Source organism: Dreissena polymorpha, chromosome 1 (assembly GCF_020536995.1).
Source record: "Dreissena polymorpha isolate Duluth1 chromosome 1, UMN_Dpol_1.0, whole genome shotgun sequence".
NCBI lineage: Eukaryota > Metazoa > Mollusca > Bivalvia > Myida > Dreissenidae > Dreissena > Dreissena polymorpha.
In genome coordinates, this window is record NC_068355.1 from 102,917,725 (window position 1) to 102,989,813 (window position 72,089).

General features: G+C 36.0%; 3 protein-coding genes and 1 long non-coding RNA gene across 11 annotated transcripts in view; 2 read left to right on the forward strand and 2 right to left on the reverse strand.

Moving 5' to 3' along the window:
- Positions 1-14,492: 14,492 nt before the first annotated feature.
- LOC127865213 (fumarylacetoacetate hydrolase domain-containing protein 2-like) lies at positions 14,493-26,134 on the reverse strand. Of its 2 annotated transcripts, none has more exons than XM_052405213.1 (7): positions 25,897-26,124; positions 24,593-24,809; positions 23,257-23,316; positions 22,274-22,442; positions 17,886-17,994; positions 16,836-16,923; positions 14,493-15,020 (listed from the first exon to the last, which is right to left on the reverse strand). In XM_052405213.1, exons 1-7 carry the CDS (start codon positions 26,109-26,111, stop codon positions 14,958-14,960), a joined length of 921 nt encoding a protein of 306 aa, XP_052261173.1. In that variant the 5' UTR covers positions 26,112-26,124; the 3' UTR covers positions 14,493-14,957. The 2 variants fall into 2 exon arrangements, with proteins under 2 accessions (XP_052261173.1, XP_052261172.1); XM_052405212.1 differs by lacking the exon at positions 14,493-15,020 and adding an exon at positions 15,513-15,812 and having other exon boundaries at positions 25,897-26,134.
- Positions 26,135-26,170: 36 nt separating this feature from the next.
- LOC127865280 (uncharacterized) lies at positions 26,171-26,732 on the forward strand. Its single transcript, XR_008042570.1, has 2 exons — positions 26,171-26,238; positions 26,409-26,732. It is a non-coding gene; the product is annotated as an uncharacterized LOC127865280 (long non-coding RNA).
- A 1,214-nt stretch (positions 26,733-27,946) lies between these two features.
- Positions 27,947-49,836, reverse strand: LOC127865186 (DNA-directed DNA/RNA polymerase mu-like). Of its 3 annotated transcripts, none has more exons than XM_052405161.1 (10): positions 49,692-49,836; positions 40,271-40,463; positions 38,200-38,283; positions 37,588-37,664; positions 36,716-36,818; positions 34,197-34,268; positions 32,652-32,772; positions 31,584-31,716; positions 29,155-29,869; positions 27,947-28,775 (listed from the first exon to the last, which is right to left on the reverse strand). In XM_052405161.1, the coding sequence occupies exons 1-10, from the start codon at positions 49,802-49,804 to the stop codon at positions 28,689-28,691; spliced, it is 1,698 nt and encodes a 565-aa protein (XP_052261121.1). In that variant the 5' UTR covers positions 49,805-49,836; the 3' UTR covers positions 27,947-28,688. The 3 variants fall into 3 exon arrangements, with proteins under 3 accessions (XP_052261121.1, XP_052261122.1, XP_052261120.1); XM_052405162.1 differs by having other exon boundaries at positions 29,685-29,869; positions 38,200-38,295; XM_052405160.1 differs by having other exon boundaries at positions 38,200-38,295.
- A 9,479-nt stretch (positions 49,837-59,315) lies between these two features.
- LOC127865156 (protein mono-ADP-ribosyltransferase PARP14-like) overlaps positions 59,316-72,089 on the forward strand; it is a 245,098-nt gene continuing 232,324 nt past the window's right edge. For all 5 annotated transcript variants that reach the window (XM_052405047.1, XM_052405045.1, XM_052405049.1 and 2 more), the window contains exons 1-6: positions 59,316-59,595; positions 60,914-61,035; positions 64,027-64,693; positions 68,673-68,909; positions 69,392-69,664; positions 71,157-71,426. In XM_052405047.1, the coding sequence (XP_052261007.1) occupies positions 59,403-59,595; positions 60,914-61,035; positions 64,027-64,693; positions 68,673-68,909; positions 69,392-69,664; positions 71,157-71,426 (1,762 nt within the window). In that variant the 5' untranslated portion in view covers positions 59,316-59,402. The remainder of the gene's footprint in view (positions 59,596-60,913; positions 61,036-64,026; positions 64,694-68,672; positions 68,910-69,391; positions 69,665-71,156; positions 71,427-72,089) is intronic.

Consider the following 72,089-nt stretch of genomic DNA (forward strand, 5'->3'; position numbering starts at 1 on the left):
GAAATTAGTGAAGTAATCGGTCGACATTGGTCTGAACACGTTAATAAAAAATTGAACTTTTTATGAAATACATCTTTAATTGTAAATATTATTTTGAGACTAAAAATTCAGATCAATCGTTACATAATACATTGTTACAGCATTAAATGAGTTTCAAATATTCAGTTCCCTTGTTCGGGCCTCAAACGACTGTACGGTACAGTTTTCTATTTTAAGTATGTCTGTGACCTACATGTAGGAAGCAATCATTATGGTATAAAATACAAGTTTTATCTCTATTGATTATGTGTAATAATGTATTATTCAATCGTAAGATATCGGCAACACTGGAAGAAAAACTTATGCGCTAAAGACTTTGCAAACATATTTCAATAACTTGAGATATTTGAAAAAAAAAAGTTCTTAACGGCGTGTTTTCTTTCTGTCCAGCCCGTGTGTAATCATATGTGAACCCCATTATCCTGCGCCCTGAATAATATGTGTCCCGTATTCCAAACGAGCAAGTTTACGCCGTCCGACGCGTAATTCTGAAAACCTAGGTTCTCAGAGAACCTAGGTTTTCAAAGAACCTAGGTTCTCATGAGAACCTAGGTTCTATGAGAACCTTGGTTCTCATAATGAGAACCTAGGTTCTCGTGAGAACCTAGGTTCTCTGAAAACCTAGGTTCTCAGAGAACCTAGGTTCTCAGAGAACCTATGGTTCCCAAATGAAAACCACGGATATGGCAAGCAGTTCGACGCATAATCCCAAGAAACTAGGTTTTTCATGAGAACCTAGGTTCTCATTCTGAGAACCTAGGTTCTCATGAAAACCTAGGTTTTCAAATGAGAACCTAGGTTCTCATGAGAACCTAGGTTTTCAAATGAGAACCTAGGTTCTCATGAAAACCTAGGTTCTCATTTGAAAACTTGGGTTCTTGACGCCATGTGCAATCTTCAAGCGAAGAACCTAGGTTCTCATTCTGAGAACCTAGGTTCTCATGAGAAACCTAGTTTCTTGGGATTATGCGTCGAACCGCTTGCCATAGCCATGTGCAATCATCAAGCCAGAACCTAGGTTCTCATTGTGAGAACCTAGGTTCTCATGAGAAACCTAGTTTCTTGGGATTATGCGTCGAACCGCAAGAAACTAGGTTTCTCATGAGAACCTAGGTTCTCAGAATGAGAACCTAGGTTCTCATGAGAACCTAGGTTTTTAAATGAGAACCTAGGTTTTCAAATTAGAACCTAGGTTTTCATGAAAACCTAGGTTCTCATTTGAAAACTTGGGTTCTTGAAGCCATGTGCAATCTTCAAGCGAGATCCTAGGTTAACCTAGGTTCTCATGAGAAACCTAGTTTCTTTGGATTATGCGTCGAACCGCTTGCCATATTAAATAATGTTGGCGTAGTAAGACCAGACTTTACCGGGTTACACATGTAGGGGAGTAATTAAAATGGCTGAAACAGTTCTTTTGGAAATACCATTTAAGATAACTAAATCGCTATGCTTCAAAGAGTTTACTGATGGCAATACCATAATGTATGCACTTCAATACAGTGTTAAATAAACAGAAAATGAATTATGATAATTGCAAGTCTGCTTATTGATTGATATAATGTATATTAAAAGTACTTAAACCAAATAGTGGACTTGCATAGCTCAACGTTCCAAGCCACTGTGACCTTGGCCTTTGACCGATTGACATCAAATTCGGTATGCATCTTTTTCTTCTTACAAATAATCATCATACCAATATGCATGATCGTATGTGAAAGTTGATATGCACCGCACAGACAATATGACTAACCGACGGGCAGGTGCAAAGCTATGTATTTCCGCTTCTTTGAAGGGGCATAATTACTAGTAATAAGTTATTATAACATGATACTACATCGTGCAACTTAAAGTTGTAAACGACTAAATGCAGTAGTGAAAAAAAAGGTAGTTCACGTTACATTTACCGGGGCAGCTATTACTTCACATTCATTAGTATAATTAAATACATCTGTAAAAGATAGACAGTATTTAAAAAATTTATCAACAACTAACTATTTCCCTGTTAAATCAATACATCGGCATAACATTGAATTATTGCATAATTACCTTTGAAATGAAAATTAGTCTGCCGTCACGACACGATTACCGTTTGTTGTCGGCTGACTTCTGCAGCACCCGATTGTATAAACGCTGGTTAAAGTTACCGCTCGGTAACATTCAAACCTTGGTCAGTTTGCGGTATTCAGGTATTGTAACCTTCAAGGTAACTCGATTGTATAAACACGATATACCGCAAAGTAACCTAACCGCGCATAGTGGAATTTAACCACCGGTAACTTTAACCAAAACATTCCCACAATGCATTTTCTAATGACGTAATTTTCGCGCGCAGTGTCACGCTTATAAACAGCGACATGTATTTTTTTTTATCAAATTCATTAACAAATGAATTCACAATAAAATAAAGTGTAAATTTTAACTATGAGTTCATCAAAATGACCAGGGACAAATTGATAATGATGTCGGGATTTGCATCATTTAGCGGAATCCCTGGTGCTTCCAAACTGCAAGAAGAGAGTGCTTACAAAGACGTCTATTCTTCTAGTTGTTCTAGATGTAACATAAAAATTATACATGGTCGTCGTAACATGCTAGACTATTCTTCTAATTTGGCTTATGTTTACAATAAACTTACTTACTTTCTTGTGCAATAAGGGAATTTACCGTAGACAAATAAAACATTGTTCAAGTTTAAATATATCTTTGTATGCAGAAATCTGCAAATGCAACCGAGTTCACCAACGGCTATTATTTGTGTCGTGTTCTGAGAAAACTGGGCATAATGCATGTGCGTAAAGTGTCGTCCCAGATTAGCTTGTTAAGTTCGCACAGGCTAATCAGGGACGACACTTTCCGCCAAAAATTGATTTTTGCTAAGAAAGGACTTCATTTTAACAAAAAAATGTCATAAAAGCGGAAAGTGTCGTCCCTGATTAGCATGTGCCAACTGCACAGGCTAATATGGGACGACACTTTAAGCACATGCATTATGCCCATTTTTCTCAGAACACGACACATTTGATAAACTGCTCCGGTTCATTTTAACAGCAGTAATGTACATAGAGTATATGACGTAGCGTGTGACGAGGAAGAAAGTTTAATGAGTTCTCATTTGAATATAATGATATGATGGCATAAGGGTCTTTATTCAACTATGCTAAAAAAATTATCGAAGACCCTAGATGCAAACTCGTCAATTATTGAATTAAATGGATTATTTATGGATTTCAAAGGATTATTAAAGGTAAGATACTAGTTTGAACGTGTTTTGTTTTTTGTTTGTACTTTTCCCTTTTCTCGAAGAAATGATTTTAACATGGGCGCCATTGATGCATCGGATCACACACGGCATACCCATAACAGAATATAAGAAACGCGTTCTGTGCGCCCTAAATTCGTCGTCCGAAGTCGGAAATCGTATTGCCCTGTAAATTAAGTCAAATAAAGTGTCAGTCGCTGCAATTTTGTTGTTTACTTGTCGAAATTGTGAAGGTCGTCGATGGTTAGCTTTTATGATGTCGCGCGCCGCGGCCATTTTGTGTAAGTTACCTCTCGGTAACTTGTACTTACCCACCTAGGGAAGCAGGGTATGTTTTAACTGGGTTTTAACCGATCGGTATAACTAACCAAATTTTATACAAACGCTTACCGACCAGTAACCAACATGTTACCGACTTTTAACCGCCGGTATGTGGTTAACCGTCGGTTAAACTGTTTATACAATTGGGTGCTGGTCAGTAACAAAAAAATCTTCAGACATTAAGGTTTATTGTCTAATTGTTTATTGTGTAGCTATGTTTGTACTACTTGCCTGAAAATAAACCATAAACTATGGCAAGTTTTTACTTTTCTTACAGCAACTTCTTAACACAGAGACCCGTAACCAAGTGAAACCCTAAAATAAGTTTTTTTCGCGTCTAATATATCTTTTTGATTAAATATAAACTGCAAACAGAACGGAATCAGTGTAAATTAATAATACGAAACAACTGGCATCATTCTAGCATACTAGGCGGTGCAAGATTGCATCGAGTTCTCACAATACATACATCTGATCTGGAGCCAGCCTTGTGCTCATAATACCTACATTTGATCTGGTACCAGCATAGTTCTCACACTAAATAATTTGATCTGGTACCAGACTTTTTCCCACAATACATACATATGATCTGGTACCAGCCTAGTTCTTACAATACACACATCTAAATTGGTACCAAACTAGATCCCACAATAAAAGCATCTGATCTGGTACCAGTCTAGTTCTCACAATAGATACATCTGATCTGGTACCAGCATAGTTCCCACAATACATACATCTGATCTGGTACCAGCCTAGTTCTTACAATACATACATCTGATTTGATACCAGACTAGATCCCACAATATATACATCTGATCTGGTACCAGTCTTGTTCTCACAATAGATAAACCTGATCGGGTACCAGTCTATTTCCACAATACATTCATCTAATCTGGTACCAGCCTAGTTCTCGTAATACCTACATCTGATCTGATACTAGCATAGTTTTCACAATACATACATCTTGTCTGGTGCCAGCCTATTTCTCACAATACATCAATCTAATCTGGTACCAGCCTAGTTCTCACCATACAAATATCTGATCTGGTACCAGACTAGTTCTCACGATACATATATTTGATTTGATATTACCCTAGTTCTCACAATACATACAACTTATCTGGTACTAGCCTAGTTCTCACAATACATACATCTGATCTGGTACCAGCCTAGTTCTCACAATACTTACATCTGATCAGGTACCAGCATAACTTCACAATACTTACATATACTTATATCGTATCTGGTACTAGCCTAGTTCTCACAATACATACATCTGATCTTGTATCCACCTAGTTCTGACAATACTTACATCTTATCTGGTACCAGCCTAGTTCTCACCATACATACATCTGATCTGGTACCAGACAAGTTCTCACGATACATACATTTGATCTGATATTACCCTAGTTCCCACAATACATAAAACTTATCTGGTACTCGCTTAGTTCTCACAATACATACATCTGATCTGGTACCAGCCTAGTTCTCACAATACTTACATCTGATCAGGTACCAGCCTAACTTCACAATACTTACATATACTTACATTTAATCTGGTACCAGCCTAGTTATCACAATACATACATCTGATCTGGTACCAGCCTAGTTCTCACAATACATACATCTGATCAGGTACCTGCCTAGTTCTCACAATACATACATCTGATACAGTACTAGCCTAGCTCTCACAATACATACATCTGATCTGGTACCAGCCTAGTTCTCGCAATACATACATATGATCTGGTACCAGCCTAGTTCTCACAATATATACATCTGATTTGATACAAGCAGAGTTCTCACAATACATACACATGATCTGGTACCAGGCTAGTTTTGACAATACTTCCATCTGAACCGGTACCAGCCTATATCTCACAATACATACATCTGATCTGGTACTAGCCTATTTTCCAAATACCTACATCTGATCTGGTACCAGCCTAGTTCCCACAATACATACATCTAATCTGGTACTAGCCTAGTACTTACAATACATAAATCTGATCTGGTACCAGCCTATTTCTCACATTACAAAAATCTGATCTGGTACCAGCCTAGTTCTCATAATACATACATCTGATCTGGTACCAGACTAGTTCTGACAATACTTACATCTGATCTGGTAACAGCCGTGTTTTCACAATACTTTCATCTAATCTGGTAAAAGCCTAGTTCTCACAATACATACATCTGATCTGGTACCAGTCTAGGTCTCAAAATACATACTAATGATCTGGTACTTGCCTTGTTCTCACAATGCATACACCTGATCTGGTACCGGCCTAGTTTTCACAATACATACGTCTAATCTGGCACCAGCCTAGTTCTCACAATACTTACATCTAATATGGTACCAGCCTAGTTCGCACTATACATACAAATGATCTGGTACCATCCTAGTTGTCAGAATACATACATCTGATCTGGTACCAGCCTAGTTCTCACAATAAATACATCTTATCTGGTACCAGACCAGTTCTCACAATACATAGAACAGAACAGACAGTTTATTCAGACTTATACATATGTACATCGTCTTTAATGCATATATTTATAAATTAAACAATGTAACGTGTCAAAATATAATAATTTTGACAAAATCAATGATACAATATTATACATATATTTATAAATTCAATGTGTAAATTCAGTGAAATTTCAAAACAAAATATGAACAGAGAAAAAACTACGATTTTGAAAAGAAGAAACATACTTTTTTTAAAGGCAGGAAGGATAAATTATTACGTTTAATTTGGGTATGGTATATATAGTATAATTTTTGCAGAAAGTACAAAAACAGAAGAACAATTATTTCACATAATATCAATGCAAAAAAGTGACAGATATTTATGGGAACTTAATAAGAAAAAAACTATTAAGTCAATTAGTGGTATTCATAATAGAATTTCGTATAGTTAAGGCTTCTTTAACATATTTACATACATTAATAATTTCAAATTTACATGTTGATGTTAATAAATAATGAAACTTTACAACAGATGGGTTCATGTAATAAATACGTTTAATGTATTTTTACGTAGTAAACGAAAGCATGCAAAAAAACAAATAAAATGGAATTCATCCTCTATGTCCCGTTGATTACAACAAAGACAAAACTGTTTCTCACAAGGGAGGGATATTGTTGCGTGAGTACCTTCCGGTCTGAATTCTCAACGGGTGGGCCGAAGCCCTTAATTTATCAAAGTATACACGTAGATTGTTAGGCAATAAATCCAAGTAGTTATCATATTCAAGAGAGGTTTGAAAAATTCTATACATATCTAGAACAAAATTTCTATTCATATTTCCAAACCATTCCTGCTTAGCGGTGTCAATAAGTCTGCATTTAAATTCACATACAAAAGAACTACTATTAGTTGTATTTGCAGTTTCAACACATGGGAAAATCCGTATTCATTTAACAATTTTTTAACATTTGCAACCCAATTTTTGCATCCTTTAATACAATCATTCAATGCTTGGATATATACAGTTTGTATAATAATATTTTTACTGTTAACAATTTTTAACCAATATTTAACAATTCGTACATATCTTTTCACATACAACGGGTATCTGCCTAACTCACCATATACTACAGCATTACATGTATTTATATTTACATTCAACAATCTTTTGCAAAATTTTAAATGAATGCGTTCGATTTCTTTTGATTTATTAAAACCCCATATTTCAGATGCATAGCAACGAATAGACCCAACAAAAGAATCAAACAACTGACAAAATAATTTTGGCTTAACTTAAGCTTTACTGCTTACATTTATAGAGTAAAATATGCATCGCCTTTAGAGCTTTTCTAACCAAATGTTCTTGATTTAAAGTGAAACTACCAGTGTAGTTAATAACAGTGCCGAGATAATTGAAATTATCGACGATTTCTATATTTTGTCCATTATATGTCCATTTTTTTATTATCTCGAATTTTACCCCTTTTGCGAAACCCCGTTATTTTTGTTTTTGAAGTATTCACATTGAGCCCCCATGAATTACAATACTGGTAAAGTTTATCTAGATGGTTCATTCTTCTGGCGATTTGCCTAAAATGACCATATCATCTGCAAATGACAATAAAATTAAGGTTATGTCGTCTATATTTAAGCCAGACAGGTTGCTATCTTGTAAAAAAGTTCCAAATCTTCTACAAACAGTGAAAAAAGAATCGGGGACAGTTCCTCTCCTTGTCTTAGACCGACAGCAAAACTTAAGTATTCAGAGTATGATGTACACGACTTAACACAAGATTTAACAGTTTCATACATATTCTTAATTATTCTTAATAATTTACCTTTTATACCAGATTTGTACATGTTTAACCATAACGCATTACGATATATACTATCAAAACATTTAAGTAAATCGACGTTAACAGCATACAAACGTTTATTTTCATATAAAACATGTTGCACAACAGACATCAATATGTAAATAGCATCAACAGTTGAACATCCTTTCCTAAATCCGAATTGTGCATCCGAAATTTTAGCATTATCGTCACAGAACAATTCAATACGTTTGTTTAAAATGGTTGTAAACAACTTAGCAAAACAACTAACAAGTGTTATCCCTCTTTAATTACCGACATCGTCGACAGAATCATTTCTATGCAAAGGGATGATAATGCCTTCCGTCCACTGGTCGGGAAAAAAGCCAGAAACTAAAATGCTATTAAACATATCACACAAATGGTTGGATTAAATATCCATACTTTCAACAAAATATTTATATAAAATAAAATCATTACCAGCCGCTTTATTACGTTTTAAGCATTTAATTGCATTCTTAACTTCACCCACAATTATCGGTCGATCTAGTTCTGGAAAAGTACAAGTTCCATCGTTAAAATCATTGTTTGAACAAAAATCCTCAGCTTCTACATTAGCATTATTAGAAATGGAGTTACGCAAATTTTCAAAATAATCCTTGAATGCATTTACTGAAATGTTATTGCTATTTATTTTGTTTTTAAGCTTAAAATAATTCCAAAATTCCTTAGTCTTTTTACTTTTTAAACTTTCAATTTCTATCATTTTTTCTTTGTATGCATTCTTTTTCTTTTTGTTAATTAATTGTTTATAATGTCGTTTCTTTTCACACAACGTTAATCTATTTGAATCAGACCATACATACAATTGATTTGGCACTAGCCCAGTTCGCACAATACAAACATTTGATCTGGTACTAGCCTAGTTCTCACAATACATACACCTGATCTGGTACCAGCCTAGTTCTCACAATACATGTACGTTATATGGCACCAACTTAGTTATCACAATACAAACATCTGATCTGGTACTAGCCTACTTCTCATATACATACATCTGATCTGGCACAAGGCCAGTTCTCACAACACATACAAATGATCTGGTACCAGCTCTGATACCAGCCTAGTTCTCACCATACATACATCTGATCTGGTACCAGACTAGTTCTTACGATACATACATTTGATCTGATATTACCCTAGTTCTCACAATACATACAACTTATCTGGTACTATCCTAGTTCTCACAATACAAACATCTGATCTGGTACCAGCCTAGTTCTCACAATACTTACATCTGAATATGTACCAGCCTAACTTCACAATACTTACATATACTTACATCTAATCTGGTACTAACCTAGTTCTCACAATACATACATCTGATCTGGTATCAACCTAGTTCTCACAATACTTACATCAAATCTGGTACCAGCCTAGTTCTCACAATACATACATCTGATTTGGTACCAGCCCAGTTCGCACAATACATACATCTGATCAGGTACAAGCCTTGTTCTCACAATACATACATCTGATCTAGTACTAGCCTAGTTCTCACAATACATACATATGATCTGGTACCAGCCTAGTTCTCACAACACATACATCTGATTTGATACCAGCAGAGTTCCCACAATACATACATATGATCTGGTACCAGGCTAGTTCTGCCAATACTTACATCTGATCCGGTACCAGCCTATATCTCACAAAACTTATATCTGATATGGTACTAGCCTATTTCTCCTAATACCTATAATTGATCTTGTACCAGCCTAGTTCCCACAATACATACATCTAATCTGGTACAAGCCTAGTCCTTACAATACATACATCTGATCTGGTATTAGCCTATTGTCACAATACAAAAATCTGATCTGGTACCAGCCTAGTTCTCATAATACATACATATGATCTGGTACCAGCCTAGATCTCACTATGCATACATCTCATCTGGTACCAGAGACTAGTTCTGACAATACTAACATCTGATTTGGTAACAGCCGTGTCCTCACAATACTTACATCTAATCTGGTAACAGCCTAGTTCGCACAATACATACATCTGATCTGGTACCAGCATAGTTCTCAAAATACATACATCTGATCTGCTCCTAGCCTAGTTCTCATAATACATACACTTGATCTGGTACCAGCCTAGATCTCACAATACATACATCTGATCTGGTACCATCCGAGTTGTCACAATACATACATCTGATCTGGTACTAGCCTAGTTCTCACAATAAATACATCTGATCTGGTTCCAGACCAGTTCTCACAATACATACAATTGATCTGGCGCTTGCCCAGTTCGCACAATATAAACAATTGATCTGGCACAAGCCTAGTTCTCACAATTTATGCATATGATCTGGTACCAACATAGTTCTCACAATTCATACACCTGATCTGGTACCAGCCTAGTTCTCACAATACATACACGTTGCCTTGTTCCAGCCTAGTTCACACAATACATACACGTTACCTGGTACCAACCTAGTTATCACAATACATACATCTGATCTGTTACTAGCCTTGTTCTCAAATACATACATCTGATCTGGCACAAGGCCAGTTCTCACAATACATACACATGATCTGGTACCAGCCTAGTTCTCACAATACATACATATAATCTGGTACAAGCCTAGTTCTCACAATACATACATCTGATCTGGTACTAGCCTATTTCTCATAATACATACATCTGATCTGATACCAGCCAAGTTTTCACAATACATACAAATGATGGTACCAGCCTAGTTCTCACAATACTTACATCTAATAGTGTACCAGCCTTGTTCTCACAATACATATATCTGATCTGGTACCAGCCTAGTTCTCATATTACATACACCTGATCTGGTACCAGCCTAGTTATCACAATACATAAATCTGATCTGGTACCAGACTAGTTCTGACAAAACTTACATCTGATCTTGTCTAGTTTTCATTATACATAGATCTGATCTGGTACAAGCCTAGTTCTCACAATACATACATATGAGCTGGTACCATACTAGTTCTCACAATACATATATCTTATCGAATACCAGCCTAGGTCTCACAATACATACATCTGATCTGGTACCAGCCTAGTTCTAACAATACTTACATCTGATCTGGTACCAACCTAGTTCTAAAAATACATAAATCTGATCTGGTACCAGCCTAGTTCTCACAATACATACATCTGATCTGGTACCAGCCTATTCTCACAATACATACATCTGACCTGGTACCACTCACAGGGGCCAGTAAAAAAAGAGTATATATATAAGGAACACTATCCACGTCAATAACTCGCTTGGTCTCCGAATATTAGCCAAGAAATCAACTCGTTTTCATACACAATAATTCTAAATGTCAAAAGCAGCCATTTTCCGACCGCATCGCGCAGATTTTGGAACGCCGTTATTTGATTGGTTGAAATTGTAAAAAGTTCAAAGGTAAGGTAACAATTGACATTGACACCGGCAAATGGTTGCTTTTGACGTTAAGAATTATTGTGTGTGAAAACGAGTCTGGGTGTGTTTTATATGGAGACATAGACAATTTATCGGGGAATCGCTTATGACGTGCCTAACAGGACTCCTCCAGTGTAAACACAAGTGGACAGGCTTAGCTACATCGACCGAATTTTGGACAATTTAACGTGTTTGAGGCCATGTGGAAAGTTTAATACTGCGTCGAATGGAATGACAGAGGTACCATTTGAAAGATAATTATTTTGCTGTAAATCTGTGCATAGTTTTTGTTGATAAACATATGAATTGTGTAGCAGTGCCTTGGAATTCATGTCCGGTAGTAGGATTGCGTTGGTGCCCTTTTCCTTTTTCTTATATATACTTTTTTTTTGACTGGCCCCTGTGGTACCAATCAAGTTCTCACAATACAAACATCTTATCTGGCACAAGCCTAGTTCTCACAATAAATACATCTGATCTGGTAGTTGCCAAGTTCTCCGAATACAAACATCTGATCTGGTACCAGCCTAGTTCCCACAATACTGACATCTGATCAAGTACCAGCCTAGATTTTAAAATACATCTGATCTGGTACCCGCCTGGTTCTCACAAAACATACATCTGATCTGGTACCAGCATAGATCTCACAATACTAACATCTAATCTGGTACCAGCCTAGTTCTCACTGTACATACATCTGATCTGGTACCAGCCTTGTTCTCACAATACTTACATCGGATCTGGTACCAGCCTAGTTCTAACAATTCATCCATCTGATCTGGTACCAGCCTAGTTCTCACAATACTTACATCTGATCTGGTAACAGCCTAGTTCTCACAATACTTACATCTGATCTGGTACCAGCCTAGTTCTAACAATTCATCCATCTGATCTGGTACCAGCCTAGTTCTCACAATACTTACATCTAATCTGGTACCAGCCTATTTCTCAGTGTACATACATCTGATCTGGTACCAGCATTGTTCTCACAATACTTACATCTGATCTGGTACCAGCCAAGAACTCACAATACAAACATTTTATCTGGTACCAGCCTAGTTCTCAAAATACATACATCTGCTCCGGTACTAGCCTAGTTCTCACTATACATACATCTGATCTGGGACCAGCCTAGTTCATAAAATACATACATCTGATCTGGTACCAGCCTAGTTCTGACAATACATACATCTGGTCTGGTACCAGACTAGTTCTCACAATAGATACATATAATCTGGAACCCGCCTAGTTCTCACAATACATACATCTGATCTGATACCAGCCTAGTTCTGACAAATCTTACACCTGATCTGGTACCTGCCTAGTTTTAAACATACATACACCTGATCTGGTACCAGCCTAGTTCTCACTAAACATACATCTGAGCTGGTACCAGCCTAATTCTCAAAATACATACATCTGATCTGGTATCAGGCGTGTCCTCACAATACTCAAATCTAATCTGGTACCAGCCTAGTTCTCAAAATACATACATCTAATCTGGCAACAGCATAGTTCCCACAATACTTACATCTAATCTCGTACAAGCCTTGTTCTCAAAATACATACATCTGAACTGGAATCAGTAAGCTGAATAAGATTACCACGAGGATCATTGAACGTTGATTTTAGAAACTGTAGAAAAGTTATAATGCTCGAGACTTGTACTTTGTTACTCTTTTGACGACATGGGCAAGTGTTGAAGGCACTTAGTACAGGACTTTGATTACCAATATTTACAAATCCTCGTTTTTGTAAAGCTTTTTGAAGTTACTTTGCTCTATACGTCAATTCAAAGCAAGATGTTCTCTTTATAAGTCTATTTGAAACGGGTAACTCTTGACGTGGTTCCGGTTTTGACTCTAAAGGCATAATTTAGACAAATGTTGTAGAGGTCCTCTAGATTATGGTAAATACCAAATAGGACACCTTGGACTGACTAGACTGAATAGTCATCTGACTAGAGGACTGACACCCTCCCCCCAGTCACACACACACACACACACACACACACACACACACACACACACACACACACACACACACACACACACACACACACCCGCACACACACAAACACACTGAGGAGCATCCACGTAAAACATTTTCACACCCGTTCAGGCGAATTGTCCTTCGAATTAAATGTTGACACACGGACATACCGGCGGACATCAAGGTATAACACAAGCACGTTGTGCTCAGCTAACAAAAGGATTGCAGATGCTAGCGTAAGTATATCATTACAAAATGTTTCCTGTGGATGTTTACATTATTAAGATGTTAATTGTGGATGATTTAACAATAAGAGTAACGGTATATTAAGTATTACTGGATTGAAGTTGCTTTAAGCTATAACGCCAACACGTATTGTTGCGCTTCAAATAACCGCATTTTCAGGAGTTAGAGTAAAACAACCTATCGTATAGAGATGTATTAACCAGCACATTAAAGTCGCGATCAATTATCGATACTGTTCAACAAACCGAGTTTATTACGAGGGGAAAAACAACAGAACATAAGCGAATTGGCATGGAATAATACAAAGTAGCAGCGAAATTCGCTTTGTATGCTATTTATATCGAATGGCACTGTAAAAAATAACAAGCTATGCGGTCATAAAAATATCTATGGTGTATCGGTTAACGCATATGCCAGCTCAGAGCATGCAACTCTGTTGTTCAGACAAATAACGCACTCATCCCGTCGCCTTAAGGCAAAACCACCCATTTTTGCGGCCGTAACATTACTCACAATCATATTAACACTTTCAAAAACGGCTCAATTAAACAATCATTAGTTTGGCTGATCAATATATATCACTTGAGACCAGAGTTGCGAAAGGCTTGAAGCATAAACAGTTGGCAATACACATACAGCTGTAAACGAATCGCTAATCTGAAAACATTCTTAATAAAAACACAGCCAAACAATTCCGCAAATTACATTCCAATGTTAGAAAAAAAAGTCTGCTGTTCAAATGCAAATAAACTTCTCGAAAAAGAACGTCTGTAGGCCATGTTGTGTCTGCACAATACTGTGTCTGGCTGTTGTGAAATAGCAATGTATGTCGTTTACATGTTTCATGTTTTATCATTAAATAAAGAACGAGTTAATTATCTAGACAACATATCCTTTATTAACGTGCCAACATAAAACAATCTAGGACAATATTCATTTTGCATAGTATATATATATATATATATATATATATATATATATATATATATATGTAATAAAATGAACGTTTTGATCTACTTCATTAAGAGCATAAAATATATAATTTCACGTTACAGTGCGATTCAAATTTTCAATAAACATTCAAACATGAACAATAGCACAATGACTTGACAAGAAACAACTCAACAATTGTACAGCTAAACACATCAAATAAAAAACACACTGACTCTTGAATTAGTAAAATAAGTATTGCCATTTTAACTTAAACATAGCTGGCGGTTTAATTGTGTGTCAGGAAAACCCAACCATGCAAAGCTAGACACAGTCCATCGCAGTCTATAAGGTGGTCACTTTATCGTGGTGGGCGAGCTTACATGGTGTTTCAAGCTATCGTAGTGAGGTCAAGCTATCGTGGTGGTCACTGTGCCGATACCATCTACCTCGACTTCTACCACGTCACCGCGCTGAAGACGTTTTGAAATGCAAAAATGTGCAATGAAGATTTAAAATTTAGGGTCCGTGGTATTATTATAGGAGGCGTGAGTAAAAATGTGCACTTTTGAAATGAAGGCATAGAAAAATTAGATGAAGTTGGATCATGCGACGATTGCATAAAAAAGTAAAATTTAGAAGATATTGAAAAGTGAGGACACTGATATTATTTTGACGACAATAAATGAAGTTCGCATATAATATTGTTATTAAACAAGTATGCCAGACTCCAAGAAAAATCTCCATGTTTATCAAATATTGAAAATAATATTGTGAACTCAGCAGATTTGTCGACAGTAGTCCCTTACGAAAAGTCATAAATTACGGAAAAATGTTAGCGCAAAAGCATTATTCTCAGAACATTTAAATTGTTTGAATTGTATTAAATTATTAACACCCTATTTTTTTAGTTCACAAGCATGAAAAGTGACTAAAATAGACAAAGCTATGCAGTGTCAATCATTTGCAACCACACAATTGAGATTAACAAAGTAATGAAACATACCATTTTGTAGATAGTAAAACTTCATTAAACTAAAAACTGTACGAGTCGTTTTTTTAATATGAATAGTACATGTATATATACGAGAAGCTGTCAGTGTTGAGGAGTTGCGTACAGAAGCTTTTATATGTAATCTTAAACATTATATAACCACGAAACCATCACAATATGAGCTGTAATACTTTGAGATAATGAGTCTGTACAAGATTGAAAAACATCGCTTACAAAATGTAGTAGGAATTGCACACACCAGCTTCTTTATCTAATTTTAAATAAAAATGGCAAAAAATCATTCACAAATAACACAACACGAAGCCCATGACAATATGCGTTGTATCAATTGGAGATAATGACTCTGTAAAAGTTTGACGAAGCTCGCATGCAAAATGTAGGGGGGAGTTTCGCACAGAATCTATAGTGTGACGGGTGGTCGGGCGCAGGCCCGCACGCATGTACACACTCACTGACACTTCACAATTCCACATCCCTACGCTTTTTGGCGAGGGATAATAAATAATCTGGCAAAACGATAGGTTCAAAAGATAAGTCGTTTAGAACTGCGGTAAAGTACGTAAAGTTTGTATAGCACGTGTTTTACGTTTAAATTATTATATAGATTTAAACTGGCCCTTCGTTATGTTAGAGCATCATTATAAAAGTTCGGTGGAAAGAAACTGAATAGCATGAAAACATAATCCCCTCCGCTGATATAGCTAAACAGACTGTGAAGGTTCAGTGGACCATCAGATCGTACAGATGTGTTATCTAAATGACCTGTGTAACTCTAGTTGATTGCAAGTATTCTAGTATTTGCTTCATTAACAATGGATTTTAACTTGTATTGTATACACATAATTATGTTCAGCACCAATACATGTATAATAAGAATGACAAAAGTAATAGAACAACTCAATTGCAATGACACGAGATATATGTGATTGTACCATCGATAGCAGCATCGATATACAGAGGTAATTTTTATTGCAAAACTTGTGTTAACTGTTCATGACTTTTTATTTAAAGTAAGCCAACAAAACAAAATCATGCATCAACAGGAAAAATTGATGTTTTATACAAATAAAATATATTGGCAGTTTGGAATATGACTACACACCCGCGATAACAGTAACCTATCGCAACCTATTACCATGAGGCTAACGGTAAAAGACGTGACCTGGCCGTTCTAAAAGTTTCCGTCCGATCATCAGTCATCTATGATATATCCATAGGGAATCGATTAAAATTATCGCAAATACTTCGATATTGCAATTTCGCATTGGGCTACCTTCATGTACTCCGGTGGTTTCCGGAAACAGCCGACACCAGGAGGGGTTCCGGTGAGTATCAGATCTCCTGGTTTTAGACACATGAACCTATAAATAAACAACATCGCTTACTAGGAACTGACAAGCATAAATTAAAGTATTTTCTTATAAAACATCATCGTCATTGGCGTTACGTTCTGACTGAAATGTACAGCCCATGCAAGTTCTAATAAAATAAAACTTGTTAAACAACAACCGCGCATGTATCGGGTACTTCAACAGCAAAGAAAGTCAAAAACTAAAAGTATTCCTTCAATTATCAAAAAGTTATGGCATAAAACTGTGTTATAAGAAAGAGGCTTCAGAAACGGTTTTATAGTGCATGTGAGCACAAGTTTAAACCACGGAGCGTATATTGTCTCATCTAGAGTCCGTGTTTAAACCTAACATTTATGGTTAAAAAAGATATTATTAGAACAATTCTACAAATCTTTCCTTCAAGAAAAAATCGTACATGATTATAATTTTGACCAAAAAATATGCCAAAAGAGAGGTAGTCGAAATCTCAAGTAAAATCAAACTTATCCCGCAAGTTGATTCATACCGCATGTAAACACAATCCGACAATTGTTGATCGTTGATACGTGCAGATTAATATAACATAGTTTGTGTGTATACTTAAAGGGACTGTCCAACAGATTTTGGCATGTATAAAAGCTTGTCATTAACTGCTTTAAATGCTTTATATTGATAAATTTAAACATTTGAAATAAAAATCTCCAGTAAAAAATAAGAATACAATTTTAAAAAAGAAGAAAAAACGTTAACCTCCACAGGGATCGAATCACTGACCCCTAGAGTCATGGAGTTTCGAAAAAAAATTCTCCTGACTTTACCACTCGACCATCCACGCTCACGTCAAGTGCGGAGTTATTTTTTTAGCTATATAAGCAATTCTCGTAGTTAGCCAAAATATCGATTCGCGTCGAACGACGCTTTTGACTGTTAGACAGTCCCTTTAATGAACGCGTAGTTCTGTTATTGAGGCAAAAATAAACTTGATTATTCACCTGGAGATGAAGGCGATGATTTCTCGCGTCTTGTGGACCAGCTGGTTTGTGTTGCTGTCTTGTTTGGTGACGCCATTCACTCGACACCGCAGTCCCAGATTGTGCGGGTCTGCAAGAATGAAAATATGGGTCCAGGGCCTGCAGTCACACAGCACCGTGGAGAAAACTCCAGGACGTTCTTGAAAGTCATAAATACTCATGAAGTCTCAGATAAGTTCGTGTTTACCTTTTTTAATATTACATGTCTTAAACACGTTAGTATTGCTTAATTTATCTTATTCCGCACATTTTTAAACAGAAAACTGGATTTCATTCAATTTGAACTTCAGTTGCGACTCATTTTAGGATCTTTCCAAATACCGGCAGTAGATTATTAATTAAGTGGTATGTATTCAGGAAAGTCTGTTGCTGAAATAATTATAGTATGGGTCTGAAATAAGAGGTATGAAAAAAAAAAGGTGGCCTGCACAATTTCTATTAGGGATATGAAAATTGTACGCCACGTCCGTTTACCTAACGACCTCAGCGCTGCGATTTTGACAGAATACGAATACATTGTGGGGACTAAACACAACTAACATTTCGTAAATAAAACTTTCACTTACATAAATACACAAAAAAGATTTGCGTGCATTTAAAAATGCGAATTTAAAATAAAACCGAATTATGGATTTTGTTAGATGGTAGCAAAACTGCGAAGCACATGTCATTCAACCAATAGTAAATTTAGCAAGCTTCTTGTCGAGAAAATCTTCAAGAATTTTTTTAATTATGTATCGAGCTGCACAATGGTTATGTTAAAAAAGCGACCCATATTAGTGACATTGACCGCTTGGAAAGGGTGCAGTGACTTCTTGGTGAAGTTTGGATGTTAAGTATTTTACAAGATGAATGAGGAAGTTATAGTCCAAACTGGATATTAAACGTCTTAATGTGAATTAGACATCTTAAGCAGGAAGAAAGGTGTTATATGCAATACGTCATCTCCACATAGTTGACATTTTTAAAATTGCGTAATGAATGATGCCAGTGCAGCCTGGACACGATGTTGAATGCTCAAATGTGGCCTTCGTTGTCTACGTGTGACAATGACCTTTAAGCTTACGCGAAACAAGCCTTCTCCAAATGGTTAACAGATTTGGATAGTTATTTTAACGTTAAATGGCAAATGATAAACGAAACTTTTCTACTTATAATTCGATATCTGGGTGCAACCTATACTTTCGAGCCATGGACATGGGCCGTATTAACGATATGGGACACGGCGTCCATTATGATGAACATTTGTGGTAAATTATTTTGAACTGTGTTTGGCACGGAGTAACGTTCGCTTTTTCACACGCAAGCAGACACAAACTCGATCATTGCGTCAACTATTTCCACAAAAGAACTCGACAAACAATTTTACAACATCAAGTCGTACAATGCTGTTCTAAATTTGTTCATGCAGTGGAAAAGACAATCCTTGATTAAATAAATACAGTAGAGTACGTAATCGTAGAGAATAAGAATGTTCATGCTAACAACATATTTCATATTTCATAAATATCTATATATAGGAGTACGAGAAACAAGATCCAGCAAACGCAACATGTCAAATATATATGTTGGCCAAACGATGATGGAAAACAACCATGCAGACTTCACTGGTTGTCCCTTTAACAAACTTACATTTTGATACATTAAAAAAACATAAATACTCTAAATTAGCATCATGAAAAGAAGCATAAAGAAGTGTTAACGTTGGATTTTATACACATGTACTCAACTAGTACAGGCACTAGACGTAACAAATGCACGTCAGACTACATTTTGTATCATCAGTTGACAGAATAACATGCTTAAAACTTTTTAAATATACGTCACGCAAAACGAACTGTTAAACCGTTTTTTACAATTCAACTGTGTTTTCTGTATATAACTCACGGAGGTCCGCTTATAACCTACGGCGACATGTAATAGTGTATTATAGTATTGTATTTGGAAGGCAATATCACGGTAAATCAAACATTTACATAAATAAACAGAAATGCCAGCATTAATAAGACCACAGCTTATCAGACCATGTCTGGATGTGGTCCACAATTTGATAGTAGTTATAGATCAGTCTCTGTCTTTCATGTTAATTTGTAACGCACACGCACTTTCAACCCAAGAAGCCTAAAAGTCTTCTATGAGTTTAATGCTTCATTTGAATTTGATTTTTTAGTTATGATCTGAACAATATAATTACAATATATAGAAATGGGCTCTTCACAAAAAATACCAAGCGCAATAACCCCGAACACACTGCATTCAGTAATGTTCACTCAAGATCTAGTAAGTTTAATCTGATCAACTTCATTGTTTATGGAATGATTGAGTGCACAATAACACGAACACCAGGTAATAACTCTGTAAATATTGAAGAATGAGTACTTTTACTGCACGTAATCTAAGTGCTTTATGGATTTGCATTTGAATCCATTCAATAATTTTAGATTTATGCTTTGCATAAGAAAATCCAAAAATGTTGATGTATTCTGCATCAATTGACAAGTTTTATATTAATTCATTCAATATTATGAATTTATTATTGGTACATGAAATACTAGTAAACCATGAGCAATAACTCTGCAAATACTGATAATACAGTTATGATGATGGAATTCTATATTTCTCTTAAAGTCATCTATCATTATATGTGAATAATTTTAATACTTTTAAAATTATGCTCCACACAAAAAACGGATAACACAAAAATAAACTAAAGGCAGGTATTAATGCAATTACAATATCATCAACCTGCTATAAACAAAATCAACAATTAAGACTTTGATGTACTGGAAGCACTGTTGCCCATGGCAAGAGTCTACAAATCTGATTTAAACGTTCGTTTATCTCTGATCAGTACATTAAGATTTTACCGCTTTTTTACGTGGGGAAACAAGCCATTCATTAACGGATTAATAATCGCCCAGCTCACAGTGTTTGGTTTGCTCTCTGTGAATCACGTCCCTGGTGTACGATGGTAGTGTTGTTAGTGTATTAGTGAGAGATCTGTAAGATTTCACCGAAACATATGATTAATTGATCAAAAGTCATTCAAATTCAACTCCTTTATGGCATGACCTCGTGATGGATTCGAATAAGGCTGTGTACGCCATTCACTTTAAGAGACTGTCATTGCTTTTAAGAAACGTTGACACAAGATCATTTCAACAATTATTTAACCCATTTATGCCTAGCGTCTAGAAAAAAAGGCCTTGGCAAACAGCGTAGACCCAGATGAGACGCCGCATAATGGGTGTCTCATCAGGGTCTGCGCTGTTTGCTTAAAGTAATTTCTGTAGGAAATATTCTACATAAAGAAATAAATATACTAGACATCCCTAATTTTGGGAATAAATTGATCCAATTTAGAAGGATGGGACAGTCCACTAGGCTTAGATGGGTTAATAGTTATATTAATTGAATATCAGAAAGACGTCCATTCACAAACTGAGCATTAAGTAAACAATACTAAATATTTATGATGATTTATGCAGAGGTGACTTGTCTGTGAAATCCTTTGCATGGTTAGTTACTGGCAGCACTCTTGTACACCAGCGACCCACATTATAATATAAATATAATAATATATAACTTGTTCCGAGAGTCGTTGTTGGTACATTTTTACGTTATCATAAACAGAGCGAATTGCGTGAAAATTGAGCAAATAATATAAAATATAATATAATGTCAAATATAAGTCGGTGATGTATCTATGCACAGACTATATAAATACACATGACACAGCATTTTACAGACAATTCATAGTTTGCTACCCGATCGGATAATAGTGGACGGAACGTAATATCGGTAACGATATGCAACACCATGCAACAAAAAAGAGAGCATGCAGTTGAATTAAATGTATGTGTAAAGTACACCCACGCAAACGTATGTACTTAACAGATGCACTGTTTATAGCTACATTTGTATATGCAAACCAAATATTCAGATACCACGCGACGACTAGTAAATGAAAATTAGGATCTGCACAGAAACGTACGATGTGGATGGTGAATATGGTTTTAAACACTTTGGAGCTCGTTTAATAACTAACTCTATGGGTTCAGATGCTTCACTATTAGACAATACTGTAAATAAAAAAGGCAGAATCAAGATATTGCTCGCATAACCCTTTCTTGATCAGTCTATAAACAACTTTTTCATTCTAAAGCCTCGTAACAACATCAAGCGTTGTGGCCCAATTCCTAGGCATCTTTACTTAGAACCGTTCTATACCCTTATATGTGCAATGATAAATAAATGTATTATCGTTCATAAAAGAATGCTGAATATGGTCCCAGATATACCGCTACAAGGGGTGGCTGGTTGGAAAACTACGTGAGGAAAACACTTACCTCCCAGCTCGTCCGGAGTCACAACCGCGGGCCCCAAGGGACAGAATTGAAACATGGCTTTTCCGAGTAGCCACTGACCTCCGTTCTTCCCGGCGGTGAGCTGCCAGTCACGTGCGCTCAAATCATTGGCCACCGTGTAACCGAACACGTGATCCATCGCGTCAGACACCTGAATGACAACATTTATGCTTGCATTAACTTTTTTCCACACAATTATCATTGAAAAAAAAATAAGGATACAACCGTTAATCACAATTGGGTGCGCAGATGTATGCAATAAAATGACAACTGTCCTAATTGTATCTAATTTAACCCATTTAAGCCTGGTGGACTCTCCCATCCTTCTAAATTGGATCAATTTATTTCCAAAATGAGGGATGTCAAGTATATTCATTTCTATACTTATTTAGAATATTTCTTACAGAAATTCCTTTAAGCAAACAGCGCAGACCATGGCGTCCCATCTGGTTCTACGCTGTTTGCCAAGGCCTTTTTCAAGACGCTAGGCATACATGGGACAGTTAAGAAGAGTGATGATAAATGGCACATGAGATTATTTGATTAATTAATCGGGCTTGAAATCACATTCAAGAACCACGCATTGACCCCACTGCGCTCTACCTTCCGTGCTGGGCGGCCATGCGGCCCTGAAAACATACAGGTCGAGTGTTCTTTATGTCCGAGAACAAACTCTCGCTAAAACCTTGTAAGTTCCTCATTGCGATAACGGGCATAGGAGACAACAGCAAACGGCATTGAGGTATTGATATCTACTGATTACCGTTAAATTACCTCACGACTGAGGTGAAATCGCGCAGTATAATTCTCGTATGATATAGAAACACTTTTTAAAGAACATTAATCTGATCATGATTTTTTTCTTTCAGTTCTCTTCATCTAACCCTGCATGTTCTCTTAAATTCATGAATTCATGGCGATCTATATCAAAGTATTGGTTTTGGCCCACGCTACGGCCAAGGTACCTTGATATTTCTTCCTTCCTTTCCAATGACGATGGTGAGTTCCACCTCCCAGTCCAAGCACTGAAGTAAAACAAAACATGTTAAAATTAAATTTGAAGGCCGACATGTGAAGGTGTTTCGTTATCCGTATGTTTCCGTGGGCTTAGCGTTTTTGTCGGCCGGAAATTACTTTCTAATGTGCGCGTATTCGTAGAGTGCATTTAATGTTTTATCTTTACAGTATTGCATGTTAATATGATTCATAAACAGATAAACAAGCTTCACATTTGATTTAAACTTTCTTATAGTTCTTCAACAATTATTTGTAATAATTTAGCATAGCCATAAGACCCGTCGTTTTAATTGCCCTTTCTTGTCTTTTTATCGTTAAACCCGAAGTGGACGTTTGTTCATGTTTTTGTTTATGGGTGGTGTTTTACAGGGGAACACGGGTCAATAGCATCTTCATAACGAGACGGCGCAGTTGGCCTGTGCAAACGCTTCATAGCCCAAACTCTTCCAACTGTGTACCTCTCATGCGTGTTAACAGTAGGCACTGCATGAACAAGTACAATCCTTACAACTATGGAAGGATATAGTGTATAAATGTGTCTTGTTTGAAGTTATTACGTTTGATTCTCTAATTAATTGTAAGCCTTTTTTCAGTGCAATATCCTAAATAGAAAAGACTTTAAGTCATCTAACATTACAAAAACATGTAATGACAGTAGAAGTTGGATAAAACATTGCTCGGAATCAGTGGAATCTGTGCGCGAAAGTTGGCTATAGCTTAGTCCAAGACGACTATGCCTTTTTCTGGGGAGCTGTGGTATTTGTTAGTAGAGACGTAATTGTTTAGCGGTTATTGTTGTCCCAGGTCACTAAGCTGAATGCCCGTACATTGTGTACTTTCTTCTCGACGAGTATTCATTTGCATTCTGCGTAATCTCCGCATTCAGTCTTAGCCTTCTTAATATATTCTAAACATTCGGTAAATAATACATCGTATGAATTCGTATGTAATTTTATCTTACCACTATGCTTGTAAAGTACATTCATATGTTAGAGACATTTTATTCATTTACTAGGTTGTTAAGTAATGTATCAGTCATGTGTTAAGTTTTAGCTTTCGTTTAACACGCAAAACAAGGATTTCTCCGAACGGGGGTTGTTTTACCCACATCATTTCCAAAATAATTCAACCAGGAGCCCATACACGTGCAATAGTTGATTGATCGGCTAAGCCTAGTACGTTAATCAGGTGGGAGAACTGGGACACACATAATGCAGCTTTGGTGCGGAAAAAACTCATAAATCTTGAAAAGATAATTACACGTGCGCGTTCAAAGAGATTTACCTGAGTTTCAGCAGGGTAATCCATGGTCTCGTTGGGACCGATAATACAGCTGGGGAACTTGTTGAAGATCACCGGCTCCACCGGAACCGGCGCGTTCTGCTCCTCGCAGTGGTCCTTGTAGTTCATGCCCACACAAAGCACCTTGTCGCATGACGTCACAGGAGCCAGCAACGTCACTTCCTGTCGCTTCACCACTTGGGGATTGCTACCCATGAGTCTGAGAAACAATACACTTTGTCAAAAAATGTTACTATTCCATACAAGTGTGAGAGCAACGTGCTGTTGTCAAAACGTTGTGCGGAATTCGTACACTTGTTTTGCTTTTTTTCGTCTACACGGACTGTGCAGTAAATCATTTTATGGAAAAAGAGCACTCATATTTTGGGGCTAATGTTACGACCTTTTCTTGTTTAGTTATAAAGCATTTAAAACAAACAAACTAAAAATGTATCGAATATATGAAATATTGAAATTCAATAATGCCTGAATGCCGTTAAAACAATACTTTGCATAAATGTAACTGCATCGGACTGTGGCGTATACATAACGCACCAACCAATATAATCATAATGGAATGGCTCGATTTATTCGTCCACATTGAACAAACAAATCGAAAATCGGCGAATATGCATGACGACAGCAATCAGCGTACCCTGTCTTCCTAAGTTATTCAATAATACCGTGTTATACGTCGAAGATAAGGGCAGATGATTCTGTCAAAACTTGAAAAAAAAGTTATATAAAGGCGGATCTTCTATTTGATACTCTTTGCAGGTGACATTAATATCTAAGCGAGCCATACAACAGTATTAGTTTTCACATAATTGAAAACAGTTTCACTTAATATATACATACGCTACACTCGTCTAGTTATTATAATTATGTATAAGATTTAATGAGAGTCTTCCACAAAGACATGTCACATTTTGAAGATGGCAATGTGATCGTTGTTCTATATAGGCCGGGTACACATAAGCGTTGTTATGACGGTCTAGTTACAAATGACACGTTGAATGCAGATAATACTAGTAAACATGTGACGATGTGAAGATATATTCCCATCAAACGTCAAGGCCGAGCGAAAACTGAATATTTTAATCTATTTTGTTTTCATGATAACTTAAATTGAGATCTTTGGAATGTTACCGCATATTAATACCAAAAAATATGAATTTAATTTAAGCTACTGCTATGTATGAATTCGATGTTGATGGACATTACACATAAGCTATATATTCACAAAGCGCCAGCGTACTCTATCCTAATTCTTGAACTATTCATACACATGCACGAACTAATCTTACCTATTTAAGTTGGACTTTAAGGCATTTTCTTTTTCTATGTAACTCCTCAGATCACCAGGGAAAGCTGTATCTGATGCGGTAAGGTTAACAATATCTCCTCCTTGCTTAAGTTCCACTCCAATACATCGCGTTCCATTGCGTATAAACTGTACAAACCGCATCCTTAATTTTGGTAGGTCGTATCTAGTTTCGTTATCGTAATTGTACATATACATTGACCTTTTTGCAGCCGAGGTCAAGGTAGTCCAATCAAATTGTAGAACAGAAGTCCGGACGACCAATCAGTGATACTCAAAGTTCACCTGATCATGTGACACTTTCCTGTGCAAAATGGCGAAGAAGGTACATTTAAATTGTCTTTAATTGCTCAACAATTATATTTTTCATTAGTGTATTTAAATGTTAAGGCTAGTATGTTTAAACAACCCAATGTTTGATTGAATAATGGCTTTGCATTTTTCTGTAAATTGTAATAAAGGCAAATATAATGAACATTTTCTCTTGTCTATTAGTGGTCCCAGGCCAGGGGCCTGTCCCAATCTACCGAGTACTGTCATCGGCGCAGCTGTACTTTCCGCCTTGGTCAAAACCAGCTGATGTCGCCACATCATCAAAATATATGCTCTGTTTTGTATTAAGTTGAATAATATTGCATGCAGTTGATTGTATTTGCAATCTAGAAAAGATGGACTTTGTTATGCCTGAAGGAGAACTGAACAATTTATGTTTTTGACACTTTATTTATTGTGAAATGTGATAAGCACTTATTGTATGTGTGTTTATGCTTTTCAAAGATAAAAATAGCATAAAGCACATCATGTCTCTCATCTAGTAAATATTTGCAGTGGTTGTTAAGATCTTTGATTCCTTGGGCTTATGTTGATATGCATAATGTCATCTTTGTAGGCATATTTCACTTTAAACAATTTGCACACAATTACTTAAACCTACAATAGGGACATGCAACTTAAAACACTGGTCCATTAACAATTAATATGTTAATACAATTAAGGCTTAAACTTCAATACTTGTTTTAGTATTACACTAAACATGTGTCAGATGCAATCTAGCAACTGATGTAATTTCAATAGTTTGAAGTGCCAAATAATTATCTAAAGATAACATAATATTCAATATCATGTCTTTGTTTGATTTTCAATTAACATACCAAATGTCAATCAACCTTAAATTTACAAAATGTTGAGATTTGTGATCACAAAGATATAAATTAGTGGCTGCTCAGTCGCCCAGGGCAAATAATTTAGGTCATTTTCAAAATATGGTAGTACTTCTGAGCAACAAGCTTTTTTAAAACGCTCGAAATAGTTTTTCCGCGGTTTATTTTTAAAAAGCACAAAGATTCAGGCTTATAAAATGCATAATGTATTGAGTGATTAACAGCAATTTAATTTTTGATTTTGTTTTGTTGAAAATAAGTATGAGCTGATTAAGTCTTAAAGCTAATTATGACGTGTACTTAGGTTTGGGTTACTCACTTTTTTGCGGGGCCACTTAAGTGCTAGATATAGTCGCAAGTCTGGGCAACCTAGCATTAAAAGTTAGTTTCTTTCAGGTAACATGGTTCAATAATAAAGCTCCACCCCAACCCAAGAACACTCATTTGCTGTGTGTGATGGTACACTATTCTGCAGGGTATAAGGTGCTTAACAATTAGAAGGCCATGGGTGGCCTCTTAAACTAATGTCTGGTCTATCTTTCATTAGCCTACATGACCGAGTAAACTTGTCTTTATGGGAAACTGGCCATATGGGAAAACACAATCTCCATGCAGAGTTGTCGTTCCTTGCACTCACATACAATTTGATTCAGCTATGCTGGTTCCCATCAAATCTCTGCGCGGAGGTTGGAGAAAACATCCAGTGAAGTCAATAGAAGTGTAAGACATGTGAATGAAAAAGTTCATTTGTAACAATAGTGAAAATAATTGAAATAATTTTGTTAAACTTGTATGTGTCAAATAGTTATGTGTAATATAACAGCTCATTATGAGATGATAGTGAGCCAACAATTAAAATATTTAGTAAACAACAACTTAATAATTTCTTTATTAAGAATTCACAATTTTAGTTAATAGTTTTTGTGGAATAACAGTAAGGAGAATAAATGTGTTGGAATTAAATCAGGAATGTTAAGCATCTATACCCCTGGCTGTGGGTTATTCTACAGCAAATTATGGTATAAAATGTATTATTTTGATTCTAACATGATATTATTTGTCCTCTGAACATTTAAAGTTATTGCACGAGAACTATTTTTTCAAAATTATACACATCTTTCTATGACGTTAATTGATCCCCATGTTTTAATTATGTCATCTAACCCTTACAACAATATGCTCACAATTAAACTAAAGAAAAATGAAACAAATGATGTCAAATGATTTAGTAATAAATTAAAAAGTTTAATATAACCCCAAACAAAGCAAAACTATAGTGAATGCATAATGCTACGAAAAAGCTCAAAACTGTTATAAATTTTAAGAACTCAAGTTTTGTATAAATTATATTATATATTTTATCACAATATATCAAACTTTGTTTGCATCACATTTATCCAAGATGTCAAGGTTTTAAAATTTTGATAAGGTACGTTTGAGCCTGTGCATTTCACTGTTCAATTTCCCTGGATTCATCAGAACATTTTGCAAAACCTAGGAAACCACCACGAACATTGCAAAAAAGCCAACACTTGATTTCCTTCTTTGCATAATAAAAATAAGCAGAGTTTGGTGTTAGAACACTTTATATTTTGATGCACAGAGGCAACATTTATCAGCAGTTTCTATCCTGAGGTTCAAAGTAAGGCAGCTTCAGGTTGTCAAACACTTCACGCTCGCTACTGGCCACAAGCTGCTTCCCCTGAAGAGAAATGTTATGTAAAGTGAATTTGGACAAGTGTATACCTGGATGAAAGTTCATTTTATATATGTTAATGCAAGTATGTTCTCATTTAATTTTGTTAGCAGGCACCTTTGTAATACAACCAAATTTCCTAAAAATAAAAGATTTTTAAATGACCTCAAGAGGCTTTGAACAGGAATCAGTTATTATATCCCCATTAAACGAAGTTTAGGGGGGTATATAGGAGTGAGCTTGTCTGTCGGTCTGTCCGCTCTCTAATTCAAGTAGTTTTCATCCGCGTTTTAAACATTCAGCATGTTGTCCGCTCCACAAACTTATAAAACTGTATGTGACCTGATGGACAACCACAGACCATAGATTGATCAAGCAAATTAACCTGATTGAAGTCGTACAGGCCATGACTGGAGAGTTTCATGTTCATCTCTCGTTCAGCATAGGTGCGCGCGTCCCTGTTGAACTGCTTACTACCTGTCCAGCCTACCAGTGCATAGAAAAACTGACTGAAAGGGGAGATAATGAGATCAACCCTTCTTGCAATCCAGTCTCCCTGGCTGGCTTTTACCTCCCTTGGATTGCCATGACTTGGGCTAGAGGATGACGATGCTTTATCCAAGCTTTCCCACACATCTTCCAATGAATCTGAGATAGCCGAGCCAGAGTCTAGAGTATCTTCCTGTCTTTGATATAAGACTGACTCATTTCCTACATCTCTCTTACATGAATCAGTGTTCTTGTCACTTTGAAAGTTTCTGTTCTCACATTTGTCCTTGTTTTCTTTCATGTCTGTATTGCATTTGTTGTTTCCAAGTTGATGAGATGAAGTTTTATCACTTTGATCATTCTTGATTCGTATTTTATTTGGCACCTTAATAATACCTATCCATTTCTCAAAATGGTCTAACTGACCTCTAGGCGAGAGCTTTGTATTCTGTGTCAGTAGTTCCTCGTGGTATGTACTCCTCTCATGGCGGCCACACAACACTATGTCATGACTCTGTAGGCTCTGCAACAGTCTTGGTAGAGCTCCTATTATTTTGTTTTCTAAGGGATGCATGATTAATATGTCCACATCATGACCAGTCTGTTTTCCTCTGCAATGACAGACAAATGAAGTAAATATTAAGGATTAAAAACATAAAAAGCATGAACAGGTGAACAATGAATCTCCGTCCTTGGAAAAAATGTAAGTATGTTAATAAAGTAGATAATTAAATGGACAATTCTAACAGAGATCATAATACAGGAAACAAATCTTGAGTATAGATGATAAGTGGATGTTTACATTTTCTGTTCATAATATCTTCCATTGTTCAGAGTAAATGTGTTCAAATCACTAAAGCAACCAAGGCACATGTTTTGACACAGAAAAATCCACCAATCAGTTAAACTGGATACTAAACTACAGTTACTACTCAAGGTTTGTGTACAGTTAAAAATAAAAATATAAACTTGTTTTCAAAAATTTAGACAAACATTCCCAAAAGACCAAAACTGAGAGACACCCTGCAAATCTCTGTCTCTGCATGAAGGTTGTTTGTGGTAGGTTACTTTGAAATTGAATGATCAATTATAAAGTTACAGTTTGTACAAGCTGTTTAAATCTAACCTTTGACTTTTAAGTGTGACCCTCACATATTGAGTAGGGAGACAGGAGTTACGAGTAAAATTGGTACGTTGTTTTAAAATCGAATGATCAATAACAAAGCAACAGTCCAGACAAGTTTGATCATAATCCTCTAAGTTTGACATTGAGGTCGGGAGATGGGTGTAACACATGACCCATTCTCTTATGAGAAACATTTGTGGTAAGCTATTTTAGAATTGTACAATTAATGACAAAGTTACAGTCCTAAAAAATTGAGGTTTACAAATATGCACACTCCGTCGACAATTGTGACTGCTAAGTAAGAGTTCTCCACCAGCAAGCTGATAAATTGACAAAGTCCTATGATTAAATAATATTTGATGATGCTTAAATTAGTTTCACTTAAAATTTCTTCATTTGCACCTTTATCACCTTCAGTTTTAAAAGCTTCAACAGAAGCACCCCAGCAGTTAAAGAGAAGTTGAGTCCACAAAACTTATAGAAAAGTACAAACTTTAACACAGAGGACAACATGACAAACAGCTCTTATTCTGCAACAATTAGCAACAACAAAATTTCCTTTCTTTAAGATCACCAATACATTTAAGCTGTGGAAGTTTTAGCAAAATCTCCAAATCGAGAATTTGATAACAAAATATGTTGAAGACTTCATTTTCTCTACAGGAAAGAAAGATCACATTCTGCCAAAACTGGTCATAGAATTCCCAGTCAGCTACACATTATGTTAGTCAGTGGTGGAAATTTGAGCAAAACACCTAGAAGTTTAAGAGGAGTTTATTGAACATCAACAGATGAACAATTCTTTAAACTTCCCACTTTGTGAGGGTTTCGGTCATTTGTTTGTTTCTCTGGAGTTTTTGCTATTTTTAACAAAAATTGTATTTTAGTCATATTTCGACTTATCAGTTAACCTACTCACGCTCTTCCTGGCTTATCTGGTCAACCCATGAACTAAGTAACCCTACCCATGCAGGAAACTAACAATTGCCCTATTCAAATCAGAGGTAGATACAGAATGGCCATAGAAAGCAATCCCTACAAATTATGTGACTCGACACCAGGAAATCAACAAGCAATCTTCAGTTGTGGATTCCAGCACACTACCAACTGAGCTAAACTGCCCTACACTTTGTGGGGGCCTACCATGTGGAGGCATCCCTTGTAAGACCATACCAATACCAGTCACTATGGCGACCAACCTTCTGAATCCCCCAGTAAGCTCCATCACAGCTCCAGGCAGCACCCTGTCCACATGGCGCCTGACTACCCCCAGAATGTAGTCAGCCTCTGCCCTAGTCACAGGGGTAGTTAGGTCCTCATGGAAAGCAAGACCTAGTGGTACATTAGAAATCAGGATGAAGTAACAAGGCAGTCAGATCATAGTGGAGAGTAAAACCTAGCAGAACACTTGTACATGTATTACACAATTATGATCAATCTTATTTTCTCCTACCATTCAACCGACTTTTTCCAATTATTACAAAAATAACAGGCATTGTAATTTTCTATCATTCTGAATCATTTTACTGATGTATATATAAAAACTACATATACCAATTTCCCTCTTCATTAACACTTCTTAACATGATTTTTTTCCAAGCCTTTATTATAATTAAATTGAAAACCTAACTCAGTCTGCAAAACTAACTTTTTTGTCTTCATAGCCAATGTGGCTATGAAACATTGAAAATGTCCTAGCCAGAGGATACTTTTCATAGCCAGACAAATTACAAAGCTGGTGCTCATGGGTATGAATGATAAACACTGTTACGGTTATTTCGTAATTTCAAAGCTATTAATAACACACATTCAACCGTTTGACTTAGTTTATAAAAACCATTGCACTACTATTTCATTTATTGGCGTAGAATGCAAGTTCAGTTTACCAAAAGTATTAAGACATTTTAAATACGCGAGCCGGAATTTACACTCTCTATAACATCTAAAGGAGATAACTAATTATAGAAAACTAAAGGAAGTAACCAAGCGATACCACTGTATGAATTTACACCTGAAACACGTTAATTGATTATTTATTGGTTTATTTTCTCAGATTTTATTTCATCGCAATTCAGGTGATCTATATTCAATTTTTCCATCTACAGAGCCGAGATTTCATCGCATTGGGGATCAGGCGATGGGTTAATTTTGCAGACTGACCTAACTATTATAGTGACAATTGCTTTATAGGCCATTTAAAATCTTATTCAATGTAAAAAGTTCTGTCATGCCAGATTGTTCAGCCCCTCCAAACTAAGGCTATTTACCCCACTGGATCCTCCAGTCTGATGATGTACATCCATCCCGTACCTCCTGTATACTGCTCCAGCCTTTGGCTATGAACTCCTTGGCTCGTGCAGGTCCTATCCCAAATATTGCAGTGAACAACTGAAACAGTGTGTCTAGTATGACAAGATGGTGTCTGGCCATGAGGAATCATTGCCTCAAATTATGTTTAAATATAACAAGGCAATAATGTTACAGAGAAGAACTGAAATGACTTGACCTTGAAACATGACTTGGTAAAGGACATTGACACGACACATCACTTGGTTATGGGGAATAATTTTCAGACTTAATATTTAAATCCAACAAGGTGGTAAAAACTTAAACTGTTCAACATTTGACCTTAAAGTGTGATATTGACCTTCAACCTCAAATTCAGACCTTGACCATGGAGCAAATGCATGTGACTATTATGAGCATCTCTGCCACTCTCCATTGACGCCATAAATCTACATGTACAACATCCAAGACATGAACTTCATATTTTTTTGCTATTTGGAAAAAAACAAAATTTCTGCCAAACCAAAATAATATTTGTTATATCGGGTAAAAATTAATATTTTTTCGTCAGTAAATATCATACACTGACTGTGGTAAATTTAAATATTGTGGAATAACAACCATAAACATAATATAGATGACATTTTATTTTTTTATTTTAAAAAGATGTTGTGGCCTTGAATTTTGCACACAACATTAACTAAGTAAAGATGTGAGGTGATTTTTATGCATAATATCATGCATTTTTTTTGGCAATTTTAAATTAAGTCTTTAACCAGGTCTTTAAGCACAATGGTACCTCTGTGCTTGATTTGCAAAATCAATTGTACCCATTTTCTGAACTTTCCAAATATTGTCTTTTGTGCTTGTTTTAGCACTGAAGACACATAGAAATTAATAAAGAACAAGCATTGTTTTGCTTACTGCAGGTCTTTGCCATTGAACAAAATCCCAGGAAAAGGCCTACTGGTTGAATATTAAAGTTAATGTCTCCTAAATCATGCCCATATTTTGAGAAATTACACTTATGGATAACCTTGGTAACACAGGCCTTGCTTGCAACATGTTACCAAAGAGGCCAGTGATTACCAGAGGAATGACCAAGTTAGGATCTGGACAAACTGCATCATGCCCATAATAGTAATTAGCCTATGAACTCTTAAGTGTGACCTTGACCTTTGAGCATGAGATACAGGACCTAGTCTTTTCAACTACTGGTCATCGTTCAATGATATACACATTATGAAGATACTTAAACATCTAAGATGCAATCATATCTAATCCCTAAATATATTCCATTTTGTCAAGTTATGATGTATTAAATAATAAAATACCACTACAGTAAATATAAATATTCTAAAAAATGCAATGCATAATTGTTACATAAATTATTACTAGTATTGTAGCCAAAGCAAGAACAGAATAAAAGTAATCTTAATATACCTTAAACTGGAAAAAACACAATTTGTAACTTAAGTCAGGCATGCTTTTGTTGAGAGAACCATGAGTGTTTAATGTAAAAGAACCTTCATTTTCTGGAACCAAGGATCTGCACATATTTTTTCCACTTCTTCACTTGTGCCATCTTCAAGAATTTCCTGAGAATATAAATAGGATATTTATGTAATTATACACAGGTAGAAAAGTTGTTAGAGACATGTATTTAGAAGACTTGTAACAAAACACACATTTTTATTATATCATTACTGAATAAAAAACTAACAAATAAAGCCTTTTAAAATGAACATGTATTAAAACATTTATAAATATGTTTTATACTAACTACACATTTTGTTCCAAATCTATAACTGTTGAAAACAAGAGCACCGCCTTGCGGGTGCAGACCGCTCATCTATTTTCTTTTTAAAGGTGAAGGGACTCTCATTTTCAATCACAAAGGAGGGAGGGGTGGAGTGAAGAGGGGTGCATTGTGTGGGGGTGTGGACATTTATTACATTATCTTCCAAAAATGCGAAAAAAAGGAAACAAAAAATCGGTGGGGGGGGGGTGGGGGTTTGGGGGTGGGGTGGGGGGATTCTTGGGTGCGATGGTTGGACGGTATTTCAAACATAAAATAATAAAAATAAATATTTGTGTTTTTTAACCGTTTCAAAAAAAAAAAATTGGGGGTGGTGACGTGGGGGGGTATAGTGTGAGGGTGTGGTGGTAATTTGTGAGATGATCTTAAAAAAAAAAAGAAAAAAAAAAAAAAAAAATTAGGGGGGGGGGGATTCGGATGGGGAGAGGGGGGGGGTGGGGGGGGGGGGATTCTTGGGTGCGATGGTTGGACGGTATTTCAAACATTTGTTTTTTAACCGTTTAAAAAAAAAAATTGGGGGGGGGGTGGGGTGGGGGGGGGGGTATAGTGTGAGGGTGTGGTGGTCATTTGTGAGATGATCTTAAAAAAAAAAAAAAAAAAAAAAAAAAAAAAAAAAAAATAGGGGGGGGGGAGGGGGGGGGGCACGGGCGATGGTTTGGGTGGAGTCTATTGTGGTATGTCAGGTAAGAGTAGTTTTGTCAAAGTATCAATCAAATCTAATCATAAATAAAGAAGTTATGGCAATTTTAGGAAAATTTAATAATTTGACCTTGAGAGTCAAGGTCATTCAAAGGTCAAGGTAAAATTCAACTTGCCAGGTACAGTAACCTCATGTCATAGCATGAAAGTATTTGAAGTTTGAAAGCAATAGCCTTGATACTTAAGAAGTAAAGTGGATCGAAACACAAAATTTAACCATATATTCAAAGTTACTAAGTCAAAAAAGGGTCATAATTCCATAAAAATGACATCCAGAGTTATGCAACTTGTCCTTTTACTGTACCCTTATGATAGTTTGCGAGTGTTCCAAGTATGAAAGCAATATCTATGATACTTTAGGGGTAAAGTGGACCAAAACACAAAACTTAAGCAAACTTGCAATTTTCTAAGTATAAAGGGCCCATAATTCCGTCCAAATGCCAGTCAGAGTTACATAACTTTGCCTGCACAGTCCCCTTACAATAGTTAATAAGTGTTGCAAGTATGAAAGCAATAGCTTTGATACTGTAGGAATAAAGTGGACCTAAACACAAAACATAACCAAATTTTCAATTTTCTAAGTATAAAAAGGGCACATAATTCTGTCAAAATGCCAGTCAGAGTTACATTACTTTGCCTGCACAGTCCCCTTATGATAGTTAGTAAGTGTTGCAAGTATGAAAGCAATAGCTTTGATACTTAAGGAATAAAATGGACCTAAACACAAAACTTAACCAAAATTTTCAATTTTCTAAGTATAAAAAGGGCACATAATTCAGTCAAAATGCACGCCAGAGTTATCTAACTTTGCCTGCCCAATCCCCTCATGATAGTAAGTAAGTGTACCAAGTTTAAATGCAATAGCATTGATACTTTCTGAAAAAAGTGGACCTAAACGCAAAACTTAACCAAAATTTTCAATTTTCTAAGTATAAAAAGGGCACATAATTCAGTCAAAATGCATGCCAGAGTTATCTAACTTTGCCTGCCCAGTCCCCTCATGATAGTAAGTAAGTGTACCAAGTTTGAATGCAATAGCATTGATACTTTCTGAGAAAAGTGGACCTAAACGCAAAACTTAACCGGACGCCAACGCCGACGCCAAGGTGATGACAATAGCTCATAATTTTTTTAAAAAAAATAGATGAGCTAAAAATGCTGTTCATATAAATGTTTATATACTCACATGAAAAATCACTTGGATCACGTTCATTCAACAAATACACAATCAACTTGAACAATGGACTTCAATGTAGAACGCCAAGTTTGAAAATGCAAACAAAAGTCAAGTAACCAGTATTTAAAAAGGTTGCAATGGTTTTGAGTATATGTAGTCTGCCTCGCTACCAAATGCTAAGTGGCGCAATCCAAACTCAGATGCCATTCTCAAGATCTTTTAACACAAATCAATGGCTCTTTCAGAAAGTGGCCTTGCTTGTGTTATTATACAAAAGACCTAGGACCTTTATTGAAATCAATCGTTGCAGATCAATTTAACATATATTTAAGTTAATAAACCAATCTAACCTGTATGACCTTCTGACTGTGACTCCCGATGTGGGTCACATTCTGTATCTCACTCAACCTTGACAACGGCCGTGACAGGGACTTCAACACACATGACGCTCGCCTGTAACCCAATGTTTTAATGACTAACTATTTGTTTTAATGTTAAATTTTGGCATATTGGTTATGTTTGTAAATAACATTGAAATAGTTCTAGCGATATTTGTATTGGAGAACCTTTAATACATATATATAAAATATTTTAAAAAGTCAAGTAAACCATTTTTTATAACTGCCCTTCAAAACATGCTAATTATTAACATTTCACTCTCCCCTTTAAAAAGCAGAACTTGTGAAAGTAACAGTCATTAAACTCTTGGGTCATTCTCCCAATACCGGTGATTCCTGTAAGACAAGACAAAGTGTCAGTTACTGCAATTAGCAGCATAATTATGTTTAATCACTTAGATCACGTAAGCTTGCCCAGGTTAAGTGTGATTAGGTTACTGACCTCTTTTATACACATGTTATAGTTCTTCTTGTATGTTTCTTGAATGCTCTGAGCTTTTATGAGGAGGGTCAATAGCTGGGAGTTGGATTATTCCAACTAACGCATGTAAAACAACCTAAAACAAGTGTTCCGCGGTCGGAGACATATGCCCCCCAAATGTGACCTTGACCTTAGACCTAGTGACCTGAAAATCAATAGGGGTCATCCACCAGTCATGATCAATGTACCTATGAAGTTTCATGAACCTAGGCCTAAGCTTTCTTGAGTTATTATCCGGAAACCATTTGGTTGACAGACCGACAGACGAACCGACAGACATGTGCAAAACAATATACCTCCTCTTCTTCGAAGGGGGGCATAAATATAAACACACACAAATTACCGAAACGCAAGTGCTCTTGAGTAATCTTGATCGTCGTATCTTAGATCTGCATACTTCTCCAATATTTCCAATGCATCCTGAACACACAGTAAGTACTTGTTATAGGTAATAACAAATTAAGACTCATTTATATTAAAATGTTTAGACAATTCTTTAGGGAAGGAATAATAAAATATAAAGACAATACTATAGCGAAGCATAAAATCAAAATTTACATCAGGTTCAAAATAAACATTAACTACTACATGCTTTGTGTGCTTCCTTTTTTGTATAGGTTATCATAGTTACAAAGCAAAAACTTTCTTAGTAAAAGAGTTGTTGCATGAAAAAATATTAAGAACTTTTAAAGTTATCCCAGGATCCAGAAAAAACACCATTTTCAGCAGTATTTCCAGTCTATTTGTTATCATAACAACCAGAATGTTTGACGTAGGAACAAAATGAAATGACGTGCATAATGTCCATATTGCCATCTATCCATGTTTCAAGTTTCATGAAAAAATATGAAGAACTTTTAAAGTTATCGCAGGATCCAGAAAAAAAACCCACCATTTTCAGCAGTATTTCTAGTCTATTTGTTGCCATAGCACCGGTAGGGGACTAATAACATACCGTGAATTTGGTATTGTGATGCTGGAGAGGAGTGTGCCTCTGGCAGGCATAGTCAGGGATACGGGCAGACACTGGTGGGGCTACCTCTCTCACAGACAGAAATAGAAATACCAATGTCCACAGTAACTCATATAATGGATGAAACAAAGTTTTGTTTACAAGGTTATGAGGAATCATTAAAAATAGATAGGACTGGGGTGATAATGACAACGTCTGATATTCAAATTATTCAAAGAGAATATGAAACAAGAGTGCCAAACTGTCACAAGATACGCCCGTTCGAAGGTATGGTCACCATGCTCAATGCTTGAAATGCACTAAGTGACCTCAAGACCTAGTTATTGACCCGGCATGACCCATATTTGAACATGATCTAGATATAATTTAGATGTAACATCTGACTAAATTCGGTGAAGATCAGATGAAAACTACTTCAATTAGAGAGCGGACACCATGCTTAATGCTTGAAATGCACTAAGTGACATCATGACCTCGTTTTTGACCCGACATGACCCATATTTGAACTTGACCTACATATCATCTAGACACAATTTCTGACCAAATAAGGTGAAGATGGGATGAAAACTACTTCAATTAGAGAGCGGACACCATGCAGGGGCGTTCCTGGGGCTATTTCAGCTATACGCACGATTGAGCAGCGAAGCTGCGAGTGGGGGGTAGGTGCAGGTGGTCTCCCCCTCCTGCTGATGGGGTTTGGGGGTCTCCCTCAAGAAATGTTTTGAAAAATTCATTATAGATGGTACGTTTTGGTGTTATCTTTCAGCCACGTTTTGGTAATTTTATTCATCAATTTCTTGCTTGAAAAAGACCGATAAAAGGATATTTCATTTAACCCCTTACCCCCCTTAGCCCTCACTTTTTATTGCATTTTTCGAATTTTAAGAGTTTTTATTTTTTTAAGTGTGAAACTGAATTATACGCACGGGCGTATGGCCGTAAGCCTAGGAACGCCCCTGCCATGCTAAATGCTTGAAATGCACTAAGTGACCTCATCACCTCGTTTTTGACCCTGTATGACCCATTTTTGAACTTGACCTACATATCATCTAGACACAACTTTTGACCAAATGAAGTGAAGATCGGATTAAAACTACTTCAATTAGAGAGCGGACACCATGCTAAATGCTTAAAATGCACTAAGTAACCTTGTGACCTCGTTTTTGACCCGACATGACCCATATTCGAACTTGACCTACATATCATCTAGACACAACTTCTGACCAAATTAGGTGAGGATCGGATGAAAACTACTTCAATTAGAGAGCGGACACCATGCTGAATGCTTGAAATGCACTAAGTGACCTCATGACCTTGTTTTTGACCCTGCATGACCCATATTCGACCTTGACCTACAAATCATCTAGACACAACTTCTTACCAAATTAGGTGAAGATCGGATGAAAACTACTTCAATTAGAGAGCGGACACCATGCTTAATCCTTGAAATGCACTAAGTGAACCCGTGACCTAGTTTTTGACCCAGCATGACCCATATTCGAACTTGACCTAGATATTGTCTAGACACAACTTCTGACCAAGTTTGGTGAAGATCGGATGAAAACTATTTGAATTAGAGAGCGGACACTGCTGTGGACGCCGCCCGCCCGCCCGCCGCCTGCCAAACTATAATACGTCCCGTTTTTAATAACGGGCGTATAATAAAAATTATGCGTGTTCAAAAAAACTTGTTCCTTGATAGTTTATGTTTATGCAGCTCTTTTATTTTAGGGTTGTTACTAAATTGAGAAAGGTGTCATTGTGTGTCCTTAAAAGTTCTGCTTTAAAGTTCATTGAAATTGAAATGGCTTCTATTATTTAAACATCAGAATGGTTTAATCTTATCAAAAGAATGTTTATTATAATATGCATTTACTTCAATGCCAATATGTTAACGAGCACAATGCAACTTAGATCAAAAGTTAACCACACTATAAGCCTGCTTTTGTTTCATTTCAGTATCTTAAAACAGAATTGTACTGAATCTAAATTGAATTCAGACATAGGTATGCTACACATATGACTGATTAAATAACTAAAGATAAATACCAACCTGATTATTTTCTCCAGATTTCACTTTATGGTGCTCATCCACTGGCACTATACAGCCAGCCCTTATGCAATCTGCAAACCACTGCAATTTCACTACTTGTCTCTGATTTAAACATCTGGCAGATTCAAGTCCAAGTTTGCGTGCAACAGCATCAGCATTGTCAAACTCTGTTACAATATGAGTCACTGATGAGCTTTGAACAGACGAGAACATACTTTAAGATGGAATCATTCCAATTATTTATCAAATATGTTATCGATTATTCTTTCTTAACTTTGTCTGTTGGTTAACAGTTCAAAACAATTAAAAAAGCACACACTAACAGTACATACATAGTCAAAATAAATACTATTAAAAAGACTCTCTATTTGCAAGTCTAACTGAGAGAATTGTTATTTATATATTTGAAACACTGTTTTAGTACTAAAACAAGAATATCAGATGCTCCCTGATGATGCGCTTTGTCAATCTTTGTGTTAATAACCACCTTAAAAAAATCTTTTATTAGCCTTGGTGACCTTGACCCCAGTGACCTCAAACCTCATCAAAAGGTAGAGGCCCATGCAAGGTACCTACATGCCAAATATGAAAGAGATCGGTAAAGTATTAAAGGTGCTATGAGAAACTGTTACAAAAGCGTGATGGAAAATATATTAATAGCCTCTGTGACCTTGAGCCCAGTGGCCTCAAACCTCATCAAAAGGTAGAGGTTCAAGCAAGGTACCTACATGGCAAATATGTAAGAGATCAGTAAAGTATTGAAGGCCCTATGAGAAACTGTAAGAAAAGCGTGACGGAAAATCTATTATTAGCCTTGGTGACCTTAAGCCCAGTAACCTCAAACCTCATCACATGGTAGAGGTCCATGCAAGGTACCTACATGCCAAATATGAAAGAGATCGGTAAAGTATTGAAGGTGCTATGAGAAACTTTAACAAAAGCATGACGGAAAAATCTATTATTAGCCTCAGTGACCTTGACCTTGACCCCAGTGACCTTAAACCTTATCAAAACGTAGAGGTCCATGCAAGGTACCTACATGCCAAATATGATTGAGATGTGTAAAGTATTGAAGGTGCTATGAGAAACTGTAACAAAAGTGTGATCTATTATTAGCCTCGGTGACCTTCACCCCAGTGAGCTCAAACCTCATCAAAAGATAGACGTCCATGCAAGGTACCTACATGGCAAATATGAAAGAGATTGGTAAAGTATTGAAGGAGCTATGAAAAACTGTAACAAAAGTGTGACGGAAAAATCTAATATTAGCCTCGGTGACCTTGACCCCAGTGACCTCAAACCTCATCAAAAGGTAGAGGTCCATGCAAGGTACCTACATGGCAAATATGAAAGAGATCGGTAAAGTATTGAAAGTGCTATGAGAAACTGTAACAAAAGTGTGACGGAAAAATTTATTATTAGCCTCGGTGACCTTGACCTTGACCCCAGTGACCTCAAACCTAATCAAAAGGAAGAGGTCCATGCAAGGTACCTACATGCCAAATATGGAAGAGATCGGTAAAGTATTGAAGTTGCTATGAGAAACTGTAACAAAAGTGTGACGGAAGGAAGTAAGGAAGGAAGCAAGGACAAACTGGCAACTATATGCTCCCAGAAAATTTTCGGGGAGCATAAAAACTATTTTCAATACTACTGTTTTCTCCATTTCGTAGTCAGAATATTTTATTTTTTTTGCGGATTGCAGTCTCTTTGCAATTTTTGCTGTGCAAATTTGTATCATGACATATGATAGTTCTTTCTCCAGAAAATCAATAGTCTATTTGTTTTCCCACTAATCTTCATATTCTGCTATCCATTATCCATTTCGGTGAGATAATTTAAAATAACAGTAATTATATTACCCTATGGACACTTAAAAATAATTAGTTGAGTGTGTGTCTGAAAATTTAGATACTTCCCATAAAACAGTGTCCCAAAATTAGGGAGCAGGAACATATAGCTGTGGATAAATTGAATTATGAATTGACATTAATTAATGAATCAATTATTTTCATAATCAATCCAAGCAACATACATGTATTTTGAACAAATTGACATCATACATTATTTTCTGAAGTGATTTACACCAAAAAGCGTGAATGAATTGTCTATTAGCGGCATACATACCTATTTACCCAAATCATGCAAATGTAAGTTAACAGTCCAGGGATTTATCACATTATTTTTAATCTGCGAGGTTTTCTCACCTTTATAAGGTTATAAAACATTTTATTATCTTCATAAATTTGTAAAACACACCTGTGATGTGTCAGAGGATTAACGCTAATAGGATAATTTCTGATAAAAATGCAATGTCTGAAATTTTTAGAGTTATTATCATTATTGAGAATATCTGAGTGTTTGTTCTTGAATGCATCGAGCTTTTATGAGAACATACTTACAGCTCAAAGTCTTCCTGGTAACCAAAAACCATGTTAAAAAAGCATAACCATGTATGTCAACAAGTGCACCGCATAATGGGTGCCACGCTCGGCTGCGAAAGCTTTAGAAATTATTATTATTAATCTTTTTTAGGTCACAGTGACCTTGACCTTTGACCTAGTGACCCAAAAAAGGGTGTGGCGTGTAGAACTCATCAAGGTCCATCAACATATGAAGTTTCAAAGTTGCAGGTGGAAGCACTTTGATTTTAGAGCCAATGTTAAGGTTTTAGCACGATGCCGGCGAACGACACAACGAGCTGGCTATGACAATAGCTCGGGTTTTCTCCAAAAACAGCCTTGCTAATAAAATTGAATTCAATCAACCTATTAGAACACAACAAACACAACAGCTTTTAAAATCAACATCAAATTGGGTGTCTTTTGTGAGGGTACAGGCCTTTTCTTTTCTATTTTGGGAAAACGCCACACTGGAATTTTGGGAATTTCTCGTTGTGAAAAAACCCATTTTGGGGAAAAAAATAATCGCAAAACTAGAAATGGCGCGGCAGAGGCCGACGCGTATCCCCACGCCGGATGTTTGACCTAGGTGTGCCCCAGGGTTGGTAATGGGGCCATGCATAGCTGAGATTGACCGTATTGTCATAAGAGAAGTTCATCATCAATTAGAAGTGAATTGGTGTAGAAATGAAGAAGTTATAGTAAAAGGCAATTTTGGGTGGGTGTGACATATGTGGGCAGGGCGCCCCAGGGTTGGTAATTGTGCCATGCATAGTTGAGATTGACCGTATTGTCATAAGAGAGGTTCAGTATCAATTTGAAGTGAATCGGTGTAGAAATGAAGAAATTATAGTAAAAGGCAATTTTGGGTGGGTGTGGTCTATGTGGGCGGGGCGCCCCAGGGTTGGTAATGGGGCCATGCATAGTTGAGATTGACTGTATTGTCATAAGAGAAGTTCAATATCAATTTGAAGTGAATCGGTGTAGAAATGAAGAAATTATAGTAAAGGCAATTTTGGGTGGGTGTGGTCTATGTGGGCGGGGCCCCAGGGTTGGTTATGGGGCCATGCATAGTTGAGATTGACCCTAATGTCATAAGAGAAGTTCAGTATCAATTTGAAGTGAATCCGTGTAGAAATGAAAAAATTATAGTAAATGGAATTTTTTGGTGGGTGTGGCCTATGTGGGCGGGCGCCCCAGGGTTGGGATTGGGGCCATGCATAGTTGAGATTGACCCTAATGTCATAACAAAAGTTCAGTATCAATTTGAAGTGAATCCGTGTAGAAATGAAAAAATTATAGTAAATGGAAATTTTTGGTGGGTGTGGCCTATGTGGGCGGGGCGCCCCAGGGTTGGGAATGGGGCCATGCATGGTTGAGATTGACCGTATTGTCATAGGTGAGGTCCAGTATCAATTTGAAGTGAATTGGTGTAGAAATAAAGAAGTAAATGTAAAATAACCTAAAAAAATGAGTGATAATTTCTGACGCGGCCCCACCCCAACCCCTATAACTTTTGACCCAGGGGTCAGATCAAAATTCCAAATAGTGCAGGGTCGCACATATGCTCATAGCTACCATGTGTGTAAATTTCAAGGTTCTAGTGCTTTTAGTGTAGGAGGAGATAGTGGCCAGGACGGACGGACAGACGGACGGACAGACGGACGGACGGACGGACGGACGGCGGAGATCACCACAATATCCCCACCTTTTTTTCAAAAAGCGTGGGGATAACTAGCTCAATTGGGAAAAATAATCGCATGTAAAAAGTGTTTCTTATATTTCAAAGAAGCCGTTAACTGGTAAATAACGACTATTTTTTTTGATAACATATAATTAAAATTTTACAAAATATTATGAACGTGTGTGATAAGTGCAGGTTTTTGTATCTGATTTTGGAGAAAGAAAGTCTTAAATAATCAATTAAACATATTTTACTGTTTTTAAAACAAATTCAAGGCAACAGATAATAAAATTATGCAATATTTTTCTATTTTCTACACTGGATCAGGTTAACTTATATATATATTTAAAGGTTTAAAAAAATATATATACCGGTATATAAATTTATTTTTTTTGGAAATGGGATTTTTTTTCAATTAGGAAAAAAACAACCAGATTTGCATTAGGAATGGGGCCGATATTCGGACCCGTGGCATATGGCGGAAAAGGCCTGGGGTACTCAAAACACAAACTTGATAAAACCGTTTTCAAACCAAAAGCAGGAAGTTTTGAATTGACAATTATAGCAAAAGGTTACGCAATTTTGTACAGTTTGCGACTCAGTTTTTCACAAATTGAGGGGCCAAAGCCGCTTAAAAAAGATGGGAAAAAAAGCACTGACTATTTTTTTCACGCGAGTTTCAGGTGGTCTGGTTATTTGCTGGCAGCTGAAATTTTGTCGTGTATAACAATGTTATTTTAATTTGAACACATTCTAAAGACAATGATTTTCTTTGCTAAAGGTTTATTGGTACATGGTGTTAACACACCGCATGCAATAAAATGCAGTTTTTACTTTCGGTGAAATACTTGGGTCAAATAAATTGACATATTTTCACATTTGGAATATCTTGGCGTTTTCTGTTGCATAAAGGTAGACATTTCCTAGAACAGTTGTGTTTGAAACTTGGATTAATTTAATTATTCTGCTAACACACCATATCACGGAAGTTGTTTTACTTTGCGCAAAAGGGACACATTTATGACATATTCCTGTTTATTTATGCCAGAAAACAAAGTATGTGGCTCATATGACCGATAAAAGTACCATCAGGCGATCAGTTTAGATGAAAAAAGCCTTTACATGTTGCAACTCCCAGCGACCCAGATGGTTAGTAGCTGGAAATTGGATCATTGCAACTTATATGGGTGTTTGAAAATTTGAGTAACACAAAATAATTATTTTGGCTTAAAAAGTGGGTGTAAAAAAAATTAGATTGTCCGAAATTTAGATTTATTACAGTAATTGGTTTTCTGCAAAATGTAGCATGTCTATCCGTAGTATTGGCCCTCTTAATGAATTTTGGAAGTGAAAAAAACATGCATGTCTTATATGTCAATCTATAGTTAAATAACAACGAAAACTGCATTTAAATCGGCAATGTTTTGACAAAATACTGGCTAGACTAAGCTCCCTAAAGTAATCTGTTTCATGCACAGGCCCTCTCATAGTATCCGCCCTTCTGATTGGTTGCTAAGATTTGTTACTATGTGCATGTGTTTGTTTTTAAAAAAAAGTAACTTAATGGCATGTTTTTAAAATATTTTTTACATTTTATTCAACTAAGCGGAAAATAAAACATTTGATAAAGCTACTATTAATCCATAAACAAACTAACATAATTGTTTGTTCTGTATAGCACCACCCTGGAATAAACATGACCAACTTTCCAACAAACAACGGACATCATGAGAATGATCTTCGTAATAGTCATGGATAACCATAAAATAAATTACAAGTGTATAATCTATAATTTTTTTAGAAATAAGGTCACTTCCAACAGCCTTGCTGTGGGGCTGGCTCTTTAGCGACGCGGTAAGTGTCTGACTACTACTCTTGGGGTTGCGGGTTCAATACCCTGTTGGAGCTCAGGATTTTCACTTTAATGGCAATGAGGCGAACCACGGAGTGTATATTGACAGGAGATGAATCGAGTATTTGACCCTTACTGTAGTAAATTCAATCTTATGCAAAAACTATTCATCCGATTTTATTGGTTTATACGTAATCTTGTTGCTTATTAATTCCTCTTTAAAAAAAATATAACTTTTAGTATATTCCCGTTGTTATTAATGGATTTATAGCGAGTTAAACACAAGAAATACACATTTTATGTTTTACCACCGCGCGTTTTAACGTGTTGTGGCTATCGATCTTTTACGATTAGCGTACAGCGAAGCGCCGAGGTTATACATTTTGATGTACCCACTCACGTCTTTTGTTAAATTATAGTTTCATTTCTCGGCCGATTTTGACAAATTATATATCATTAGAAAGCTTACGTTACGTAGTAAACAGATATATCAATATATATTAAGTTTTTCTTCTGATTTCGACAGCCCGGCGAGTTATAACTTTAACTTTTGCAAATATCATACCGTTTTGGAGTTTTAGAATCTAGATTTACGGTTGACATGTTCGTACTTAATACCAATTTGTAGCGTTTATATTTGGAGTTCAGTTTTAAAAATTACATCTTGCTTAGGAGAATAGAATTCTGTATACGATAGAAAAATTTTTTGTTTAAAAACGAAAGTAATTAAGGAATGAAGGCGGGAAAATGTAGCGCGCGTTCCTAACGCACTGAACTGATGCTACGGTCTTGGCGATTATGCTTTTGTTTAGAAACCGGCCGTTTAATTTCTTTTGCCATCTTATTATATTTTTTAGGGAATATATTGTAGTATTTTGTTCACGAAACATATCAATAAAGCTTATTATAAATGAATCTTAATAAATTAACGATTTCAGCTCTTGTTTATAACACAGAAAGGGTGTAAAATTTATGATGAAACAGCGTATATAGCGGACCCTCTCGATATTATTCGGCTTTGCATGCATACTTGAAATAAAATGGGTGACAAAAACATTCATCGTTTGCTGTTTATTATCAACAAGGTAATTATGTATAATTATTTGAAATGTTATTTACCTTAAATTATCAATTTATTAAAGATTCTTGAAAATCACGGTCCGTGTTACGCGGGTCATTTCGTATTTTGACATCAGGGCATCATGTCCAACTATTGCAAATCAGATTTTTTTTCACCGGGACGATGACGGCTTGGATTTAGACAGGCAGACAGATAGTTTATTCAGACTTAAACAACAGTACATCGTCTTCAACTCAAATATATAAATTATTTTAAGACGAATTGTTAGGTGATTACACATATAGCAGTGATGATTCTGAGAATGTTGCCATGTTTTTTATCCGTGTAATCTAGAGTCCATGGTTTGAGCATTTTTATCGCGGTGTTCAATAAAAGATATCTCAATAATCTTGTTTATTGATAGATCTGTGGTTTTATTGCCCCTGTGTTCAGCACAAGCCAATTATCTCGTTATGATCAGATACTGTGCTGACCAATACTAAATAACACTATGGTGTCATACGCCACAGCAGGGACCTATACTTGTATATTGGTCCCTAACCACAGGTGGCAATGTCTGGTCAGTTTACACTTTTTATGATACCTCCATGTCTTCTCGTGGTATTAGTGGTCATTTCTTGGAGTAATGTAACGCCAAATACTCAATTTTGCGTTTATAAGATATGTAGCGTATTGAAAACATTTATAGTCATCTGCCCATACAGATTGCCATAAACTAAATACTGTATAGATGTCAGCCAGCTAAATCACAATAATTATAAGTGCTTAATACCTATACATGTACATTTTAAACCTTTAAAAAATCTAATACTTAACATTTAACGTATTTAGCGGGTACCGGTAAAAAAATTCCGTCATTTCGTAGTCCTATAAAGAGTGTATGGTAGTGTACGGAACAACATAATTATAAACAGCATTCTCATTTGACCACAACGGGGTTAAATAATCTTTCCGAAAAATACAAATAATACAGAGTTTTAATTTAGAATTCTATATATTTATAACTCTGTTAACTTATAAAGATATTTCAATATACATGCATAGACAGTTGACCGTGATTTTCAAGAATCTTTAAATAATTTTAATTAATTGATAATTTATGGTTAATAACCTTTCATATAATTTTACATAATTACCTTTTTGATAATAAACAACAAACGATGAATGTTTTGACACCCATTATATTTGAAGTATGCAAAGCCGAAAAATATCAAGAGGGTCCGCTATACATTTGTATACGCTGTTTCATCATAAAATTAACACCCTTTCTGTGTTATAATCAAGAGATGAAATCGTAAATTTATTAAGCTTCATTAATACTTAGCTTTATGGATATGTCTCTAGAACAAAATATTTCAATATATTTCATAAAAAATATAATAATCATGGCAAAGGAAATTCAATGGCCGGTATCTAAACAAAAGCATAATCGCCAAGACCGTAGCATCAGTTCAGTGCGTTAGGAACGCGCGCTACATTTTCCCGCCTTCATTCCTTAATTACTTTCGTTTTTAAACAATTTTTTTTTCTATCGTATACAGAATTCTATTCTCCTAAGCAAGATGTTATTTTTAAAACTGAACTCCAAATATAAACGCTACAATTATGTATAAAGTACGAACATGTCAACCGTAAATCTAGATTCTAAAACTCCAAAACGGTATGTTATTTGCAAAAGTTAAAGTTATAACTCGCCGGGCTGCCGAAATCAGAAGAAAAACTTAATATATATTTATATATATCTGAAAACTACGTAACGTAAGCTTTGTAATGATATATAATTTGTCAAAATCGGCCTAGAAATGAAACTATAATTTAACAAAATACGTGAGTGGGTACATCAAATTTATAACCTCGGCGCTTCGATAGAAGATCGATAGTTACGACACGGTCACGTGACTTAGACACAACAAGATATTTGGCGTAATGGTCCCGTTTCATATCCGTGTAATCTAGAATCCGTGGGCGAACGATTCAAAAAGTGGGCGTGAGCTGTTCAATTGTTTCTGGGTGGGCCATGCAGATGTAGAGGGCGTGTCTGGGCCTTGACACATTAAGAGGGGGAGGAGTGTAGTGAAATAAGGACACTTCCAACAGCCTTGCTGTGTGGCTAGCTCTTTAGAGATGCCGTAAGATTGTCTGACAACCCCTCTGGAGGTTGCGGGTTAAATCCTCCGTTGGAGCTCAAAATATTCACTTTACAACATCTTAAAATTGAAAAAAAACATCAACTGTCCAGCACTTCTTGAAGAGTTTTCGTTAAAGGCACGTTACTATGAGGAGGACCGATACTTTTTTTATGAGAGTAAGCAATAAACACATGTTTGTCCGAATATATGACAATCCGAAAATATACACATATGAAACCAGAGCAGCGACGGTACAGAAATAGTTGCTTATACCTATATTGCTCTGCTATTGACATTTGTCTTTTTCGTGCTGAATTTTGCATGTCTTTTAAACGCTGTCTTTGAATTCTTGCTTCTAAAATATAAATAATTGGATTGTCATACATGTTCTTGGTTGTTGTTGTTTAATTGTTTACTTTATATGTAGGTTACACACCAATAAACAATTTGGTCTAGTCTAACTTGGATCTCGAAATTTTAAGCAGATTGTAGGGTATCAAAACTCTCACAACACGAATGGCTGTGGCGAAATCAGTCCAATTTAAAAATCGAAATAAGTACATGTTCGTCCTAAATACGTTATATCCATGTTTCTCTAACCTGACTCAGAGGTAACATTGTTAACAAGAGTTGCTTTTTTTGGGCTGAATAGTTTACGAAGACAAAACCTAGTACCAAAGTGTCAAAACAAAACATACCGTCTCAGAGGCGTAGTGACTGAACCGTTCGCCTACCGAGCTGTGGGTGTAAGTTTCGCACCCCACATGGTATTTTTCCCACCCAGCAGCTAGTAAAATCGATCAGTATCGATTGCTTTCCAGATAAGAAACCTGCATAATGGGTGGAAATCGAGAGTACAGATGTCCTTTAGTAAATGTTTCTCATAATTCAAAATAGTTGGCCCTTACTTGCGAGAGGTGACACTGTAAGAAACAAACACACATGTCACAAATACCATCGATCATATTTGTGTATACTTATATTGTTCGGCATTCGCAACGAAGCAAATCACAGGTACTTGAAAAAAAAAATTTGGTCCTTATATATATAATAACTTTAATAAGAGAATATAAGGACAAAGAATTTTTTATCAAGTACCTGTGAAGCAAATGTGCACTAGCCTACGTAAAAAAGATGCATCAATCAAGTCATGCATCGTGAGGTCAGTAATATCCAGATCGCGTTCCATTGTGGTGTTTAATAAAGCTGCCCTTTTTAACACCAGAATAAAAGATCGAGATAGTATTTTGTATCATGCGACCAGCCTTCGGTCGCCGCACGGCTGTCTCGGTGTTTGCGAATGAGCCAGAAAATCCACCAGCAACGCAGGTGGGCAATGTGTCAGGCAGATTTGACGCTAAAACAACAAGGCTTTTAGTGAAACTGATGTATATTCCCCAAAAATGCGTTTTGTAAGTGTATTGGTTTATTGGAAAGCGTGCGAACAAGAACAAGAGGCGATTAACGGGCAATCTATTAAAACAGAAACAATATTACGAACGACTCGTTTGTAAGAACGCTGCCAATTCAGCATATAAAGTTTCACCATATTTGGAAAATAAATTCCGCGGAAACAAAAAAATTATTCAAAGCAATATAACCACCCTGTAGGTATGTTGAATGAAAAGTCGCATATTTTTTTATATGAGTGTCTGATATCTCGAACTAGCGAAAGTTGGACGTAAAAGATTATCGAGGGGAATTATTGTTACACACCCATACAACATATTACATCAAAATTTAAATTAATACGGAAAAAGCGACCATGCACTAGATGATATACCCTATAAGGATAGTATGAAATGATATGTGTTCAGTGAATGTATTAAATTTACCAAGCCATTCTTACTCAGTTATTCATAAGAACCACGAATATATTTCGATCCATGATACGGTATTTGTACGTTCGAAATTATGTTGGGCATGGCTGCTGGTCACAGCAAGCATCTCTGGTGTAATTATCACCACTCTATGTGATTGCGTTTAATATACTAAACAATTCCAAAACATGGTTAATATACTGATTAGTTTCTGTCCGTATTATTCACATCACATTAAAAAACTATCTAACACAAAGATACATTCAGTTATAAACCAGGCATACAGAAGTAATATGACATTACATAGGTGTTTCAAGGTGTTCTTGCTTTAAACATCTGTGTTGTAGTCTAGCCGGTGTTATTAATATAACGTAAGGCGTATATGGTTACATGTTTATTCATTCATATCCAAACTACAAGTGTGCAACAAACTATTAAGCATATTCATATAAACACAAGATTAACAGTAGAGATAACTCTTATGGGATCTAGTATGTAGTGTAACGCAGAAATGTCCCTTTAACATATTTCTTGACAATATGTAACATCTCCCTTCTTTTCAAATAAATGTTTTCCTGTGAAAATGTTTAATCTGTATCTCAATGGTGATCGTATTACAAATCGTGTGTCCCGGTATAACAAATGTTTCACATTAACATTAATTGGTAAAGCGCTGATTACAAATCTCACACACTGCTGGCGAATGTTTGCATCCTGATAACACTGCTCAAGTTCTCTCGAAAATGACATAGATTGTGGCGCTGTTCTAGCCTCATCTTAACATTGTTGATAAATCTAATTAACACTGTAGAAATATAATCCAAAATATTACTTTCTCACGGGAAAGAAATATATAGAAACTTAGCAAAATACACCTGTTTATTTCCCGATTTCTTAACACTTTGATACTTTCACAAAATAATTGCAGACTGCAGTATGAGAATATGATAACTTATACATATGAAAATACATATAAAAGTATTGTGATAAAAAAAAACATGCACATATTATATTAAACATACATATTATAAAATCAAATTACATGTACAGTTATTTTACAGGTCTGTCCTCTGAGGCGGCTTGACGGTTCTGCCCGATCTAGTGACATATTGTTTATCTGCCTGTATTCGGTTACTACTATCTTTTGGTACCGATGCATTTTGTTGTAACTGCTGCTGTTTTTGTTGCTGATGTTGTTGTTGTTGTTGCTGCTGTGGTTGTTGTATGTCACTATGTGTGATATTTTTGTGATTGTCACTGATAGGTAGTGATTGTGGATCGAAAATATGCAATGGTTTTTCATTTGTTTTTAACAAATGGCCACGATTTCGTCTATAAACCCCACCATCTTCAGTTTCAACAATATACGACCTGTCATGTATTTGTTTTCTTACAATAGCTGGTTTCCAACGTTTATCTTGTTGGATTCTGACAGTTTCGCCCTGTGATAAATGTTTGAGTGGTTTTGCGTGTTTGTCGTATCTTGCCTTTGAAGTATTTTGTGATTTTGACATATTGTCTTTGATCTGTTTGTGATTTTGTACTTTGGGCTCAAGATGTTTTTGTGTTACCGGCAATATTGATCTTGTTTCCCTACTCATGAGTAATTGAACAGGTGACTGTCCACAAGCAAGTGGAGAATTTTTGTATTCGAGAATTGCAAGATAAGGATCTCGATTGGCTTGTAAAGATTTTGTGAAAATCTTCTTGATTGTCTGAATACATCTTTCAGCAACAGCGTTGCCCTGGGAGTGTAATGGAGATGATGTGACATGCTCAAAATCCCAATCTTTACAAAATCTGTCGAATTCCTGGCTTGTATATTGACCTGCATTGTCACTTATCACTTTTAAAGGAATACCATGTGTGGTAAAATGACTCTTAAGTTTGTGTATCACTGTTTCACTTCTCATATTGTTCAGTAAACTACATTCAAAATATCTGCTGTATATATCAACTAATACAATATAGTTGCAATCATTCCAGTGAAATATGTCAGTGGCGACAACTTGCCATGGTCCTTCAGGAATTTGATTTGGAATCATAGGTTCCTTTGTGTTACTGTTTCTGTGCTCTAGACAAATAGGACAATTGAGAACTCTGTCTTTGACGTCTTTTGTCATATTTGGCCAAAACATAACACTTCGTGCCCGTTGTGTGCATTTCTCAACTCCTAAGTGTGAGTCATGTATTTTGTCCAACATCAACTGTCTGAGTTCCTTTGGAATGATGACATTGCTTCCCTTAAGCAATAAACCATCAATGAATGCCAATTCATCTCTAAAATTCCAATATGGTAACAAACATTTTGGACATTCCTGTCTTTTATCAGGCCAACCATTTAGAATGGTTTGTTTAAGTGACTGCATTTCAGAGTCAGATTCAATTTTGCTCTTTATCAGTTGGATTTTCTGATCACTCATAGAAATGTTTTTCATAATCGCATGAACATATGAGTCCATGTCTTGGCAAACGTCAGTCTGTTCGTCGGGCAAGAAATTGCGACTTAGCGTGTCTGCCACTGGAATCTGTTTTCCAGGTATATGCACTATTTCATAGTCATATTTGGTCAATTGCAATAGCATTTTCTGCAATCTTGGCGGAGCTGCTAGCAAACTTTTCCGTGTTATGCTAACAAGTGGTTTGTGGTCACTTTGGACTATTATGTGTCGTCCGTATGTCATTTGATGAAATTTCGTCATGCCAAATAACACAGCATAGAGCTCTTTTGTGATTTGCGCATAGTTTCGCTCTGTCTCCGTCAATGCTTTTGAGGCAAAGTAAACAGGTTTGTCGTTTTGCAGTAAAACGCAACCAAGTCCATTTTGTGATGCGTCAACTTGCAACACAACATCAACTTTTGGATCAAAGTACGAGAGTATTTGTCCTGGGTTTTGAGTGATAACTCCTTTTATTTTGTTTAAGGCAGTTTCATGCTCCGGGTCCCACCGGAAAATACTGTCCTTTTTTAACAATTGTCTCAGTGGACTAGTCATTTCAGCAAGATTTGGTGCAAATCTTTGCAAATAGTTTACCATTCCAAGTATTGTCTCAAGATCAGACTTTGACTGTGGAGATGGCATTTCCTGAATTGCCCTTACTTTTGAAGGATCAATTTTCAGTCCATTTTCTGTCAGTACGTGACCAAAGAATGGAATTTCTGTCTGTCCGACTTCAGTTTTGTCAGCATTGAGTTTTAGACCAATCTGTCGACACCTGTCCATCAATATATCGAGATTCTTGTCATGTTCTAGTCTGTTACTTCCAAAACAATCAATATCATCAACAATTACCTTGATGCCCTGTAAACCTTCAAGACATTCGTCCATTTTCCGAACAAAAATGTCCTGTGCGCAGTTTATCCCATATGGTAGTCTGAGATACCTATATCTCCCAAATGGAGTATTAAACACTGTCAAGAAAGATGACTTTTTGTTCAATTTTACAGTCCAGTAGCCTGTACGTGCATCAAATTTTGAAAACACTTTAGCGCCAGTCAGGTCAGGCAAAATGTCGTCAATTGATCTTGATGGATAGTGTGGTCTCATTATAGCGTCATTGAGGTCTTTTGGGTCAATACACACCCGCAAAGCACCACTGGGCTTTTCAACAGTGACCATACTGTTGACCCATTCGGACAGCTCAGTAACTTTGGTTATGACACCATCCTTAACCATTCTGTTTAACTCTCTTTTGAGTCTGTCTTTGATTGCTACAGGAACACGTCTAGGTGGGTGAATAACTGGAGCAGCATTGGGTTTTATGCAAATGTCAGATTCCCCTGGGAGAGTTCCTAGACCAGTAAATACATCAGAGTATTTAGATACAAGCGTGTCTTTTGTGTAGAAATGTTTATGTTCGATTCCTGACACAAATTTGATTAGATTCATAGACATGCATGTGTCTAGACATAATATGGGACTGGAGGGGCTGTCTACAATGTAAAAATCCAGATATGACTTTTTACCATCGTAGCTACATTGAAGACGAATCGTGCCTTGAACCTTAAGTGATGTTCCGTCGTAAGCTGATAGCTTGATGTGAGTGTTTTTGAGTGGACCTTTAATCCCTAACAATGCAAATTTACGTAATGGAATGATATTGACCTGTGCACCGGAGTCAATTTTAAACATTAGTTTTGTTTCTTTTGGACCAACATTCAGTTTAACATGAGCTTGATTCTTTTGCTTATCATAAATGACCGAATTGATAAAGTATTGATCATGCGTGTCACTTTGATCTGAGTCAGAAAAGTCATTTACCTCATTAACTCTGGCTTTATGTTTAGCTCTGGTGCTGTTGTCCTTAATCTTCTGGAAACACACTGACGCAAAATGGTTCATTTTGTGGCAATAATTGCAGTTCTTTCCCTGTGCCGGGCAAAGTTCTTTTGTAGGATGCTTGCTACCACCACAGTTTGCACATTTTCCCCTGTTTGCGTTGTTCGGCTTATGTCCCTTCCATTTCGGCTTGAAGCTGGTTGTTGTTGGACGTTTAGTTCCACTGGCACTGGCCACAGTATGGATACCACAATTGTCCATCGACTTCACCTGGCTTTTCGTCAACTCATATGTCCTGGCAATGTCCAGACATTTTTGAAGTGTCAGATCATTTCCTTCACTGATCATTCTTTCGCGGAGTTTTTGGGAACGGATTCCAAATATAATATGGTCGCGTATCATTTCATCTATTATTCCAGCAGGGTAATCACAGTCCTTTATTAATAATCGCAAATCTGTAGTAAATTGTTCGAATGTTTCTCCATCCTTTTGCATTCTTGTCTTGAAAACATATCTGGAGTAAATTTTGTTCGATTTTGGTTTGCAATATTGTTCAAATTGTTCAAAATGATGTTTCAAGTCTTTCTGCTGGTCATTTGTTAGTGTCCATGTACTGTAAATTGAACGACCCTTTTCGCCGACCCATAACATTAAATAATTACATTTGGTTTCTTCGTCTTTTCCTTTTAATGGACCTTTGAACATGAAATCACAGTGCGATCTGAACGATTTAAATGCTTGGTGTAAGTCCGGATTGTCCCAGTCCATCTTGGGTGTTTGGCCTATATTGTGTCCGCTATCCATCTTTTTAAAATGAGCAGAATGTCACAATTAGCACAAATTAATAAAATCCTGTAACTTTATGATTGTATTAAAATCAAAATTCCATTGGTTTTATCCGTAGTTTTTTTGTTGTTTTTTTAACTTCTGACACCATGTTGTAGTCTAGCCGGTGTTATTAATATAACGTAAGGCGTATATGGTTACATGTTTATTCATTCATATCCAAACTACAAGTGTGCAACAAACTATTAAGCATATTCATATAAACACAAGATTAACAGTAGAGATAACTCTTATGGGATCTAGTATGTAGTGTAACGCAGAAATGTCCCTTTAACATATTTCTTGACAATATGTAACAATCTGGAACATTTGTATCATCATCATCCCTATTTACCAAATTCAAAGTCGACGGCCACCTAACAGATATTACTGGTGCACTCGATATAAATGCACTGCAAATTCATGCACGCGCGTACATGTATGTATAGACAACTAAATGCGCGGATACTTACGTGCAACTCGCTTGAACATGTTTCGTCATATTTCGAATACATAATAGATATAAATATTTGATGTTTCTGAAACATTTTATTTTTGTTTAAGTAAAATGTACACACGTTCAAATAATCAGCATTCATCGGTGTAAACTAAAATAGCAAAACAATGAAGACATTGAATACGCTGAAAGATCACCATTAAAGTAAAGTAAAATTCCTCGTATGAAATGGCAACAGACTAGTTTTAAGCTATTTATTTTACCTCGGTTGCATCAAAAAGTCCTAGGTGTATTGAGGCAATCTCGAGTCCGTTTCATGAGTAGACTTTGGTCACCACAAATTGATCAGTTGTTCGTCTGATTTGCCGTGATTAAAAATCGTCAAATGACATCTTTATTATTAAATCTTTCATAGCGCCCGCATCAGTCCATCTTGGCCCGCCTCCGACAGTTTCAATGAAGAAATGATTTTTTTTATTCATATTGATTAAGTCTATATGTTTAAAAAAACAAAAACATTCTTGAAATTTAATAACAACAACGGACATCTAATGACAAATATTGGACCACACAATTGTTCAATATATATATATATATATATATATATATATAATTGTAATAAATGTTCGTGTAACTGTCCCTTCTGTGTATGTAAACTGTTCCAACAATGTGTTACGGTGAAAGTATGGGGTATATAACTTTGAATGAACCATCTTTTTTGGGGATGGGGGTTTCACAGTATGTCTGCTTCATTCTGCACCGTAGCTAGGCGCACACGCCGAAGTCTCCAATAGGAATATGTCTGTCTGTTTGTCTGTCTGTCTGTTTGTATGTCTGTGTATCTGGTTGTTCACGCATATCTTTCTCCATATATATAAACAATCGACTGTGAACGAGTATCTATTAATAGATCCCAGGAAACGGAAATAACGTTGTTGTGAAATATAATTATCTCCCTTGAAACACAAAATACTCATAATTTCACTGTATCTTCTAGATCCAACGTATTTCCGCTGTGTCTCTAAGATAGTGTTAGGGTAGTTTATGAATCCTTATCGGATCCTGCCCAAATACAACTATGGTTTCATGTTTGTAATAAATGTTCATGTAACTGTCCCTTCTGTTCCAACATTGGAAGATGTGTTGCGGTGAAAGTATGGGGTATATAACTGTGAATGAACCATCTTTAATTGGGACAGGTCGGACCTTAAAGACCTCGTGAAGAGGCCGGTAGGACCTGTAAATAAACTCTGATCTAAAAAACAACAACTTTAATTGGGGATGGGGATTTCACAGTATGTCTGCTTCATTCTGCACCGTAGCTAGGCGCACAGTATGTCTGCTTCATTCTGCACCGTAGCTAGGCGCACGCGCCGAAGTCTCCAATAGGAATATGTCTGTCTGTCTGTATGTCTGTGTATCTGGTTGTTCACGCATAACTTTTAATTCTGCGCTCGCTTTTGATTTATCGAAACAGTAAATAAAACATTATTATACTTTTCGCTCACTCGCTCCCATTGGTAGGTACCGAATTCCCAAGTACCCGTATAACAATTGATCAATTTGATATGTGGCGTAAGTAGGATCTGCTAGTCAAATTAAGGAGACAAATTTTGATGGTTAGCAATGTGTAATGTCTGAGAATCTTTAATTGGTCGGTAATATTTTGTAAAACTTTGATTTTGGTTGAAAAATACTATACCAAATGAAAATGTGCGAAAAAAACAACAGAAAATCACAATGTCGTTGTACAGTTTTAAAATCTTAAATATTCAGATCGTATTCGTGCATTTTCAGAAAGAAACCGCAATATTGATTGTAAAAGGCCAAATTTCATAGATTAGCGTGTACATAATGTAGATGTTTATATAACAATTATGCTTGTTCAATCGAATTTAGTGTAATGTTAAGTATAATAACGTCCATGTTCTTCAGACGTGCGCGTGCGCGTGTGTGTGCGTGTGTTTGTGAAATTTATGAGGTCCTTCGATCCGTGCCTGCATATGTGGAGACACGGAATGTGTTCCACCCCTGCCACCGATTAACTTAATAGAGCTCAATTAGGGGGAGCTTAATGACTCGCTGCCGTTGGTTTTTTAGGGGTTTTTGCCACCCATATCCCCTGTCCAAGGGATAAACTAAGTCTCTGTCTGACGCAATCTGAGACCCTGCCGGCTGTGACATTTTTTCGAACTGTACAGTATCGACTTTAAAATCAATCCATAACAAGGCGATCGCACATTTAGGATTCCGTAACAATGTAGATCTCCCCAAATGACAGGACCCCAGACTCCTTGTATAGTCAAAGTGCGTCGATGCTCCCGAGGAGCACTACACTTAATATAAAAGAAGAAGAAAACTAATCTAATCTTTGATGTAATAATTAAAACGAAAGTAAAAGCAAACGTCCAATTTTCAGAAAGACTATCCGAAGACCAATGAGATTTTCTTTTCCTTAGCGAATCAGTATGGGAGCCAATCAGAATGCGTGTTACAAAGTTAGGAATTGCTCACAAAAGTCCCATGAATCATTTGCGCTTTGGACGTCGACGAGATGTACGTTAACTAGTCTCTTTTGAGTAATGCCAAAACACACGTTAAAATGACAGCTAAAGAGACTATTTTTCTGAAATGTATATCGCTACATGGCGTACCGGAACACATCGGGTCCGATGTGCTTCGACGTGAAATTCAACAGCAACACGGCGTTAATGTCGTTCGCATCGAAGAGGTTACAGGGGCGGAGGCCAACCGAAATCTAAAACGATGGATTCTGGAACTAGAGGGGGAATTATGTAAGTGTTCCTTGATGTTTTTAATAAAAACGTATTTTCTTTTGTTAATTACATGGTTTTTCACCCTGAGATTTGTATACATTCTGTATATTTTTTTATTTACGCAGTCCACTTTCGTTTTTGAAATCGAAAGTAGAAAAATTTGGAGTAAACATATTGCGATGTTATTCATTATTTAAATTAAAAATAAATACATAAAATAAAACGATATAATAGTTTAAATAAAAAATACATTTGTTGATGGGAAGAAGCGAAATAAATTCATCAACTTTTGTATTTACATGCCTTTGTATACTGGTCCTTATTTTTAATATTATTTTCTGAAAATACAAACAGATTTCATGAAAATATTTAAGCTGAATACGCTGGAAAGTCAAACAATAAAAAAAAATCATTTTTCCTGAATATGGGGGAATCTGGTGTAATTTTTTAAGCCCCTGTACCATCTGATATTTTAAGGCCTATTAAGTGTTTTCAGTTGAGTCAAGGTTACTCCTTATAAATACAAAGAACCGCTCATGCATAATTACCAGTTTTTAGACAGGTTTTGATCTGAAATTGTGTTTGTTAGTAGCTTACAATCAAATGTGCCTAACTTCTTACATGTACTTTTTTGTGTTCATGTAAAACAACAAGATTAAAAATAATGGACACCACGCTATTTTGGAGTAATATTAAAAAATGTGGCACTACCCAAAAGTAATATTTTACAAAATACCACACATTTGCTTGCCTGTATGCAAAACGTCTTTAATTAATTCACACATTTCGAATATATATATCAATGTTTTTGATGGTATTATAACCTTTTACTTTAGAAGAAACAAAAACTAAACCATTACAATTAAATAAGAACTAGATTTACAACAATCCTGACATGTCTACACATCCTAAATATTGTGTCCCAAGTAAAGTGTTTGTGCTAAAGAGCCACTTCCTATAGTTTTTAATGCTGTATTTCAATTACAAAAAATTAAAACTACAATATGATATTCAACACTTTACAACAACTTTAGATATGAATCCCTTTTCTTTCAAAAGAAAGCTTCATAGACTAAAATGATCCCAAAATGTACCTGAGAACAAGTAGTTGAACAGAACATTATCTGCAATATAGCATGTAACCAGCGATATGGTTGAAATATCCTTGATAAATAAATATCTTGATGAAGTGCTAAATTGTAATTCAAAATACTTCATTACAATGATGAGTCTATTCTATAAACAAAAGCCAAGAGTACCATCAAATATGAGAAAGTCAAGACTGCAACACTTGGACTATTATGCTTTTGTTAATACCTACTGTGCTTTTTTTCAGATGCAAAAAAGTTTAAAAGCAAATCTCTTGAGATCAACTCTAATGGGGACAGTCTAACAGTAGAATTTAAGGACTCAATAGAATGCGAGTTGCCGTCAAGTTGGACCCTGCCACAAGTTCCGGTTTGTATATATGTATTGTTCAATCTAGTAAATGTGGTTGTCTATGTCTTATGAACGAAATTTTATTGGAAATTAATTACACTTCAAACACATTTTAATTTTACAGAAGTTAGTACATAACAATAGTTTTTTTAGCATTTAAGTGGCTGCCTCAGAGTGGGGCAGTTTTCCTGATATGGCATAATTATCAACAGTTTTGCTATATAAATGTTTTTATACCATGTAAGGAAAACAGCCCCAACCCTGGCAGCAAAATTTTCTTATGCTTTACCTTATTTCATATTATACAGTTCTCTGACATGATGAGAAATTCTAACAGAGACTATTATTTGATAAAATTCATAATAAATGAAGTGGGTGACATTTTGTTTGCCTATACTTTATGTCTTCTTCTAGTATTTATTGGAATGGACAAAGTCCCCTTGTAATCACCACAGGGAGGTGTAGGTTTGCCCTGTGGATGTCATTTCTGTTTGAAAACTAAAATGAATCCTGTTATTTCTCAAAATGTACCATAGATATTAGATGAAACCTGGTTTACTAATAAAGGTGAACATATCAGAATATGCAGACCTTTTGCATTTCTTTATTGGTCAAAGGTGAGGTCACTTAAAAACAGATTTTTTTATCACTAATATACCTCAATAGGGAGAAGGTATGATCATGACATTTTGAATGAAAAATGGCAATTGCAGTCTGTACCACCTTTTATCAGTTCAACTTAGTCAAAAAGTTAGTTCATAAGATATGATGACAAACTTGGTTTATGATTTAAAGTGATGACGTGATTATTCGTGACTCTTAATTTCCCTGGAGGTCAAACTTTAATATCTCCTGAATGTGCAGAACATATAATCATGAATGCAATACTGTTTCAGCATCTGGAGTTTAACTTCTTTATATGAAACTTGGCATAAAAACAGGTCGCTATGGTGTAATAGATATGGTGTCCGCCTAGCGTCCGGGAGGTCATGGGTTTGATCCCCACCGTGGGTCCGTTCTTTAGATCTCCCCCAAAGACACCAAGCACTGGTTCTAGGCCCAGGAAACGGACTCGAGAGCGTTTATATAAGCCCTAGGCTTTTGATGCAATCAGGCTAAAATAAATAGGTTTAAACTAAAACTAAACTTGGCATATACATGACGGGCAGTGTTAGGTTTATAGCTATTATTTTTTACTAGAGGTTAAACGGCTTGGGATTGCTTCTGTTAAATTTAAATAACGTTTAATACTGCTGTAACAAATTTTCATTTGATTTAAAGTTATACATACTTACATATACTTACAGTACAGATACAGGACAATATGAAGTAATGCCCTATCTCTATTTGATAATAGTTTGCAGTGGTGGGGAACTCTTGCCAACAAAAGTGTCAAATCTGTGTTGAACTTGGATAAAATGTTTGTCTTAGCCTAGATCTGTTTCATTTTTGGGAAGACAAAAATAGGTTTGAAAGCCACATTTTCTCCCCAAACATCACAAAATATGTCCAGAACAGTTAATTTCATTTTTGTATCAGGTAGGCACATTTGTTTTTTTAGCTCGACTATTATATATGAAATATATATAGTGGAGTTATCCTACTCACCCCGGCATCGGCGTTTCCGTTCCGTTTTCATTAGCGTGCAAATGTTAAAGTTTTCGTACTACCCCAATAATTTTCATTGTCCCTTGACATATTGCTTTCATATTTTGCATACTTGTTTACCAACATTACCCCAACCTATAAACAAGAGCAGACAACTCTATCAAGCATTTTGTCATAATTATGGCCCCTTTTCCACTTAGAATATGCAGCAAATGTTAAAATTTTCGTACTACCCCATTTATTTTCATTGTCCCTTGACATATTGCTTTCATATTTTGCATACTTGTTTACCAACATCACCCCAACCTATAAACAAGAGCAGACAACTCTATCAAGCATTTTGTCATAATTATTGCCCCTTTTATACTTAGAATATGCATATTATTGATAAATCTATGTTAAAGTTTGCGTACTACCCCAAATTTTTCCTATATCCTTTGACATATTGCTTTTATAAGTTGCATACTTGTTTACCAACATGACCACAACCTATAAACAAGAGCAGACCACTGTATCAAGCATTTTGACATAATTATGGCCCCTTTTACACTTAGATAATTGAACATTTTGCTTAAATTGCCATAACTTCTTTATTTATGATCACATTTTATTAATACTCTGACAAATCAACACTTACCTGAATACCACAATGGATTTCACCCAAACAATACCCCACGCCCTTACCTAGAATCCCCCCCAACCTCCCCCCCCCCAATTTTTTTTTTTAAACATCATCTCGTAAATTAGCAAACCCCACATTATACCCCCCTCTCACCCCCCCCTACCTCCCCTACCCCCCCCAATTTTTTTATTTTTATTTCAAACATTATCTAATAAATTACCACACCCAACATTATAACCCCCTCTCACCCCCCCCCCCAACCCCCCCACCCCCACTCCCCCCAATTTTTTTTTCCTTTTTTTATTCTTGAAAGATCGTCTAATAAATGACCACACCCCACATTATACCCCCTCTCAACCCCCCCCCCAAACCCCCCCCCCCAAAAATTTGAAAGATCGTCTAATTAATTATTGAATATGAACAATTTCCCCATGATTGCTTACGTTATACTGTCGAGAACTCAAATAGTCGAGCGCGCTGGCTGTCCTCTGACAGCTCTTGTTAGAACTTGTGGTACTTTCATCCCTACCTGATGATATAACTACTCATTTACTACAACTACTGAATGATAAATCTGTTTATTTTGATTATTAATTTATTTTGCATATGTCAATGTCTAAAAACGATGCATTTATAGAATTTACTCTTAAATGGTCATATGCCTGAAAATGTGTGGGAAATGTAGTTACCATGTCTTGCAAAAATGGTCTTACTTTTATTTAGCAGTCTTTTGTTAACATCAAATGCCTAGTTGTGATAAACAGTAGTTGCTGTTACAGAGAAACCCGAAACCCACAGGACGTCATCAGTTAAATCCCCAGGGTCCTGTGGCAGGTCAGTCTACAGTCTACCAGAATTATGATGCTGCCGGAGGTTACACATCACAAATGTCAGCTCCTCACACAGGTACAAGTGATAAGCATCTTGCTTCTCAACACGGAAGCCATTGGGAGGAAGGCTTTAGGGAAGGGAGTGGTCAGACACATTCGCAAGCTGGTCAAGGACAAGAGCATATGGGTCCAGGAAATGCACCAATGGGCCAGATGTATGGATGGATTAATCCAGGTTATGGACAAATGGGTCAAGGTCATCAGCAAATTCCTCAATTGCAAGAACATATGGGTTATGGTGATAGAAACATAGGTCAAGGTAATGCACAGAGAGGGCAAGGTCACGGGATGCTTGCTCAAGGTCAAGGGCCTATACAGATGGGACAATATGAAACTTTTCTGTCAAATATTCATCATGATCCAAATAGTGGTCAATATTTTATTTATAATGGTTTTCAATTTGTACCTGTTTCCGAGGAGTACATCCAGCAAGTGAAGGCTTATTTTGAAGGGCAACAGCAGGTACTACAACAAAAACAACAATCTGGTTATGAGCTGCCACCAGAAATCCTTCCTGAGAAAAGTGGTGCATATACCAAAGAATCTGTTGAACCAGGTATCTTTGTTGTGATAAAATCAACCGATAATTATCTAAATACAACTTGTACAAAATGTATTTAATAAGGTTGACCTGCTTAACGGAGTAAACAACGCAGTTGTTAAGGGTCAATTTTTGTATGAAGGTTTAAAAAAAATATTGGAAAACAAATGGTGAGCAGCTTAAGGGCAGTAGTGCTGGCGGCATCAAGAATGATGTCCGCTCATTAAATCAAACTGTTTAAATTGGATCATCAAGAAACTTGGTGATAATGAGTATGGGCATAATATCTCAGCCAAGTTTGCTAACCAGCCTGACCCCTGAAGCACTTATGAATTACGGCCCTTGATTTTTAAAGAATTGCCTGAATTAAGCTTGCCCGTGAGTGTCTTTAACTTACACAGCTTAAATTTGATCTTCATGAAACTTTGTGATTATGTTTATTGGTGTATAATTTTGGCCAAGTTTGATAACCAGCAAGATGGCATGAAGCACTCCTGAATTATGGCCCTTGTCTTAGAAAACATGGGTCAAATTAACCTTGTCCATCCTTATCAAATTTTGTGTCAATTTTCTTGGGTTTAACATCTAAGCCAAGTACAATAACCAGCGAGATCTGAAGAACTTCTTAATTATGTCCCTTGAATAATTTGAAAATTTCTGAATTGATATTTCATGCTCTTTAACTCAAATTAACTAGGGTCCAAACAAAGACTAGTTGGTTAAATAACAGAATTAAATTAAAGAAAAATCTGGTGAACATTCTAAAAGACAAATGGTGTGCCTATCACCCTTAATGTTGCTCAAACATATTTCTGTTGATATCGCAGCTGAGTCTTAAAATGGTTTCAGTTTGTTAAAAAACATTGCCACCTTACATGAACACTCTAGAAGGCTTTTTTCCAAATGATCATAAACTATGCTCAGAATACTTGTAAGTTTGATATCTCGACTGAACCTGTTGACAAAATAGTGCGAAAAAGTGGGGCAGTTTTCCTTGTAATAACCTTTACTTATCCCCTTCCGAACATGGAGGGATATAGTTCTGGCGTTGTTTGTCCATACATTAGTCTTTCAGCCTGTCACAACTTTTTCAGGGCTTTAACTCAGAAACTAGATATGATTTTAACATGATGAAACTTTATTGGTGTATAGATATAAAGAGTATAGATATAAATGCATCGAAGTTCCATGCACAGGAACCATAACCTTACAATTTCTGAAATAAGAGTTATTGCCCTTTGTTATTTTTGTGAGATATATCTTTTCAGGTTATATCTCAAATACAAGATTTTAGCATGAAACTTCATGTATGTGTAGCTGCAATGAAGATCAATTGCAATTCATGAAAATAATAACCCTGCACTTTGTTATTTAAGAGTTATTTCCCTTTGCTTTGTTGTATGACGCAAGTATTCAGTGCTATATCTCAATTACTTTAAAAAATTTCAACATGAAACTTCAAGGGTGTATAGATATCAATGAGTACTATGAAAATTCATAAAAACAATAACCCTACACTTTGTTATTTTTCTGTTATTTCCACACTTTGTTATTTTTCTGTTATTTCCACACTTTGTTATTTTTCAGTTATTTCCCAGATCAAACATCTGCACCCATCAATAAACAAAATTCATTCAATGGGGATATATAGAAGTCTCTTTTTTCCTCTCTATGAAACAGGCACAGAACATTTATTTTGTCCTTCGGCTAACCACAAGTTTTTTTATGAACACCCTTTGTCCATCAATCAGTCCATGTGTCTGTAACATTTTTTGTCCACAACAAATCTCCTATACACTTTGACAAATTTTCATGAAACATAACCAATTTGTCAATTTTCTTAATACATGAGTTACTCACACAGCTCAAGGTTATAGTAATTTATGGGTGGAGTCAAATTTTCGCGTGTCAAGACTGTTACTTTATAATTTCTCAGGGATTTTCATATGTGAAGTATGTGGACATGGTTTGTTATGTAAAAGACCCATTTATATGACTCAATGATCCAGAAAAATGCTCTATTAATACATACAGCTTGACTAGATTGTCTCTTTTTCATTTATAACATTCTGCAAAATCGATCACCTTTTTATGCTCCCCCAAAAATTTTGGGGGGAGCGTATAGTCGCAACTTCGTCTGTCCGTGCGTCCGTCCGTGCATAATTTTTGTCCGGGCTATTTCTCAGCAATTAATGACCGGAATTCAATGAAAATTTATGGGAAGCTTCACTACCAAGAGGAGATGTGCATATTATCAGCCGGTTCTGGTCGGATGATTTTTCACAGAGTTATGGCCCTTTGAAATTTTCCATTAACTGTACATATAGTGCAATTCTTGTCCGAGCTATTTCTCAGCAACTAATGACTGGAATTCAATGAAACTTTATGAGAAGCTTCACTACCAAGAGGAAATGTGCATATTGTCAGCGGGTTATAGTCAGATGATTCTTCACAAAGTTATGACCCTTTGAAATTTTCCATTAACTGTACATATAATGCAATTCTTGTCCGGGCTATTTCCCCGCAACTACTGACTGGAATTCAATGAAGCTTTATGGTAAGCTTAACTACCTTGAGGAGATGCACATGTTATTTGTGGGTTCTGGTTAGATGATTATTTAGAGAGTTATGGCCCTTTGAAAAATTTAAGTTGCTAAACCATCCATCGTATTATTTTGTCCAAAGTTATGCCCCTCAAGACGTTTCCTTTTATCTGAATATATAGTGCAATATTGTGACAAAAAAACAACCTTTGGGGAGCATCACCCGTCTCCGACGGTTTCTTGTCTGAATATATAGTGCAATATTGTGACAAAAAAAAACTTTTGGGAGCGTCACCCGCCTCCGACGGTTTCTTGTTTTTAATAGTCAGTCATATTTATGCCAACCTTCGAAGAAGAGGGGGTATATTGCTTTGCTCATGTCGGTCGGTCGGTGTGTCGGTCCGTCCACCAGGTGGTTGTCAGACGATAACTCAAGAACGCTTGGGCCTAGGATCATGAAACTTCATAGGTACATTGATCATGACTCGTAGATGACCCCTATTGATTTTGAGGTCACTAGGTCAAAGGTCAAGGTCACGGTGACCAGAAATAGTAAAATGGTTTTTGAATGATAACTCAAGAACGCATACGCCTAGGATCATGAAACTTCATAGGTAGATTGATCATGACTCGCAGATGACCCCTATTGATTTTGAGGTCACTAGGTCAAAGGTCAAGGTCACGGTGACCCGAAATAGTAAAATCGTTTCCGGATGATAACTCAAGAACGCTTACGCCTAGGATCATGAAACTTCATAGGTAGATTGATAATGACTTGCAGATGACCCCTATTGATTTTGAGGTCACTAGGTCAAAGGTCAAGGTCACGGTGACCCGAAATAGTAAAATGATTTTCGGATGATAACTCAAGAACAGTTTTGCCTAGGATCATGACACTTCATAGGTACATTGATCATGACTCGCAGATGACCCCTATTGATTTTCAGGTCACTAGGTCAAAGGTCAAGGTCACAGTGACAAAAATCATATTCACACAATGGCTGCCACTACAACGGACATCCCATATGGGGGGCATGCAAGTTTTACAAACAGCCCTTGTTTAATTTTTTATTTAACAACATAATGAATGACTTCCTTTACAATGTGCTTGACATTTTGCAAACAAGCATATTCTACATGTATTTATGTCTATTGATAACGCTGTGACCTTTAATCATTCAGGTATGATGTTTAGTCAGGAATATTGATTTGTTAGATAAACCAATTGGGGTAATGGTCAAGGTCATTGGGGCTTGTAACATAAACTTGGTTCCACAAAATATTTAGATTACGCTTTACATACAATCATATATATTACTCCATGCATTAAACAATCTTTTGATATCTGAGAATATTAAGGTTTCTTGTTTTTGCAATAATTTTATTACAATGTTGACAACTGTTATCATTTTGTTTTTGTAATTAAGTGATGTATGGGTTGTCTTCTATAGATACCACTAAGCAGAAAGTAGAAGACTTGGAAAAACAGAATGTAGATACAGATGAAGAAAGCAAAACATTGAAAGATCCACTGACCAAAATAACGTTATCACACTTACCTAGTGGTGTTGATGAAGATTATGTAGTAACGTTTTTGGAAAGTAAAAAGATGGGCTCATTGTCAGTAGCAAATGTTGTCATTGACTACAAGACAGGCTGTGCAGAGGTAGAGATGACGTCTCCTGAAGGTAATAACTTTTAAGCCTTGTTTACTTCGAATGCAAATACTTGGAAATTGATACCCAAAAAATCCTCTGTATTAACATAAGTACTTTTTAGATTATTCTTATAGTATAAACATTCAAGTTAAGTGATGTTCAACGCAAGCAAAATGTCATGATTATGGCTATAGATGATTATATTTTATGGAATTATTGATGATTAAGCATGCTTTTATGATGTTATTGTTCATTATTCCATAAAATAATTACCCATAAATGCAGTAAATACTCGGATAACCAGATTATATGTAAAACTTAAGTGTGGAATTATGAAAAATGTATCTTCTTGTTTTGATATTGATTAGAACTCACCATATGCCTGAGGTCATTTTCAACCTCACTAAATATATTCTTTCTTATCGTTTGATAAAAACGTATCGAGCTTTGCATGGTATTGATGTAAATAATAGCTTGCCTTAAAGTTAACTTGTTGACATATATCTTGCTAGGTGCAAATGCTCTCATTGAAATGAGAACCTTTCAAATGAAGGGAGCACAAGTATTTGTTGAGTGGCTACAAGTGACTACGTATGACCCAGAGGAGGAATTAATCGAAGATTCAACACCCAGTATTATTGTGACTGGATTTCCTGAAGGAGCTGAGGAAGATGACATCAGAATGTTTTTTGAAAGTAAACGAAAGTTTGAAGATGTGGAAGTAGTTGAAGTAAAATTCAGTGAAGATTCTTGTTCTGCAATCATTACCTACAGTTCTCAGAATGGTATTATTTTTTTATTTATGTACTGTGTAGAGTAACAGTTCATAAGAACTATAATTGTTAATCCAAACATTAGACTGGATGGAGTAAGGAAATGATTTTTAGTTTGATTAATATAGAAATACATGTTCACAGATTTCGTAATTGACCATGTTTAACTCTAGAGATATAGAAATGGTTAGTGTAATTCTGTCAATGCGTGCATGTGTGAGTGTTGCTTTTGTTATACTCTGGATCCTGCATTTACATAAAAAGTACTTACCGTAAGTTATGTTGATGAAACTCGGCATGTAGACAGGGCCAAATAGGGAATATGCATGTTACTTTAGTGGTCGCGCCAGAAAAAAATGTGGTTTCTATGGTCACAGAAATAAGTTAAAATTAACATCTTGATCTTATAAGTAGATTGGTGAAACCTAGTATGTAGATAGAGGGCATTATAAGGAATATGCACAGATTTCAGTTTAGTTTTTGGTCATTTACATTGTGGTTGCCTTGGTTACAGAAAATATTGATGCTTGGACAACTCAAAAGGTACTTATGCTAGGCCGACAAAGTTCTGAAAGTGATTAAAGGGTATAAGGGTATATGCATGCTATTTTATTTTGTTAGACAAAAATTGTGGTTGCTTTGTTCACAGAAATAAGTGAAAACTGAAATTTGGGTCCTGCCATAACTCAATAAGTACTTAAGGTAGGTTCTTGAAACTTGGTATGAGGATAGAGGGTCCTATGGCGCATTTTTTTAGGCAATAATTTTGGTTGCTTTAATTTAATAAGATGCAACTAAAATCTGGATCTTGTGACAATTCAAAAAGTACTTAAAGCTAGGTTTACAAAACGTGGGATTTTACATAGAGAATGGATATGAAGAATATGCATGTTTGTTTTTTTTCAGACAAATTTTGTTGTTGCTTTGATTACACAAACAATTAATTTAAAATTTGTTTGGTCACAGAAAAATTAAGGTTGCCATGCTTACAAAAATAAGTAAAAACTAAAGTCTGGAGGAGGCGATACAAGTACTTGATCTAGGTGGATGAAACTCTGTGTGTGGATTGAACGCCATGATAGGGAATATGCATGTTATGTCAGTTTTTGTAAAACAATTTATTGTCAGGCAGATTCTTAATCAGACAATTTTGATCTTTAAGGTGATTGGTGTTTTGTCTGTGACAAAGCTATTTTCTTTACTTTAAAGTGCAATCACAAATGTGATATTTCACACTGTCCACAACTATAATTGTCTATCTCAACCTGTGGCGTTGGATAAACTGTTAGTGAAATCTTTGTGTCGAAAGTTGTCATGGCTTCCTTTATAAATTATAAATGTACATACACATCACATATATAATACATTATAAAACTTTTGTCTGAAAGACTGAGTAGTAAGTGAATCAGTTCTTTTTTTCTTAGAGGTCCTCGGTTTGAGAACTAACTTTTTGAATCTGCTCAGTTATTTGAGAAATATGATCTGTTTGTTCTCTTATTTGTAGATGTTGATTGTGTAATGAATATGTGTCCACTGAAATTAATGGGGACAGTCCTTAAGTGTGAGAGACCTCAAGGCAGAACACACCAGAAACCTGAAAGTTCAAAACCACTTCAACCGAAAGTTTTGGTGAAGGGATTACCGGAAAACATTGATGAAGACGATATCAAGATGTTTTTCGAAAACAAGAGAAAGTTCAATGATATACAGTTGGTGGACGTTGTTTGGAATGCAGGGTCTACATCAGCTGTTATTACCTTCAGTTCTGACAATGGTACCAATTGTAACCAACTGTTTTTATGCTTCTGAAATAAGGCATATTCTACAGTAATCACATTGTTTGTCTTTCCAACTGTCACTCTGTCTTACTTTTTGTTGAGAGCATAGCTCAGGAAGTGTTGAATGGAATCAAATGAATCTCAATATACTTATAGACGGTTTGAAGTTAATGAGCATAGTACAAGAATGAGAACTCCCTCTCACGTTGACTTGCAGAGTTTTTGCCCTTAAGTCATCTTTCTTCTTTGGAGTATTACTCTCTTAAAGGAATCTTTTCAAGTTTGGGTAAATTGACAAAATTGAAAAAGTTGTTTCAGATTCGCAAATTTTCGTTTTAGTTAAGATATTTGTGAGGAAACAGTAATACTGAACATTTACCATGCTCTAAAATAGCCATTTTATGCATTGTTTGACAATTTAAAACCCAGAAAATTATAAAGCGTTGCAACGCGAAATGAATTAATAATTTGGAGAGTTCTGTTGTTGCTGGCATATTTTGGGAAACTACGAGGATTGCTTGTATAAACTATAAACTACATCTGGTAGTATGTCCGGAAGGGTAGTCGAGTGGTCTAAGTCATAGGCTTTTTACTCCAGGACTCCAGGGGTCAGTGGTTCGAGTCCTGCTGATGATTACCTTTTTTAATTGTATTCTTGA

Coding starts and splice junctions, on each gene's coding strand:
- LOC127865213 (XM_052405212.1), bottom strand. CDS start 26,111: ATGTATATGTACAATTACGATAACGAAACTAGATACGACCTACCAAAA. Junction 22,443..23,256: donor AGGAAGGAAGAAATATCAAG/GTACCTTGGCCG, acceptor GTTGTCATTCAG/GTGTCTGACGCGATGGATCA. Junction 16,924..17,885: donor ATCATCGCCTTCATCTCCAG/GTGAATAATCAA, acceptor GTTTATTTATAG/GTTCATGTGTCTAAAACCAG.
- LOC127865186 (XM_052405160.1), bottom strand. CDS start 49,804: ATGTATGACAATCCAATTATTTATATTTTAGAAGCAAGAATTCAAAGA. Junction 40,464..49,691: donor TCAATAGCAGAGCAATATAG/GTATAAGCAACT, acceptor GTCTGTTCAAAG/CTCATCAGTGACTCATATTG. Junction 36,819..37,587: donor TCAAGAGCACTTGCGTTTCG/GTAATTTGTGTG, acceptor ATTGGGTTACAG/GCGAGCGTCATGTGTGTTGA.